Here is a 61,580-nt window from a genome sequence, read left to right on the forward strand (position 1 = left end):
ACTTTTTACACATTTTGTTACTTTACAGCCTCATTCTAAAATGGATTAAATGCATTTTTTTTCTCTTCAATCTACACACAATACCCCATAACAACAAAGCAAGAACTAGATTTAAAAAAATATATATATATACTTTTTAAATACCTTATTTACATAAGTATTCAGACCCTTTGCTATGAGACAGAAAGAAATTGAGTGCAGGTGCATCCTGTTTCCATTGATCATCCTTGAGATGTTTCTACAACTTGATTGGAGTCCACCTGTGGTAAATTCAATTGATTGGACATGATTTGGAAAGGCACACACCTGTCTATATAAGGTCCCACAGTTGTCAGAGCAGAAACCAAGCCGTGAGGTCGAAGGAATTGTCCGTAGAGGTCTGAGACAGGACTGTGTCAAGGCACAAATCTGGGGAAGGGTACCAAAACATTTATGCAGCATTGAAGGTCTCCAAGAACACAGTGACCTCCATCATTCTTAAATGGAGGAAGTTTGGAACCAACAAGACTCTTCCAAGAGTTGGCCACCTGGCCAAAATGAGCAATCGGGGGAGAATGGACTTGGTCAGGTAGGTGACCAAGAAAACTCTGACAAAGCTCCAGAGTTCCTCTGTGGAGATGGGAGAATCTTCCAGAAAGATAACCATCTCTGAAGCACTCGACCAAATGAGGATTTTATGGTATTGTGGCCAGATGGAAGCCACTATTCAGTAAAAAGGCACATGAAAGCCTGCTTGGAGTTTGCCAAAATGTACCTAAAGACTCAGACCATGAGAAACAAGACTCTCTACTCTGATGAAACCAAGTTTGAACTCTTTGGCCTGAATGCAAAGCATCACGTCTGGTGGAAACCTGGCACCATCCCTACAGTGAAGCATGGTGGTGGCAGCATCATGCTGTGGGGATGTTTTTCAGCGGCAGGGACTGGGAGACTAGTCAGGTTCGAGGGAAAGATGAACGGAGCAAAGTACAGAGAGATCCTTGATGAAAACCTGCACCAGAGCGCTCAGACTGAGGCGATGGTTCACCTTCTAACAGGACAACAACCCTGCCAATACAACGCAGAAGTGGCTTCGGGACAAGTCACTGAATGTCCTTGAGTGGACCAGCCTGAGCCCAGACTTGAATCCGATCAAACATCTCTGGAGAGACCTGGAAATAGCTGTGCAGCGACACTCCCCATCCAAACTGACAGAGCTGATCTGCAGAGAAGAATGAGAGAAACTCCTCAAATAGAGGGATGCCAAGCTTGTAGTGTCATACCCAAGAAGACCCGAGGCTGTAATCGCTGCCAAAGGTACTTCAACAAAGTACTGAGTAAAGGGTCTGAATACTTATGTAAATGTGATATTTGTTGTGTTATTTTTAATAAATGAATACAGTTGCAAAAATGTCTATAAAACTTGTTTTTGCTTTGTCAATGAGGTATTGTATGTAGAGGGAAAAAAATAATTGAATACATTTCAAAATAAGGCTGTAACGTGGAAAAAGTCAAGGGGTCTGAATACTTTCCGAATGCACTGTATACACACACCATGATATAGTAGTCTTGCAGCTGTAGTCCATAGAGCGTCCAGGATGTTGAGGTGAGGAAGGTAGCTACAGTCAAAGAGAAGGACAAACGCTCCACACTACCAGTACGCACTATCTCCATCTGACAGAGAGTAGAGAGGGAGAGAGAGAGGGCAAGGGGAGAGAGCGTGATGAGAAAGGTGGTCATGTTCTGAAGATGGAATCTAATTAGCCTGTTGTTGGGCTACCTTACATATTTATGAGAGTATGTGAGGAATCAGAGAACTGTGGGTATCAGGGTGGTAGGTACCAGAACATTGGAACAATAGGTCTGTTTGCCAGTCTAGTGAGTGTGTGTTATCTGAACTCTGTATTAAAGTTGTATAAAAGGTTCTTCACCAGTGCGTGGAAGAATGTGTCCAATGCGTGGACATAGGGTGCATATTGTATAAACACTGTAAGAAAGGGTTTGCATATTTACCAGGTCAGCGAGTGGACTCAGGTACATGCTGATAGTGAACAGGCTGCAGGTGAGACCTAGCTGGGCCAGCTGAGACTCTCCCTGAGGCAGGACAACACTGAAGTACAGCCAGCCTCCACAGACCACTCCTCCTGCTAGTAACGTCTGAGAGGTCACTCGCCTCTGGAACGAACACACACACAAGTTTACTGACCCCATACTAGTTTTAACTATTTTGGCACACACCCTAAAAATAGGCTTCAAGCTAGAGGTGGCCCGAATAATCAGAAAGGCCGATTAATTAGGGCAGATTTCAAGTTTTCATAACAATCAGAAATCGGTATTTTTGGACACCGATTTTTTTGACACCTTTATTTAATCTTTATTGAACTAGGAAAGTCAGTTAACAACACATTCTTATCTTCAATGACGGTCTAGGAACGGTGGGTTAACTGCCTCGTTCAGGGGCAGAACGACAGATTTTTACCTTGTCAGCTCGGGGGATTCAACCTTACAGTTAACTAGTCCAACGCTCTAACCACCTGATTACATTGCACTCCACAAGGAGACTGCCTGTAACGCGAATGCAGTAAGCCAAGGTAAGTTGCTAGCTAGCATTAAACTAATCTTATAAAAATCAATCACTCATAATCACTAGTTAACTACACATGGTTGATGATATTACTAGTTTATCTAGTGTGTATATGCTTTGCATATAATTAATGTGGTGCGTATCGTTGCTCCAATGTGTACCTAACCATGAACATCAATGCCTTTCTTAAAATCAATACACAGAAGTAGATATTTTTAAACCTGCATATTTAGCTAAAAGAAATCCAGGTTAGCAGGCAATATTAACCAGGTGAAATTGTGTCACTTCTCTTGCGTTCATTGCACGCAGAGTCAGTGTATATGCAACAGTTTGGGCCGCCTAATTTGCCAGAATTTTACGTAATTATGACATAACATTGAAGGTTGTGCAATGTAACAAGAATGTTTAGACTTATGGATGTCACCCTTTAGATAAAATACGTAACAGTTCCGTATTTCACTGAAAGAATAAACGTCTTGTTTTCGAGATGATAGTTTCCGGATTCGACCATATTAATGACCTGAGGCTCGTATTTCAGTGTGTTATCATGTTATAACTAAGTCTGTGATTTGATAGAGCAGTCTGATTGAGCAATGGTAGGCACCAGCAAGCTCATAAGCACTTTTGTGCGTTTTGCCAGCAGCTCTACTGTTTATGACTTCAAGCCTATTAACTCCTGAGATTGGCTGGGGTAACCGATGTGAAATGGCTAGCTAGTTAGCGGGGTGTGTGCTAATAGCGTTTCAAACATCACTCGCTCTGAGACGTGGAGTAGTTATTCCCCTTGCTCTGCATGGGGAACGCTGCTTCAAGGGTGGCTGTTGTCGTTGTGTTCCTGGTTCGAGCCCACGTAGGAGCGAGGAGAGGGGCGGAAGCTATACTGTTACACTGGCAATACTAAAGTGTCTATAAGAACATCCAATAGTCAAAGGTTAATGAAATACAAATGGTATAGAGAGAAATAGTCCTATAAGAACTACAACCTAAACCTTCTTACCTAGGAATATTGAAGACTCATGTTAAAAGGAACCACCAGCTTTCATATGTTCTGAGCAAGGAACTTAAACGTTAGCTTTCTTACATGGCACATATTGCACTTATACTTTCTTCTCCAACACTTTGTTTTTGCATTGTTTAAACCAAATTGAACATGTTTCATTATTTATTTGAGGCTAAATTGATGATATTGATGTATTATATTGATGTATTATATTACGTTAAAATAAGTGTTCATTCAGTGTTGTTGTAATTGTCATTATTACAAATACATTTAAAAAAAAAAGTTATTTTATTATTATTATATAAATCGGCCGATTAATCGGTATCTGCTTTTTTTTTGTTGGTCTTCCAATAATCGGTATCGACGTTGAAAAATCATACTCGGTCGACCTCTACTTCAAGCAGGGAACCAGTGGGCAGATATACTGAAAGTACTTCAAACCCTAATGGAAAAATACAAACAATGAACTAGAGCAAACAAACCTTGAATGTCTACAGAAAAATCATCATTATGATATCTACATAAATGAACACCAGACCATCTGGTGACCATCGTCATTTATGAACATTTGAACATCTTGGCCATGTTCTGTTATAATCTCCACCCGGCACAGCCAGAAGAGGACTGGCCACCCCACATATGCTCTCTCTAATTCTCTCTTTCTTTCTCTCTCTCGGAGGACCTGAGTCCTAGGACCATGCCCCAGGACTACCTGACATGATGACTCCTTGCTGTCCCCAGTCCACCTGACCGTGCTGCTGCTCCAGTTTCAACTGTTCTGCCTTATTATTATACGACCATGCTGGTCATTTATGAACATTTGAACATCTTGGCCATGTTCTGTTATAATCTCCACCCGGCACACCCAGAAGAGGACTGGCCACCCCACATAGCCTGGTTCCTCTCTAGGTTTCTTCCTAGGTTTTGGCCTTTCTAGGGAGTTTTTCCTAGCCACCGTGCTTCTACACCTACATTGCTTGCTGTTTGGGGTTTTAGGCTGGGTTTCTGTACAGCACTTTGAGATATCAGCTGATGTATGAAGGGCTATATAAATGAATTTGATTTGACCATCTCTAAGACAAATGAATGCACTCCTGGGGGATTCAGGTCTGGCCGTATCTATGTGATAAGTGACCATAAAACACTGTGGACAACTCACCTTGTCGTTGGTGTAGTGGCAGTAGGAGAGACTATAAAACACTGTGGTCAACTCACCTTGTCGTTGGTGTAGTGGCAGTAGGAGAGACCATAAAACACTGTGGTCAACTCACCTTGTCGTTGGTGTAGTGGCAGTAGGAGAGACTATAAAACACTGTGGACAACTCACCTTGTCATTGGTGTAGTGGCAGTAGGAGAGACTATAAAACACTGTGGTCAACTCACCTTGTCGTTGGTGTAGTGGCAGTAGGAGAGACCATAAAACACTGTGGTCAACTCACCTTGTCGTTGGTGTAGTGGCAGTAGGAGAGACTATAAAACACTGTGGTCAACTCACCTTGTCGTTGGTGTAGTGGCAGTAGGAGAGACTATAAAACACTGTGGTCAACTCACCTTGTCGTTGATATAGTGGCAGTAGGAGAGACTATAAAACACTGTGGTCAACTCACCTTGTCGTTGGTGTAGTGGCAGTAGGAGAGACTATAAAACACTGTGGTCAACTCACCTTGTCATTGGTGTAGTGGCAGTAGGAGAGACCATTAAAACACTGTGGTCAACTCACCTTGTCATTGGTGTAGTGGCAGTAGGAGAGGATGTAGAGGGACTGTAAACAGGCTCCTATGGTGTTAACCAGGACCAGAGTCCCATCCGTCTTCAGTATTCCATAATACAGCCAGCCCAGGTTACTATAGAGACAGACAAGACTTTAGCTCAGTGGGCTAACACAGTATGACTTGTGCAGACGACCCGGGTTTAATCAGTGGTCACTGGCACGTTGCCTAGGCACCACACACACAGCTTACTTGAGGCATGTGGTGAGGAAGGGGAGGAACTGGACGTTATCTGCACTTTTGGAAGCTCTCATCTTCTTCAGGTCCGTCCTGACACACACACACACACACACACACACATTTTTATAAGACCTGCTTGCAAATCTAGCACAAGAAAAAGGATGCAACTGAACTAAAACATTATTTTATTATCACCTGTCCTGAGTATTCTATTTACACAAGCCTCAGGCATTGAACGAATAACTAAGCAAATATTTGATTAACTCATATCTGTGAGATAAGGGTGGAGTAGCTAGCTAGCTAACCAACACCGAGCTAGCTATGTTTCCAAAGTTTAATGCTATACAAACAAGCAAATTAGAGCTGAATTTGGTCTCTGCCCAAGTTTGCGATGTTGGCACTAAAGAACAGGTATCTAGCCAACGTTAGCTACTTAGCCAGATAGTTTCTCTGAACAGCAGAAAGCTGTCAAACTTACAGTCCAGTCGAGAACATCCCGACTGTAAATACGATGCACGCCCATGATAGAAACTGCAAAAACTCCATAGATCGGAAAAAGGAATGTGTGGCGCACTACCTAGATAGCTAGATATGTGTCTAAATTGTGAGTACTTTCGCTGTGAATATCAAATCAGCTATAGTGCAAATAGTTGACATCTGCATCAGCAACTCAACGCTGACGTCGTTCTAACGACACTGTATTTCCGTGTTTGTAATCAAGGGCGTATTCATTTCGCCAATTCTGTTGTAAAACGTTTCGTATACGGAAGCAAACAGAACGTAACGAGAGACACCTAACTTCACGTGTCCAATAGAAACTCTCGTTTGCTTTAGTTTGGTTCTTTAACGATAAACGGTTTCCTTAATGAATAAACCACAGTATTCTGAAATAATTCTGCACTCTGATTGGCAGATATGGATGAGAGGATGGATAGGTTTCCACCAGTGATATGATGGTCAATATGACGATGGATGATTTCGCTCGTAATCCATCAAGGACTTCAGGTACAGATCTTGGATCAGTCTTTTCTCCCAAAACATTAACCTTAACAATTAAGGGAGATAATGATACACTGACCTTAGATCAGTGTCCACGGGCAACGCTATCCTCCTCCTCTCCCTGGAGACATAAAGTTGCATCTGTGATCACCAATAATGGGATTTAGATGTTGCCGAGTGCACCACTACATCAGTGTCCAGGGACATATTATAAGGTCACTAAAAGCACTCATTTAGATGAACGCAGCAGAATATAGTCTATGTCAAATGTGCAGGAGGCGGAGATCATGATCAAATAGTGTAAAATCACAGTCTGTTTTGGGGTAGTTAGGCTACTGCTGCGAAAACCTACTACTCCTACTGCTAGCAGGTAAACCACCCTACTGTTTTGGGGTAGTTAGGCTACTGCTGCGAAAACCTACTACTCCTACTGCTAGCAGGTAAACCACCCTACTGTTTTGGGGTAGTTAGGCTACTGCTGCGAAAACCTACCACTCCTACTGCTAGCAGGTAAACCAAACCACAGGTAAACCTACTTACTGTTTTGGGGTAGTTAGGCTACTGCTGCGAAAACCTACTACTCCTACTGCTAGCAGATAAACCACCCTACTGTTTTGGGGTAGTTAGGCTACTGCTGCGAAAACCTACTACTCCTACTGCTAGCAGGTAAACCACCCGACTGTTTTGGGGTAGTTAGGCTACTGCTGCGAAAACCTACTACTCCTACTGCTAGCAGGTAAACCACCCTACTGTTTTGGGGTAGTTAGGCTACTGCTGCGAAAACCTACTACTCCTACTGCTAGCAGGTAAACCACCCTACTGTTTTGGGGTAGTTAGGCTACTGCTGCGAAAACCTACTACTCCTACTGCTAGCAGGTAAACCACCCTACTGTTTTGGGGTAGTTAGGCTACTGCTGCGAAAACCTACTACTCCTACTGCTAGCAGGTAAACCACCCTACTGTTTTGGGGTAGTTAGGCTACTGCTGCGAAAACCTACTACTCCTACTGCTAGCAGGTAAACCACCCTACTGTTTTGGGGTAGTTAGGCTACTGCTGCGAAAACCTACTACTCCTACTGCTAGCAGGTAAACCACCCTACTGTTTTGGGGTAGTTAGGCTACTGCTGCGGTAAAACCTACTACTCCTACTGCTAGCAGGTAAACCACCCTACTGTTTTGGGGTAGTTAGGCTACTGCTGCGAAAACCTACTACTCCTACTGCTAGCAGGTAAACCACCCTACTGTTTTGGGGTAGTTAGGCTACTGCTGCGAAAACCTACTACTCCTACTGCTAGCAGGTAAACCACCCTACTGTTTTGGGGTAGTTAGGCTACTGGTGCGAAAAGCTACTACTCCTACTGCTAGCAGGTAAACCACCCTACTGTTTTGGGGTAGTTAGGCTACTGCTGCGAAAACCTACTACTCCTACTGCTAGCAGGTAAACCACCCTACTGTTTTGGGGTAGTTAGGCTACTGCTGCGAAAACCTACTACTCCTACTGCTAGCAGGTAAACCACCCTACTGTTTTGGGGTAGTTAGGCTACTGCTGCGAAAACCTACTACTCCTACTGCTAGCAGGTAAACCACCCTACTGTTTTGGGGTAGTTAGGCTACTGCTGCGAAAACCTACTACTCCTACTGCTAGCAGGTAAACCACCCTACTGTTTTGGGGTAGTTAGGCTACTGCTGCGAAAACCTACTACTCCTACTGCTAGCAGGTAAACCACCCTACTGTTTTGGGGTAGTTAGGCTACTGCTGCGAAAACCTACTACTCCTACTGCTAGCAGGTAAACCACCCTACTGTTTTGGGGTAGTTAGGCTACTGCTGCGAAAACCTACTACTCCTACTGCTAGCAGGTAAACCACCCTACTGTTTTGGGGTAGTTAGGCTACTGCTGCGAAAACCTACTACTCCTACTGCTAGCAGGTAAACCACCCTACTGTTTTGGGGTAGTTAGGCTACTGCTGTGAAAACCTACTACTCCTACTGCTAGCAGGTAAACCACCCTACTGTTTTGGGGTAGTTAGAAAACCTACTACTGCTGTGAAAACCTACTACTCCTACTGCTAGCAGGTTAACCACCCTACTGTTTTGGGGTAGTTAGGCTACTGCTGCGAAAACCTACTACTCCTACTGCTAGCAGGTAAACCACCCTACTGTTTTGGGGTAGTTAGGCTACTGCTGCGAAAACCTACTACTCCTACTGCTAGCAGGTAAACCACCCTACTGTTTTGGGGTAGTTAGGCTACTGCTGCGAAAACCTACTACTCCTACTGCTAGCAGGTAAACCACCCTACTGTTTTGGGGTAGTTAGGCTACTGCTGCGAAAACCTACTACTCCTACTGCTAGCAGGTAAACCACCCTACTGTTTTGGGGTAGTTAGGCTACTGCTGCGAAAACTACTACTCCTACTGCTAGCAGGTAAACCACCCTACTGTTTTAGGGTAGTTAGGCTACTGCTGTGAAAACCTACTACTCCTACTGCTAGCAGGTAAACCACCCTACTGTTTTAGGGTAGTTAAGCTACTGCTGTGAAAACCTACTACTCCTACTGCTAGCAGGTTAACCACCCTACTGTTTTGGGGTAGTTAGGCTACTGCTGCGAAAACCTACTACTCCTACTGCTAGCAGGTAAACCACCCTACTGTTTTGGGGTAGTTAGGCTACTGCTGCGAAAACCTACTACTCCTACTGCTAGCAGGTAAACCACCCTACTGTTTTGGGGTAGTTAGGCTACTGCTGCGAAAACCTACTACTCCTACTGCTAGCAGGTAAACCACCCTACTGTTTTGGGGTAGTTAGGCTACTGCTGCGAAAACCTACTACTCCTACTGCTAGCAGGTAAACCACCCTACTGTTTTGGGGTAGTTAGGCTACTGCTGTGAAAACCTACCACTTCTACTGCTAGCAGGTAAACCACCCTACTGTTTTGGGGTAGTTAGGCTACTGCTGCGAAAACCTACTACTCCTACTGCTAGCAGGTAAACCACCCTACTGTTTTGGGGTAGTTAGGCTACTGCTGCGAAAACCTACTACTCCTACTGCTAGCAGGTAAACCACCCTACTGTTTTGGGGTAGTTAGGCTACTGCTGCGAAAACCTACTACTCCTACTGCTAGCAGGTAAACCACCCTACTGTTTTGGGGTAGTTAGGCTACTGCTGCGAAAACCTACTACTCCTACTGCTAGCAGGTTAAACCACCCTACTGTTTTGGGGTAGTTAGGCTACTGCTGCGAAAACCTACTACTCCTACTGCTAGCAGGTAAACCACCCTACTGTTTTGGGGTAGTTAGGCTACTGCTGCGAAAACCTACTACTCCTACTGCTAGCAGGTAAACCACCCTACTGTTTTGGGGTAGTTAGGCTACTGCTGCGAAAACCTACTACTCCTACTGCTAGCAGGTAAACCACCCTACTGTTTTGGGGTAGTTAGGCTACTGCTGCGAAAACCTACTACTCCTACTGCTAGCAGGTAAACCACCCTACTGTTTTGGGGTAGTTAGGCTACTGCTGCGAAAACCTACTACTCCTACTGCTAGCAGGTAAACCACCCTACTGTTTTGGGGTAGTTAGGCTACTGCTGTGAAAACCTACTACTCCTACTGCTAGCAGGTAAACCACCCTACTGTTTTAGGGTAGTTAGGCTACTGCTGTGAAAACCTACTACTCCTACTGCTAGCAGGTTAACCACCCTACTGTTTTGGGGTAGTTAGGCTACTGCTGCGAAAACCTACTACTCCTACTGCTAGCAGGTAAACCACCCTACTGTTTTGGGGTAGTTAGGCTACTGCTGCGAAAACCTACTACTCCTACTGCTAGCAGGTAAACCACCCTACTGTTTTGGGGTAGTTAGGCTACTGCTGCGAAAACCTACTACTCCTACTGCTAGCAGGTAAACCACCCTACTGTTTTGGGGTAGTTAGGCTACTGCTGCGAAAACCTACTACTCCTACTGCTAGCAGGTAAACCACCCTACTGTTTTGGGGTAGTTAGGCTACTGCTGCGAAAACCTACTACTCCTACTGCTAGCAGGTAAACCACCCTACTGTTTTAGGGTAGTTAGGCTACTGCTGTGAAAACCTACTACTCCTACTGCTAGCAGGTAAACCACCCTACTGTTTTAGGGTAGTTAAGCTACTGCTGTGAAAACCTACTACTCCTACTGCTAGCAGGTTAACCACCCTACTGTTTTGGGGTAGTTAGGCTACTGCTGCGAAAACCTACTACTCCTACTGCTAGCAGGTAAACCACCCTACTGTTTTGGGGTAGTTAGGCTACTGCTGCGAAAACCTACTACTCCTACTGCTAGCAGGTAAACCACCCTACTGTTTTGGGGTAGTTAGGCTACTGCTGTGAAAACCTACTACTCCTACTGCTAGCAGGTAAACCACCCTACTGTTTTGGGGTAGTTAGGCTACTGCTGTGAAAACCTACTACTCCTACTGCTAGCAGGTAAACCACCCTACTGTTTTGGGGTAGTTAGGCTACTGCTGTGAAAACCTACTACTCCTACTGCTAGCAGGTAAACCACCCTACTGTTTTGGGGTAGTTAGTTAGGCTACTGCTGTGAAAACCTACTACTCCTACTGCTAGCAGGTAAACCACCCTACTGTTTTGGGGTAGTTAGGCTACTGCTGTGAAAACCTACTACTCCTACTGCTAGCAGGTAAACCACCCTACTGTTTTGGGGTAGTTAGGCTACTGCTGTGAAAACCTACTACTCCTACTGCTAGCAGGTAAACCACCCTACTGTTTTGGGGTAGTTAGGCTACTGCTGTGAAAACCTACTACTCCTACTGCTAGCAGGTAAACCACCCTACTGTTTTGGGGTAGTTAGGCTACTGCTGTGAAAACCTACTACTCCTACTGCTAGCAGGTAAACCACCCTACTGTTTTGGGGTAGTTAGGCTACTGCTGTGAAAACCTACTACTCCTACTGCTAGCAGGTAAACCACCCTACTGTTTTGGGGTAGTTAGGCTACTGCTGTGAAAACCTACTTTTGGGGTACTCCTACTGCTAGCAGGTAAACCACCCTACTGTTTTGGGGTAGTTAGGCTACTGCTGTGAAAACCTACTACTCCTACTGCTAGCAGGTAAACCACCCTACTGTTTTGGGGTAGTTAGGCTACTGCTGTGAAAACCTACTACTCCTACTGCTAGCAGGTAAACCACCCTACTGTTTTGGGGTAGTTAGGCTACTGCTGTGAAAACCTACTACTCCTACTGCTAGCAGGTAAACCACCCTACTGTTTTGGGGTAGTTAGGCTACTGCTGTGAAAACCTACTACTCCTACTGCTAGCAGGTAAACCACCCTACTGTTTTGGGGTAGTTAGGCTACTGCTGTGAAAACCTACTACTCCTACTGCTAGCAGGTAAACCACCCTACTGTTTTGGGGTAGTTAGGCTACTGCTGTGAAAACCTACTACTCCTACTGCTAGCAGGTAAACCACCCTACTGTTTTGGGGTAGTTAGGCTACTGCTGTGAAAACCTACTACTCCTACTGCTAGCAGGTAAACCACCCTACTGTTTTGGGGTAGTTAGGCTACTGGCTGTGAAAACCTACTACTCCTACTGCTAGCAGGTAAACCACCCTACTGTTTTGGGGTAGTTAGGCTACTGCTGTGAAAACCTACTACTCCTACTGCTAGCAGGTAAACCACCCTACTGTTTTGGGGTAGTTAGGCTACTGCTGTGAAAACCTACTACTCCTACTGCTAGCAAGTAAACCACCCTACTGTTTTGGGGTAGTTAGGCTACTGCTGCGAAAACCTACTACTCCTACTGCTAGCAGGTAAACCACCCTACTGTTTTGGGGTAGTTAGGCTACTGCTGTGAAAACCTACTACTCCTACTGCTAGCAGGTAAACCACCCTACTGTTTTGGGGTAGTTAGGCTACTGCTGTGAAAACCTACTACTCCTACTGCTAGCAGGTAAACCACCCTACTGTTTTGGGGTAGTTAGCCTACTGCTGTGAAAACCTACTACTCCTACTGCTAGCAGGTAAACCACCCTACTGTTTTGGGGTAGTTAGGCTACTACTGTGAAAACCTACTACTCCTACTGCTAGCAGGTAAACCACCCTACTGTTTTGGGGTAGTTAGGCTACTGCTGTGAAAACCTACTACTCCTACTGCTAGCAGGCAAACCACCCTACTGTTTTGGGGTAGTTAGGCTACTGATCAGCCGGCGCCGACTGAGATGGCCGCCTCGCTTCGCGTTCCTAGGAAACTATGCAGTTTTTTGTTTTTTTACGTGTTATTTCTTACATTAGTACCCCAGGTCATCTTAGGTTTCATTACATACAGTCGAGAAGAACTACTGAATATAAGATCAGCGTCAACTCACCATCAGTACGACCAAGAATATGTTTTCCGCGACGCGGATCCTGTGTTCTGCCTTACAAACAGGACAACGGAATGGATCGCATGCAGCGACCCAAGGAAACGACTCCGAAAAAGAGGGAAACGCGGCGGTGTTCTGGTCAGACTCCGGAAAAGGGCACATCGCGCACCACTTCCCAGTATTCTTCTTGCCAATGTCCAGTCTCTCGACAACAAGGTTGATGAAATCCGAGCAAGGGTGGCATTCCAGAGGGACATCAGAGACTGCAACGTTCTCTGCTTTACGGAGACATGGCTTACTGGGAAAACGCTATCCAGGGCGGTGCAGCCAACGGGTTTCTCCACGCATCGCGCCGACAGAAACAAACATCTCTCTGGTAAGAAGAGTGGAGGGGGCGTATGCCTCATGACTAACGGGACATGGTGTGATGAAGAAAACATACAGGAACTCAAATCCTTCTGTTCACCTGATTTAGAATTCCTCACAATCAAATGTAGACCGCATTATCTTCCAAGAGAATTCTCTTCGATTATAATCACAGCCGTATATATCCCCCCCAAGCAGACACATCGATGGCTCTGAACGAACTTTATTTAACTCTTTGCAAACTGGAAAACATTTATCCGGAGGCTGCATTCATTGTAGCTGGGGATTTTAACAAAGCCAATCTGAAAACAAGACTCCCTAAATTTTATCAGCATATCGATTGCGCAACCAGGGGTGGTAAAACCTTGGATCATTGTTACTCTAACTTCCGCGACGCATATAAGGCCCTGCCCCGCCCCCTTTCGGAAAAGCTGACCACGACTCCATTTTGCTGATCCCTGCCTACAGACAGAAATTAAAACAAGAGGCTCCCACGCTGAGGTCTGTCCAACGCTGGTCAGAACAAGCTGACTCTACACTCCAAGACTGCTTCCATCACGTGGACTGGGACATGTTTCGTATTGCGTCAGATGGGAATATTGACGAATACGCTGATTCGGTGTGCGAGTTCATTAGAACGTGCGTCGAAGATGTCGTTCCCATAGCAACGATAAAAACATTCCCTAACCAGAAACCGTGGATTGATGGCAGCATTCGCGTGAAACTGAAAGCGCGAACCACTGCTTTTAATCAGGGCAAGGTGTCTGGCAACATGACTGAATACAAACAGTGCAGCTATTCCCTCCGTAAGGCTATCAAACAAGCTAAGCGTCAGTACAGAGACAAAGTGGAATCTCAATTCAATGGCTCAGACACAAGAGGCATGTGGCAGGGTCTACAGTCAATCACGGACTACAAGATGAAATCCAGCCCAGTCACGGACCAGGATGTCTTGCTCCCAGGCAGACTAAATAACTTTTTTGCCCGCTTTGAGGACAATACAGTGCCACTGACACGGCCTGCAACGGAAACATGCAGTCTCTCCTTCACTGCAGCCGAGGTGAGTAAGACATTTAAACGTGTTAACCCTCGCAAGGCTGCAGGCCCAGACGGCATCCCCAGCCGCGCCCTCCGAGCATGCGCAGACCAGCTGGCCGGTGTGTTTACGGACATATTCAATCAATCCCTATACCAGTCTGCTGTTCCCACATGCTTCAAGAGGGCCACCATTGTTCCTGTTCCCAAGAAAGCTAAGGTAACTGAGCTAAACGACTACCGCCCCGTAGCACTCACTTCCGTCATCATGAAGTGCTTTGAGAGACTAGTCAAGGACCATATCACCTCCACCCTACCTGACACCCTAGACCCACTCCAATTTGCTTACCGCCCAAATAGGTCCACAGACGATGCAATCTCAACCACACTGCACACTGCCCTAACCCACCTGGACAAGAGGAATACCTATGTGAGAATGCTGTTCATCGACTACAGCTCGGCATTCAACACCATAGTACCCTCCAAGCTCGTCATCAAGCTCGAGACCCTGGGTCTCGACCCCGCCCTGTGCAACTGGGTACTGGACTTCCTGACGGGCCGCCCCAGGTGGTGAGGGTAGGCAACAACATCTCCTCCCCGCTGATCCTCAACACGGGGGCCCCACAAGGGTGCGTTCTGAGCCCTCTCCTGTACTCCCTGTTCACCCACGACTGCGTGGCCACGCACGCCTCCAACTCAATCATCAAGTTTGCGGACGACACAACAGTGGTAGGCTTGATTACCAACAACGACGAGACGGCCTACAGGGAGGAGGTGAGGGCCCTTGGAGTGTGGTGTCAGGAAAATAACCTCACACTCAACGTCAACAAAACTAAGGAGATGATTGTGGACTTCAGGAAACAGCAGAGGGAACACCCCCTATCCACATCGATGGAACAGTAGTGGAGAGGGTAGCTAGTTTTAAGTTCCTCGGCATACACATCACAGACAAACTGAATTGGTCCACTCACACTGACAGCGTCGTGAAGAAGGCGCAGCAGCGCCTATTCAACCTCAGGAGGCTGAAAAAATTCGGCTTGTCACCAAAAGCACTCACAAACTTCTACAGATGCTCAATCGAGAGCATCCTGGCGGGCTGTATCACCGCCTGGTACGGCAACTGCTCCGCCCTCAACCGTAAGGCTCTCCAGAGGGTAGTGAGGACTGCACAACGCATCACCGGGGGCAAACTACCTGCCCTCCAGGACACCTACACCACCCGTTGTTACAGGAAGGCCATAAAGATCATCAAGGACATCAACCACCCGAACCACTGCCTGTTCACCCCGCTATCATCCAGAAGGCGAGGTCAGTACAGGTGCATCAAAGCTGGGACCGAGAGACTGAAAAACAGCTTCTATCTCAAGGCCATCAGACTGTTAAATAGCCACCACTAACATTGAGTGGCTGCTGCCAACACACTGTCATTGACACTGACCCAACTCCAGCCATTTTAATAATGGGAATTGATGGGAAATGATGTAAATATATCACTAGCCACTTTAAACAATGCTACCTTATATAATGTTACTTACCCTACATTATTCATCTCATATGCATATGTATATACTGTACTCTACAACATCGACTGCATCCTTATGTAACACATGTATCACTAGCCACTTTAACTATGCCACTTTGTTTACTTTGTCTACACACTCATCTCATATGTATATACTGTACTCGATACCATCTACTGTATGCTGCTCTGTACCATCACTCATTCATATATCCTTATGTACATGTTCCTTATCCCCTTACACTGTGTATAAGACAGTAGTTTTGGAATTGTTAGTTAGATTACTTGTTGGTTATCACTGCATTGTCGGAACTAGAAGCACAAGCATTTCGCTACACTCGCATTAACATCTGCTAACCATGTGTATGTGACAAATAAAATTTGATTTGATTTGATTTGATTTGCTGTGAAAACCTACTACTCCTACTGCTAGCAGGTAAACCACCCTACTGTTTTGGGGTAGTTAAGCTACTGCTGTGAAAACCTACTACTCCTACTGCTAGCAGGTAAACCACCCTACTGTTTTGGGGTAGTTAGGCTACTGCTGTGAAAACCTACTACTCCTACTGCTAGCAGGTAAACCACCCTACTGTTTTGGGGTAGTTAGGCTACTGCTGTGAAAACCTACTACTCCTACTGCTAGCAGGTAAACCACCCTACTGTTTTGGGGTAGTTAGGCTACTGCTGTGAAAACCTACTACTCCTACTGCTAGCAGGTAAACCACCCTACTGTTTTGGGGTAGTTAGGCTACTGCTGTGAAAACCTACTACTCCTACTGCTAGCAGGTAAACCACCCTACTGTTTTGGGGTAGTTAGGCTACTGCTGTGAAAACCTACTACTCCTACTGCTAGCAGGTAAACCACCCTACTGTTTTGGGGTAGTTAGGCTACTGCTGTGAAAACCTACTACTCCTACTGCTAGCAGGTAAACCACCCTACTGTTTTGGGGTAGTTAGGCTACTGCTGTGAAAACCTACTACTCCTACTGCTAGCAGGTAAACCACCCTACTGTTTTGGGGTAGTTAGCTACTGCTGTGAAAACCTACTACTCCTACTGCTAGCAACTGTAAACCACCCTACTGTTTTGGGGTAGTTAGGCTACTGCTGTGAAAACCTACTACTCCTACTGCTAGCAGGTAAACCACCCTACTGTTTTGGGGTAGTTAGGCTACTGCTGTGAAAACCTACTACTCCTACTGCTAGCAGATAAACCACCCTACTGTTTTGGGGTAGTTAGGCTACTGCTGTGAAAACCTACTACTCCTACTGCTAGCAGGTAAACCACCCTACTATTTTGGGGTAGTTAGGCTACTGCTGTGAAAACCTACTACTCCTACTGCTAGCAGGTAAACCACCCTACTGTTTTGGGGTAGTTAGGCTACTGCTGTGAAAACCTACTACTCCTACTGCTAGCAGGTAAACCACCCTACTGTTTTGGGGTAGTTAGGCTACTGCTGTGAAAACCTACTACTCCTACTGCTAGCAGGTAAACCACCCTACTGTTTTGGGGTAGTTAGGCTACTGCTGTGAAAACCTACTACTCCTACTGCTAGCAGGTAAACCACCCTACTATTTTGGGGTAGTTAGGCTACTGCTGTGAAAACCTACTACTCCTACTGCTAGCAGGTAAACCACCCTACTGTTTTGGGGTAGTTAAGCTACTGCTGTGAAAACCTACTACTCCTACTGCTAGCAGGTAAACCACCCTACTGTTTTGGGGTAGTTAGGCTACTGCTGCGAAAACCTACTACTCCTACTGCTAGCAGGTAAACCACCCTACTGTTTTGGGCTAGTTAGGCTAGTTAGGCTACTGCTGTGAAAACCTACTACTCCTACTGCTAGCAGGTAAACCACCCTACTGTTTTGGGGTAGTTAGGCTACTGCTGTGAAAACCTACTACTCCTACTGCTAGCAAGTAAACCACCCTACTGTTTTGGGGTAGTTAGGCTACTGCTGCGAAAACCTACTACTCCTACTGCTAGCAGGTAAACCACCCTACTGTTTTGGGGTAGTTAGGCTACTGCTGTGAAAACCTACTACTCCTACTGCTAGCAGGTAAACCACCCTACTGTTTTGGGGTAGTTAGGCTACTGCTGTGAAAACCTACTACTCCTACTGCTAGCAGGTAAACCACCCTACTGTTTTGGGGTAGTTAGGCTACTGCTGTGAAAACCTACTACTCCTACTGCTAGCAGGTAAACCACCCTACTGTTTTGGGGTAGTTAGGCTACTGCTGTGAAAACCTACTACTCCTACTGCTAGCAGGTAAACCACCCTACTGTTTTGGGGTAGTTCTACTGCTGTGAAAACCTACTACTCCTACTGCTAGCAGGTAAACCACCCTACTGTTTTGGGGTAGTTAGGCTACTGCTGTGAAAACCTACTACTCCTACTGCTAGCAGGTAAACCACCCTACTGTTTTGGTTTGATTACCTGCCATCGGATTATTTAGAAATATATGGCTCAAACAATCAATTCATCAAATGTATTTGATAAAGTCCATTTTACAACAGCAGTTGCCTGTCTATTTATTTTTTATTTTTTATTGAACCTTTATTTAACTAGGCAATTCAGTTAAGAACACATTCTTATTTACAATGATGGCCTAGGAACACTGGGTTAACTGCCTTGTTCAGGGGCAGAACCACAGATGTTTACCTTGTCAGCTCGGATACTGTATCTGTGCTCCATAATAGCTGTATATAACTCCCATCCTTAGCAAATAATATCCTAATGACATATTCCTCTATGGGACAGACAACAAGATGACAGTCAGAATACTGGGATGTCTAGTAGTGTAGTCTGGGCACAGTGTGAAGTTTTCACCTTGGAGGCATGCTGGGTTGGAATGAATGACCTCTGTTGTATCATCACTGGGATCCAATATAAATACCCAAATATAGCCTGGAATGTTCGAAACAGTGTAACTTTATACCACATATGCCCTCTTCACAATATCCACCTTTATGCTATATAGGATAATAATGAGCAATAGGGTTTTGTACATTGCGAGGGGGAACTCATCTCAGTCACTACAGTGTGAAGTGGAACGGCTCCTAATTCATGTTTTGCCTGTGTAAATAAACATTTCCAGGTGAACCAAAAGGAGAGAAGTTGTAGATGAAGTCAATCAAAAATCAACTCAGTTTATTACAAGTTGCAACAGGGAGACACCACCCAGCATGAAGCAGAGAAAATGTCTAACTGGCCTCTTGGAGACAGAACCTTAATATCTTAATCAGACAGCACCAAATGTTCTGTAAACAGCAGCCAAGAGGCTTGTAGGAAGTCAAAACAAAAAGGCAATGACTTTGTCAGCTGCTACAGAATCACACAGTGTTCAGAATGATATCAATACAATACAACAGTGAATAATCAGTGTGTCCTCAGTCCTTGTACTTGGATCTCCATTCTTGCGTCAATCACTGTCAACAGATACGGGAATAATCCATAACATTCATTATCTAGTCTAATGACCATCAACCCGCACTAGCATTTCGCTACACCTGCAAAAACATCTGCTAAATATGTGTACGTAACCAATAAAATTGTATTTGATCAACCCACACTAGTGGCCATCAACCCGCACTAGTGACCATCAACCCACACTAGTGACCATCAACCCGCACTAGTGGCCATCAACCCGCACTAGTGGCCATCAACCCGCACTAGTGACCATCAACCCACACTAGTGACCATCAACCCACACTAGTGACCATCAACCCGCACTAGTGACCATCAACCCACACTAGTGACCATCAACCCGCACTAGTGACCATCAACCCACACTAGTGACCATCAACCCGCACTAGTGACCATCAACCCACACTAGTGACCATCAACCCGCACTAGTGACCATCAACCCACACTAGTGACCATCAACTCACACTAGTGACCATCAACCCACACTAGCGACCATCAACCCACACTCGCGACCATCAACCCACACTAGTGACCATCAACCCACACTAGTGACCATCAACTCACACTAGTGACCATCAACCCACACTAGCGACCATCAACCCACACTAGTGACCATCAACTCACACCTTGAGTTTCACAAACAGAACAATGGAAATTAAGTGTTATAAGGAAACTCCAAATATGCTAAACATAGTAACTAGTGTCTAAACTGAATATGAACTTTAGTTACAGTACCTTCAGAAAGTATTCACACATGGACTTTTTGTACATGTTGTTATGTTAGATTTATTAGAGATTTGTGTCACTGATCTACACACAATACCCTATGCCAAAAATGTATTTTGTTTGTAGAAAAATATGAAAATGAATACAAAATGAAAAGCTGAAATGTCTTGAGTCAATAAGTATTCAACCCCTTTGTTATGGAAAGCCGAAATAAGTTCAGAAGTAAAAATGTCTTTAGTCAATAAATATTCAACCCCTTTTTTTATGGCAAGCCTAAATAAATTCAGGAGTAAAAATGTGCTTAACAAATCACATAATCAGTTGCATTGACTCATTCTGTGTTCAATAATAGTGGTTAATATATATTTTTTATGACTAACCCATATATGTACCCCACACAATCAATTATCTGTAAGGTCCCTCAATCGAGTAGTGAATTTCATGCACAGATTCAACCACGAAGACCAGGGAGTATTTTCAATGCCTCGCAAATATAGGCACCGATTGGTAAGAAGACGCTGAATATCCCTTTGAGCATGGTGAAGTTATTAATTAGGTTTTGAATGGTGTATCAATACACCCAGTCACTGCAAAGATATAGGCGTCCTTCCTAACTCATTTGCCAGAGAGGAAGGAAACTGCTCAGGAATTTCACCATGAGGCCAATGGTGATTTTAAAACAGTTACAAAGTTTAATGGCTGTGAGGAGAAAACTGAGGATGGATCAACAACATTGTAGTTACTCCGCAAAACTAACCTAAATGACAGAGTGAAAATAAGGAAGCCTGTACAGAATAAACAATATTCCAAAACAAGCATCCTTGTTTGCAATAAGGCACTAAATAAATACTGGAAAACATGCATCCTGTTTGCAACAAGGCACTAAAGTAATACTGGAAAACAGGCATCCTGTTTGCAACAAGGCACTAACGTAATACTGGAAAACATGCATCCTGTTTGCAACAAGGCACTAAAGTAATACTGGAAAACATGCATCCTGTTTGCAACAAGGCACTAAAGTAATACTGGAAAACATGCATCCTGTTTGCAACAAGGCACTAAAGTAATACTGGAAAACATGCATCCTGTTTGCTATAAGGCACTAAAGTAATACTGGAAAACATGCATCCTGTTTGCAACAAGGCACTAAAGTAATACTGGAAAACATGCATCCTGTTTGCAACAAGGCACTAAAGTAATACTGGAAAACATGCATCCTGTTTGCAACAAGGCACTAAAGTAATACTGGAAAACATGCATCCTGTTTGCAACAAGGCACTAAAGTAATACTGGAAAACATTTTTGCAAGTAAATTAACTTTTTGTCCTGAATACAACGCATTATGTTTGGGGAAAATCCAACACATCACTGAGTACCACTCTTCATATTTTCAACCATGGTGGTGGCTGGTGACATGGTGGTGACAAGCATGGTGGTGGCTGGTGACATGGTGGTGACAAGCATGGTGGTGGCTGGTGACATGGTGGTGGCTGGTGACATGGTGGTAACAAGCATGGTGGTGGCTGGTGACATGGTGGTGACAAGCATGGTGGTGGCTGGTGACATGGTGGTGACAAGCATGGTGGTGGCTGGTGACATGGTGGTGACAAGCATGGTGGTGGCTGGTGACATGGTGGTGACAAGCATGGTGGTGGCTGGTGACATGGTGGTGACAAGCATGGTGGTGGCTGGTGACATGGTGGTGGCTGGTGACATGGTGGTGGCTGGTGACATGGTGGTGGCTGGTGACATGGTGGTGGCTGGTGACATGGTGGTAACAAGGGTGGTGGCTGGTGACATGGTGGTAAAAGCATGGTGGTGGCTGGTGAATGGTGGTGGCTGGTGACAAACATGGTGGTGGCTGGTGATGGTGGTAACCATGGTGGTGGCTGGTGACATGGTGGTAACAAGCATGGTGGTGGCTGGTGACATGGTGGTGACAAGCATGGTGGTGGCTGGTGACATGGTGGTGACAAGCATGGTAATACATGGTGGTAACAAGCATGGTGGTGGCTGGTGAATGGTGGTGGCTGGTGACATGGTGGTAACAAGCATGGTGGTGGCTGGTGACATGGTGGTGGCTGGTGACATGGTGGTAACAAGCATGGTGGTGGCTGGTGACATGGTGGTAACAAGCATGGTGGTTGGTGACATGGTGGTAAAAGCATGGTGGTGGCTGGTGACATGGTGGTGGCTGGTGACATGGTGGTGGCTGGTGACATGGTGGTAACAACATGGTGGTGGCTGGTGACATGGTGGTAACAAGCATGGTGGTGGCTGGTTGGTGGTAACAAGCATGGTGGTGGCTGGTGACATGGTGGTACAAGCATGGTTGTGGCTGGTGACATGGTGGTGACAAGTGGTGGTGGCTGGTGACATGATGGTGGCTGGTGACATTGGTGACAAGCATGGTGGTGGCTGGTGACATGGTGGTAACAAGCATGGTGGTGGCTGGTGACATGGTGGTAACAAGCATGGTGGTGGCTGGTGACATGGTGGTAACAAGCATGGTGGTGGCTGGTGACATGGTGGTAACAAGCATGGTGGTGGCTGGTGACATGGTGGTGACAAGCATGGTGGTGGCTGGTGACATGGTGGTGGCTGGTGACATGGTGGTGGCTGGTGACATGGTGGTGGCTGGTGACATGGTGGTGACAAGCATGGTGGTGGCTGGTGACATGGTGGTAACAAGCATGGTGGTGGCTGGTGACATGGTGGTGACAAGCATGGTGGTGGCTGGTGACATGGTGGTGGCTGGTGACATGGTGGTGGCTGGTGACATGGTGGTGACAAGCATGGTGGTGGCTGGTGACATGGTGGTAACAAGCATGGTGGTAACAAGCATGGTGGTGGCTGGTGACATGGTGGTAACAAGCATGGTGGTGGCTGGTGACATGGTGGTGACAAGCATGGTGGTGGCTGGTGACATGGTGGTGGCTGGTGACATGGTGGTGGCTGGTGACATGGTGGTGACAAGCATGGTGGTGGCTGGTGACATGGTGGTAACAAGCATGGTGGTGGCTGGTGACATGGTGGTGACAAGCGTGGTGGTGGCTGGTGACATGGTGGTGGCTGGTGACATGGTGGTGGCTGGTGACATGGTGGTAACAAGCATGGTGGTGGCTGGTGACATGGTGGTGACAAGCATGGTGGTGGCTGGTGACATGGTGGTGACAAGCATGGTGGTGGCTGGTGACATGGTGGTGACAAGCATGGTGGTGGCTGGTGACATGGTGGTAACAAGCATGGTGGTGGCTGGTGACATGGTGGTGGCTGGTGACATGGTGGTGGCTGGTGACATGGTGGTGGCTGGTGACATGGTGTAAACAAGCATGGTGGTGGCTGGTGACATGGTGGTAACAAGCATGGTGGTGGCTGGTGACATGGTGGTGGCTGGTGACATGGTGGTGACAAGCATGGTGGTGGCTGGTGACATGGTGGTAACAAGCATGGTGGTGGCTGGTGACATGGTGGTGGCTGGTGACATGGTGGTAACAAGCATGGTGGTGGCTGGTGACATGGTGGTAACAAGCATGGTGGTGGCTGGTGACATGGTGGTAACAAGCATGGTGGTGGCTGGTGACATGGTGGTAACAAGCATGGTGGTGGCTGGTGGTGGTGGCTGGTGACATGGTGGTGGCTGGTGACATGGTGGTGGCTGGTGCATGGTGGTGGCTGGTGACATGGTGGTAACAAGCATGGTGGTGGCTGGTGACATGGTGGTAACAAGCATGGTGGTGGCTGGTGACATGGTGGTGGCTGGTGACATGGTGGTGGCTGGTGACATGGTGGTGGCTGGTGGTGGCATGGTGGTAACAAGCATGGTGGTGGCTGGTGACATGACATGGTGGTGGTAACAAGCATGGTGGTGGCTGGTGACATGGTGGTAACAAGCATGGTGGTGGCTGGTGACATGGTGGTGACAAGCATGGTGGTGGCTGGTGACATGGTGGTGGCTGGTGACATGGTGGTGATAAGCATGGTGGTGGCTGGTGACATGGTGGTAACAAGCATGGTGGTGGCTGGTGACATGGTGGTAACAAGCATGGTGGTGGCTGGTGACATGGTGGTAACAAGCATGGTGGTGGCTGGTGACATGGTGGTGGCTGGTGACATGGTGGTGACAAGCATGGTGGTGGCTGGTGACATGGTGGTGGCTGGTGACATGGTGGTAACAAGCATGGTGGTGGCTGGTGACATGGTGGTGACAAGCATGGTGGTGGCTGGTGACATGGTGGTGACAAGCATGGTGGTGGCTGGTGACATGGTGGTGACAAGCATGGTGGTGGCTGGTGACATGGTGGTGACAAGCATGGTGGTGGCTGGTGACATGGTGGTGACAAGCATGGTGGTGGCTGGTGACATGGTGGTGACAAGCATGGTGGTGGCTGGTGACATGGTGGTGACAAGCATGGTGGTGGCTGGTGACATGGTGGTGACAAGCATGGTGGTGGCTGTGGTGGTGACAAGCATGGTGGTGGCTGGTGACATGGTGGTGACAAGCATGGTGGTGGCTGGTGACATGGTGGTGACAAGCATGGTGGTGGCTGGTGACATGGTGGTGACAAGCATGGTGGTGGTGACATGGTGGTAACAAGCATGGTGGTGGCTGGTGACATGGTGGTGACAAGCATGGTGGTGGGTGACATGGTGGTGACAAGGCATGGTGGTGGCTGGTGACATGGTGGTGACAAATGGTGGTGGCTGGTGACATGGTGGTAACAAGCATGGTGGTGGCTGGTGACATGGTGGTGAAAGCATGGTGGTGGCTGGTGACATGGTGGTAACAAGCATGGTGGTGGCTGGTGACATGGTGGTGACAAGCATGGTGGTGGCTGGTGACATGGTGGTGACAAGCATGGTGGTGGCTGGTGACATGGTGGTGACAAGCACATGGTGGTGGCTGGTGACATGGTGGTAACATGGTGGTGGCTGGTGACATGGTGGTGAAAACTGGTGACATGGTGGTGACAAATATGGTGGTGGCTGGTGACACTGGTGGCTGTGGTGGTGGCTGGTGGTAATGGTGGTGGCTGGTGACAACATGGTGGTGGCTGGTGACATGGTGGTTCATGGTGGTGGCTGGTGACATGGTGGTGACAAGCATGGTGGTGGCTGGTGGTGACATGGTGGTGGCTGGTGACATGGTGGTGGCTGGTGACATGGTGGTGGCTGGTGACATGGTGGTAACAAGCATGGTGGTGGCTGGTGACATGGTGGTAACAAGCATGGTGGTGGCATGGTGACATGGTGGTGACAAGCATGGTGGTGGCTGGTGACATGGTGGTGACTGGTGACATGGTGGTGGCTGGTGACATGGTGGTACCATGGTGGTGGCTGGTGACATGGTGGTAGGTGGTGGCTGGTGACATAATGGTTTTGGCTGAATGGTGGTGATAATGGTGGTGGCTGGTGACATGGTGGTGCAAGCATGGTGGTGGCTGGTGACATGGTGGTGACAAATGGTGGTGGCTGGTGACATGGTGACATGGTGGTGACCATGGTGGTGGCTGGTGACATGGTGGTGAAAGCATGGTGGTGGCTGGTGACATGGTGGTGACAAGCATGGTGGTGGCTGGTGACATGGTGGTGACAAGCATGGTGGTGGCTGGTGACATGGTGGTACTCAAGCATGGTGGTGGCTGGTGACATGGTGGTAACAAGCATGGTGGTGGCTGGTGACATGGTGGTGACAAGCATGGTGGTGGCTGGTGACATGGTGGTGACAAGCATGGTGGTGGCTGGTGACATGGTGGTAACAAGCATGGTGGTGGCTGGTGACATGGTGGTGACAAGCATGGTGGTGGCTGACATGGTGGTACAAGCATGGTGGTGGCTGGTGACATGGTGGTGACAAGCATGGTGGTGGCTGGTGATATGGTGGTGACAAGCATGGTGGTGGCTGGTGACATGGTGGTAACAAGCATGGTGGTGGCTGGTGACATGGTGGTGACAAGCATGGTGGTGGCTGGTGACATGGTGGTAACAAGCATGGTGGTGGCTGGTGACATGGTGGTGACAAGCATGGTGGTGGCTGGTGACATGTTGGTGACAAGCATGGTGGTGGCTGGTGACATGGTGGTGACAAGCATGGTGGTGGCTGGTGACATGGTGGTGGCTGGTGACATGGTGGTAACAAGCATGGTGGTGGCTGGTGACATGGTGGTGACAAGCATGGTGGTGGCTGGTGACATGGTGGTGACAAGCATGGTGGTGGCTGGTGACATGGTGGTACAAGCATGGTGGTGGCTGGTGACATGGTGGTGACATGGTGGTGGCTTACATGGTGGTAACAAGCATGGTGGTGGCTGGTGACATGGTGGTGACAAGCATGGTGGTGGCTGGTGACATGGTGGTGACAAGCATGGTGGTGGCTGGTGACATGGTGGTAACAAGCATGGTGGTGGCTGGTGACATGGTGGTGACAAGCATGGTGGTGGCTGGTGACATGGTGGTAACAAGCATGGTGGTGGCTGGTGACATGGTGGTGACAAGCATGGTGGCATGCTTGTCATTGGTAAGGACTAGGGATTTTATTAAATAAAAATCAACGTGGCTAAGCACAGACAAAATCCTAGAGGAAAACCTGGTTCAGTCTTCCTTGCAACAGACACTGGGAGACAAATTCACCTTTCAGCAGGTAACAATAACTTAAAACACAAGGACAAATATACACTGGAGTTGCTAAGACAACATTCAATTTTCCTGAGTGGCCTAGTTACAGTTTTGACATAAATTGGCTTGAAAATCTATGGCAAGATCAACAACCAACTTGACAGAGCTTGAATAATTTTTAAATAATAATGGGTAAATATTGCACAATCCAAGTATGCAAAGCTCTTAGAGACTTACCCAGAAAAACTCACAGCTCTCAGAGACTTACCCAGAAAAACTCACAGCTCTCAGAGACTTACCCAGAAAAACTCACAGCTCTCAGAGACTTACCCAGAAAAACTCACAGCTCTTAGAGACTTACCCAGAAAAACTCACAGCTCTCAGAGACTTACCCAGAAAAACTCACAGCTCTCAGAGACTTACCCAGAAAAACTCACAGCTCTCAGAGACTTACCCAGAAAAACTCACAGCTCTCAGAGACTTACCCAGAAAAACTCACAGCTCTTAGAGACTTACCCAGAAAAACTCACAGCTCTCAGAGACTTACCCAGAAAAACTCACAGCTCTCAGAGACTTACCCAGAAAAAAAACTCACAGCTCTCAGAGACTTACCCAGAAAAACTCACAGCTCTTAGAGACTTACCCAGAAAAACTCACAGCTCTCAGAGACTTACCCAGAAAAACTCACAGCTCTCTGAGACTTACCCAGAAAAACTCACAGCTCTCTGAGACTTACCCAGAAAAACTCACAGCTCTCAGAGACTTACCCAGAAAAACTCACAGCTCTCAGAGACTTACCCAGAAAAACTCACAGCTCTCAGAGACTTACCCAGAAAAACTCACAGCTCTCAGAGACTTACCCAGAAAAACTCACAGCTCTCAGAGACTTACCCAGAAAAACTCACAGCTCTCAGAGACTTACCCAGAAAAACTCACAGCTCTCAGAGACTTACCCAGAAAAACTCACAGCTCTCAGAGACTTACCCAGAAAAACTCACAGCTCTCAGAGACTTACCCAGAAAAACTCACAGCTCTCAGAGACTTACCCAGAAAAACTCACAGCTGTAATCGCTGCCAACTGTGTTTCTAACATGTCTTGTCTCAGGGGGTTGAATACTTATGTAATCAAGGTATTAGTTTTTTATTTTTCAACATTGTAATAAATGTTAGAATTTTTCACCCACTTTGACATTACAGAGTATGCTGTGTAGATTGTTGACCAAAAATGACAATTAAATCCACTTTAATCCCACTTTGTAACCCAACAAAATATGGAAACAGTCAAGGACTGTTTCTGTATCATATATTACCCCATTACAGTATTCTTTAACAAAGGAATAGTTTATTTCCAAAATGCTATATCCAACTCTTCCACCAGTACCTTTTCATCACATATGATTGCTTATGGGTACCTTCATCTGTGTATAAAATATAACTGTTCTGAGATTTTTAATTAATAGATTTTAGATGTGTTTGAAAATGCTATATATGCATTGTTTAGCTGGAATGGAATGTTAGCATCCTGTATATTGTGGTACAGATATCCTGTATATCTATCCTGTATATCTGTATACTGTATATGTGGTTGTTTCACCTAGCTATCTTAAGATAAATGCACTTACTGTAAGTTGATCTGGATAAGAGCATCTGCTAAATAACTCAAACTAAAATGTAAACGTTTTAAATACAGATCTCATATTTAATTATATATATATATATATATATATATATATATATATATATATATACTAACGTTCAAAAGTTTGGGGTCACTTAGAAATGTCCTTGTTTTTGAAAGAAAAGCAAATTTTTTGTCTATTAAAATAACATCAAATTGATCAGAAATACTGTGTGACATTGTTAATGTTGTAAATGACTATTATAGCTGGAAATGGCTGATTTTTTTATGTAATATCTACATAGGTTTACAGAGACCCATGATCAGCAACCTGTGTTCCAATGGCCCGTTGTGTTAGCTAATCCAGTTTATCCTTTTAAAAGGCTAGTTGATCATTAGAAAACCCTTTTGCAATTGTGTTAGCACAGCTGAAAACTGTTGTCCTGATTAAAGAAGCAATACAACTGGCCTTCTGTTGACTAGTTGAGCATCTGGAGCATCAGCATTTGTGGGTTCGATTACAGAATGAAAATGCCAGAAACTCGTCAGTCTATTCTTGTTCTGAGAAATTAAGGCTATTCCATGAAAGAAATTGCCAAGAAACTGAAGATCTCGTGTACTACTCCCTTCACAGAATAGCGCAAACTGAATCTAACCACAATAGCAAGAGAAGTGGGAGGCCCCGGTGCACAACGGAGCAAGAAGACAAGTACATTAGAGTGTCTAGTTTGAGAAACAGACGCCTCAGAAGTCCTCAACTGGCAGCTTCATTAAATAGTATCCACAAAACACCAGTCTCAACGTCAACAGTGAAGAGGCGACTCTGGGATGCTGGCCTTTTTGGCAGAGAAAAAAAGGAAAAGAAGAAGAAAAGGCCTTATCTCAGACTGGCCAATTTAAAGAAAATAATAAGATGGGCAAAAGAACACAGACACTGGACGGAGGAACTGTGTCTAGAAGGCCAGCATCCCGGAGTCGCCTCTTCACTGTTGACATTGAACAACCCCAGGCCATGACCAGATAGTGAAAAACACAAACTCTTTCATAATTTATTTAAGCAATAAAAGCAAATTTACCAACATTTCTGAAAATTGATATATATAGCATTTTGGAAATAAAATCTTCAAATATGATGTTCAAGATGACAGATTTGGGTAACTCCTCTCTTTGCACTGTAAAGCTTGTGTAAGCCCTGGTTGGTACATATACAGTGCCTTGCGAAAGTATTCGGCCCCCTTGAACATTGCGACCTTTTGCCACATTTCAGGCTTCAAACATAAAGATATAAAACTGTATTTTTTTGTGAAGAATCAACAACAAGTGGGACACAATCATGAAGTGGAACAACATTTATTGGATATTTCAAACTTTTTTTAACAAATCAAAAACTTAAAAGTTGGGCGTGCAAAATTATTCAGCCCCCTTAAGTTAATACTTTGTAGCGCCACCTTTTGCTGCGATTACAGCTGTAAGTCACTTGGGGTATGTCTCTATCAGTTTTGCACATTGAGAGACTGAATTTCTTTCCCATTCCTCCTTGCAAAACAGCTCGAGCTCAGTGAGGTTGGATGGAGAGCATTTGTGAACAGAAGTTTTCAGTTCTTTCCACAGATTCTCAATTGGATTCAGGTCTGGACTTTGACATGGCCATTGTAACACCTGGATATGTTTATTTTTGAACCATTCCATTGTAGATTTTGCTTTATGTTTTGGATCATTGTCTTGTTGGAAGACAAAATCTCCGTCCCAGTCTCAGGTCTTTTGCAGACTCCATCAGGTTTTCTTCCAGAATGGTCCTGTATTTGGCTCCATCCATCTTCCCATCAATTTTAACCATCTTCCCTGTCCCTTCTGAAGAAAAGCAGGCCCAAACCATGATGCTGCCACCACCATGTTTGACAGTGGGGATGGTGTATTCAGGGTGATGAGCTGTGTTGCTTTTACGCCAAACATAACGTTTTGCATTGTTGCCAAAAAGTTCAATTTTGGTTTCATCTGACCAGAGCACCTTCTTCCACATATTTGGTGTGTCTCCCAGGTGGCTTGTAGCAAACTTTAAACAACACTTTTTATGGATATCTTTAAGAAATGGCTTTCTTCTTGCCACTCTTCCATAAAGGTCAGATTTGTGCAATATACGACTGATTGTTGTCCTATGGACAGAGTCTCCCATCTCAGCTGTAGATCTCTGCAGTTCATCCAGAGTGATCATGGGCCTCTTGGCTGCATCTCTGATCAGTCTTCTCCTTGTATGAGCTGAAAGTTTAGAGGGACGGCTAGGTCTTGGTAGATTTGTAATGGTCTGATACTCCTTCCATTTCAATATTATCGCTTGCAGTTTTCCTTGGTATGTTTAAAGCTTGGGAAATCGTTTTGTATCCAAATCCGGCTTTAAACTTCTTCACAACAGTATCTCGGACCTGCCTGGTGTGTTACTTGTTCTTCATGATGCTCTCTGCGCTTTTAACGGACCTCTGAGACTATCACAGTGCAGGTGCATTTATACGGAGACTTGATTACACACAGGTGGATTGTATTTATCATCATTAGTCATTTAGGTCAACATTGGATCATTCAGAGATCCTCACTGAACTTCTGGAGAGAGTTTGCTGCATTGAAAGTAAAGGGGCTGAATAATTTTGCACGCCCAATTTTTCAGTTTTTGATTTGTTAAAAAAGTTTGAAATATCCAATAAATGTTGTTCCACTTCATGATTGTGTCCCACTTGTTGTTGATTCTTCACAAAAAAATACAGTTTTATATCTTTATGTTTGAAGCCTGAAATGTGGCAAAAGGTCGCAAAGTTCAAGGGGGCCGAATACTTTCGCAAGGCACTGTAGGTGGTACTACCTATATGGCAAGCCCTGCAGTCCAACTCAACATGGTGCCAGGGGATGTGGAGTTTCCACAGGAGACAGGGCAGAGAGAGAGAGAGTTAGATGAAGAATGCGAAAAAACAAAGAAAGAAAATGAGAAACCTATCCAACCAAAAACACAGAGACCCAGAAACCTGAGACTACGCCTTCACTATTGTAAATCACTAAATCAATACAGAAATGCACTACGGAAAAAGAAGGAACAGCACGTAGGAAAACAGCTTAATTTAATTGAATAATCCATAGAATCTAACCACATTTGGGAAAACTGGAACACACCAAACAAACAATAACAAGAAGGGTAATCTATCCAAAACGAAGATGTATGGAGAAACCACTTCTCCAATCTTTTGGACTCTATAACTAAGAACAAACATCAAAAACATAAACATGCACAAATTCAAATCTTAGAATCAGCTATTAAAGACCCACTGGATCCTCCAATTACATTGAATTAACTACAGGACAAAATACAAACACTCCAACCCAGAAAGGCATGTGGCGTTGTAATCCTAAATAAAATGATAAAATATACAGACAACAAATTCCAATCGGCTATACTTAAACTCTTTAACATCCTCCACAGCTCTGGCATCTTCCCCAACATTTGGATCCAAGGACTGATCATTGCAAACCACAAAGTGGAGACAAATGACCCCAATAACTACTGTTGGATATGCATCAACAGCAACCTTGGGAAAATCCTCTTGCATTATCCTTAACAGCAGACTCATAAATGTATTCAGTGAAAACAATGTATGGAGCAAATTGGCTTTTTACCAAATTACCGTACGACAGACCACGTATTCACTCTGCACACCCTAATTTTACTTCTTTTACTTCTTTCTTTTAATTTTGTTTATCTATCTATTTCACTTGTTTTGGCAATGTCAGCATGTTTCCCATGCCAATAAAGCCTTTTGAATTGGATTGAGAAAGGGAGGGAGGGAGGGAGGGAAGATAGGAAACAAAAGGGCAAGGGAGAGTATAAGGGAGAGAGTGAGAGTATCAATTTCATACCCAGGTGTCAGTTTGCTCATGGTCTCCTGTCACCCCTCTCTCCTCCCCCTGTGCTCTCTCAAATTATTATTATTATTTTCAATTCAGGTTTTTTTTTGGCATGGGAAACATATGTTAACGTTGCCAAAGCAAGTGAAGTAGATAATACACAAAAGTGAAATAAACAATCAAAATGAACAGTTAACATTACACTCACAGAAGTTCCAAAAGAATAAAGACATTACAAATGTCATATTATGTATATATACAGTGTTGTAATGATGTGCAAATGGTTAAAGTACAAAAGGGAAAATAAATAAACATAAATATGGGTTGTATTTACAATGGTGTTTGTTCTTCACTGGTTGCTCTTTTCTTGTGGCAACAGGTCACAAATCTTGCTGCTGTGATTGCAGACTGTGGAATTACACCCAGTAGATATGGTTTATCAAATTTGGATTTATTTTCAAATTCTTTGTGGATCTGTGTAATCTGAGGGAAATATGTGTCTCTAATATGCTCATACATTGGGCTAGGAAGTGCAGCTCAGTTTCCACCTAGTTTTGGGGGCAGTGTGCACATAGCCTGTCTTCTCAAGAGCCAGGTCTGACTACGGCAGCTTTCCTCAATAGCAAGGCTATGCTCACTGAGTCTGTGCATAGTTAAAGTGTCACGTGTGCGCCCTCTCCGGCCTCTAGGTCACCAGGCTGCTCGTTATGGCACACACCTGTCACCATTGTGACGCGCTCCTGCGCATCATCAGACTCACCTGGATTCCATCACTCCCTGAGTATATACAGTGAGGGAAAAAACTATTTGATCCCCTGCTGATTTTGTACATTTGCCCACTGACAAAGAAATGATCCGTCTATAATTTTAATAGTAGGTTTATTTGAACAGTGAGAGACAGTATAACAACAAAACATTCCAGAAAAACGCATGTCAAAAATGTAATAAATTGATTTGTATTTTAATGAGGGAAATAAGTATTTGACCCCCTCTCAATCAGAAAGATTTCTGGCTCCCAGGTGTCTTTTATACGGGTAACAAGCTGAGATTAGGAGCACACTCTTAAAGGGAGAAGCAATCAATCAATCAGATTCCAAACTCTCCACCATGGCCAAGACCAAAGAGCTCTCCAAGGATGTCAGGGACAAGATTGTAGATCTACACAAGGCTGGAATTGGCTACAAGACCATCGCCAAGCAGCTTGGTGAGAAGGTGACAATAGTTGGTGCGATTATTCGCAAATGGAAGAAACACAAAAGAACTGTCAATCTCCCTCAACCTGGGGCTCCATGCAAGATCTCACCTCGTGGAGTTGCAATGATCATGAGAACGGTGAGGAATCAGCCCAGAACTACACGGGAGGATGTTGTCAATGATCTCAAGGCAGCTGGGACCATAGTCACCAAGAAAACAATTGGTAACACACTACGCCGTGAAGGACTGATGTCCTGCAGCGCCCGCAAGGTCCCCCTGCTCAAGAAAGCACATATACATGCTCATCTGAAGTTTGCCAATGAACATCTTAATGATTCAGAGGACAACTGGGGGAAAGTGTTGTGGTCAGATGAGACCAAAATAGAGCTCTTTGGCATCAACTCAACTCGCCGTGTTTTGAGGAGGAGGAATGCTGCCTATGCAACGGATGTGAAATGGTTAGCTAGTTAGCGGTGTTCGCGCTAAATAGCGTTTCAATCGGTGACGTCACTTGCTCTGAGACCTTGAAGTAGTAGTTCCCCTTGCTCTGCAAGGGCCGCGGCTTTTGTGGAGCGATGGGTAACGACGCTTCGTGGGTGACTGTTGTTGATGTGTGCAGAGGGTCCCTGGTTCGCACCCGGGTATGGGCGAGGGGACGGTCTAAAGTTATACTGTTTCACCTATGACCCCAAGAACACCATCCCCACCGTCAACCATGGAGGTTGAAACATTCTGCTTTGGGGGTGTTTTTCTGCTAAGGGGACAGGACAACTTCACATCAAAGGGACAATGGACGGGGCCATGTACCGTCAAATCTTGGGTGAGAACCTCCTTCCCTCAGCCAGGGCATTGAAAATGGGTCGTGGATGGGTATTCCAGTATGACAACGACCCAAAACACACGGCCAAGGCAACAAAGGAGTGGCTCAAGAAGAAGCACATTAAGGTCCCGAAGTGGCCTAGCCAGTCTCCAGACTTTAATCCCATAGAAAATCTGTGGAGGGAGCTGAAGGTTCGAGTTGCCAAACGTCAGCCTCGAAACCTTAATGACTTGGAGAAGATCTGCAGAGGAGTGGGACAAAATACCTCCTGAGATGTGTGCAAACCTGGTGGCCAACTACAAGAAACATCTGACCTCTGTGATTGCCAACAAGGGTTTTGCCACCAAGTCAAGTCATGTTTTACAGAGGGGTCAAATACTTTTGCCTCATTAAAATGCAAATCAATTCATAACATTTTTGACATGCGTTTTTCTGGATTTTGTTGTTATTCTTTCTCTCACTGTTCTAATAAACCTACCATTAAAATTATAGACAGATAATTTCTTTGTCAGTGGGCAAATGTACAAAATCAGCAGGGGATCAAATACTTTTATCCCTCACTGTATATATATATATCCCTCCACACAAGGCTTTCCTTAAGTCTGGGTCAGTCAGAGGGGTCAGGTATTCTGCCACTGTGTACTCTCTGTTTAGGGCCAAATAGCAGCCCTCTCATCCCTCTCCATACTGACATTTGGCCAGAGGGCTGTGATGTTATGGCCAGAGGGCTGTGATGTTATGGCCAGAGGGCTGTGATGTTATGGCCAGAGGGCTGTGATGTTATGGCCAGAGGGCTGTGATGTTATGGCCAGAGGGCTGTGATGTTATGGCCAGAGGGCTGTGATGTTATGGCCAGAGAAAACCAGTCCAGGGTGAAAGACAGAAATGGCAAAAGTGAGGGAAGGCGAGAAACAAACAGGAAAGACATGAGGGTAGTTGACGAAAGGGTGGGATTTCTTCAGAGGGCAGAGGGAGGGGCTTGGAGAGTCACCTTTGTCAACCATCAAAACAAATGTCAGAATGTTGCAGTGAAAGTTGTGAATTGTGTCAAAAGTAACAACTTTGAAAGTGTGACCATCAATGTCTTTACCTTTGGCTATAAAATGTGAGAATTGAAAGCACTTAAAAGTCAGATTTATCATACTGTTTTTTAATTACATTAAAGTTTTCACATTTTAAACAAATGCTGTTATTTATATTTTTCTATGTACACATTTTCCATACAAAGATTTACAAAAACAAAATTACAATACAGTGTCTGTATGTAGGGATTTCCTTTGCATTTTGTGTAACACCTGTAAACCAGATGCTGCTGAGGGGAGGACGGCTCATAATAATGTCTGGAACGGAGCTAATGGAATCAAACACCTGGCATCCATGTGTTTATGTATGAGATACCATTCCACCCCCAGTCATTACCACGAGTCAGTTCTCCCCAATTAGGGTGCCACCAACCTACTGTGCTGTGCACACACCATAATGTCCAGTGTACCGGTTATGTTGTTTGTGTGACGTTGTTTACAGTATATCAGAGTATGCCATGAATGACCATCAGTAAAGGAAGGAAGCACAGCTCCCAGCCGTCATGCAATCACAACACCCACTCAGAATCCTGTCATTAGCGCTTTGCTCTCCTCCTTCCCCTCAACTCCCATTCCCTCCATCTCGTTCCTATACACACACATCTGTTCCAACACTAAACCATAAAGACATAGAAAAGCAAACCAGCAATGACTAAAACAAGCCCAATTTGTTCACAAGAAGCTGTTGTACCATCTCAATGACAGAGGATCTGGTTATGTAAATATGTGTATATCTACAACATAGAATGTGTGTTTTGTTCTAGTGTGTGCTAATCTGTGCGTTAGAGTATGTATCTGTCACATCATTGGGTTTTGTACAGTGAATTATAATTGAATACTGCATTGTTGAGGAAGGGCATTTTACTGTACTGTTCACACCTGCTGTATCCTGTGGACGTGACAAATACACTTTAGTTTGATTTTAGTGACATGTCAAGAAGAAACATTGACCTGAGTATCTACTACACAAAATAAGACATGAACCGTTCTTAGAGGAAGGTCAGTTAATACATATACATCTATATACATCAATAGTCTCTACATGTAGAGGAGGAAACATGCCGTTTCAGAGGAGTAGGCTTTGGCTCAAACTATTTCAGATTGAACCAAGAATATGTACCTACATTATACACTGAGTGTACAAAACATTAGGAGCACCTGCTCTTTCCATGTCAGACTGACTAGGTGAAAGCTACGATGTTACTTGCTAAATCCACTTCAATCAGTGTAGATGAAGGGGAGGAGACAGGTTAAATAAGGATTGTTATGCCTTGAGACAATTGAGACATTGCTTGTGTAAGTGTGCCATTCAGAGGGTGAATGGACAAGACAAAATATTGAAGTTCCTTTGAATGGGGTCTGGTAGTAGGTACAGTGTCAAGAACAAACACTCCTGTGTTTTTCACCCTCAACAGTTTCCTGTGTATATCAATAATCTTTCACCTCCCAAATGACATCCAGCCAATTTGACAACTGTGGGAAGCATTGGAGTCAACATGGGCCAGCATCCCTGTGGAACGCTTTCGACACCTTGTAGAGTCCAGGACCTGACAAATTGAGGCTTTTCTGAGGGCAAAAGGGGGTGCAACTCAATATTAAGAAGGTGCTGATCATGTGTTTTTACACTCAGTGTATATCACTGTTAAACATCAATTCAGGGTAATCATGAAAACAGTTATCCCTTTGTCAGTTTTGTAATAATGATTAGTACATCACGTTTCCAGTTAGATCTGTTCCAGAGTCAGTGGGGTTTCCAAGTGTCCATACAGATCAAAAGGAGAAAAAAAGGGGGAATAGCATCCATCCCCTTTCATTTAAAAAAAACATCCTTCAGAAAATACTCTTGAAGATCATAGTCTCTGGAACGATCCACATTCCAATCTCACACACACACAACAGCAGCTCAGTCCAGTTGCAAATATAAAAATATCTATAAAAATCTTCTCTGTGCCAATGTCCAGCATTGGGTTGACAGTGTCTCTGTAGCTAAGTCTTTAACTCAGTCTCAACCTAGTAACAGGGATAGTAGGACGGGGAACAGGGTGAAGAAGACCGACAGGGAGACCAGCTGAACACCTGAACTACCCACACTCTTCTGAACCTTCGGCTCCAACACAGTAGGGTCATCTGGAGAGAGAGAGAGAGAACATGTTATTATCAGAAACAAAGAACAATTCTACTGTCTCACTGGATGGACAGAAGGGAGACGTACCGGCTGGAAGCCTGTTGGAGGGGTTGTGCACTCCTCCTCCTCCTCCTCCTCCTCCCATCTTTTCCTTTCCTCCATCCATCGCTCCATCCTTGCCTTTGTCAGCCTTGGCCTTCCCAGAACCTGTACAAGACAAGAAGTCATTGGTAAGAACTTGATTGTATGAACACCCAACGGGAACGCCACTGAATATGGGGAACACTAAGCCTAGCCATTGATGCTAACGGAAGCTAATGCTACCGTAGGAAAACTCTCTAAAGGCTAAAGCTAACAGAGGCTAATGCTAGCATGTTGATGGAGACAGGGGAATGGAGCTCACCATGAGGTCCAACCACATCCACCTTCAGTCTCAGACACTCCTGGCCGTGGTGATGCAGCGGCTTGGCTGAAGAGGGAGAAGAGGGAGGTTTAGTACAAATACCCAAGCATTGTGTTAGAGTAGTCTATTGCACACTTAAGTGGTAGTATTCATTCAGAAGTACTGCACATAGATAGTAGTGGTATTAGTTCATGTGTAGTACTACTACAGTATTGATATACTTACAGATATAGTAATAGCTCTCTCCCTGTCTGAACTCCTTGCCCAGGGTGAAGGGGGTGAAGCGCTGGAACTTCTCAGAGAACCTCTCGGGGGCGTGGGCAGCGAAGGGCCGGGAACATTCCCAACGCAGCTGGTCGAAGGAGTGGGGCTTACACACCTCATAGTCCTCCTTCTCTACCATGTACAGCACGTACCGCTCGGCCTCCTGGGAAGGCAGCTCCCCACGCGTGTAGTGAGGACAGATGATGTCCAGGTAGTCGTTGATTTTCACCTCCACTGTGTACTTATCCCATAGGAAACTAGGGAGCAAGAGAAGAGAAAGGTGGTTAGTAACATGGCTGGCTATTATCATGGCTGGCTATGAGTTGAGCACATTCCCAGCCAGATGACAGAGTTGAGCCCATGTTTGGGTGGGCTGTTCCTCTCACATGAACAAACACACATGGAAGAACTGACTTACTCAAAACACACACTCATAATAAACACTCACGGGCAATCATAAACACACACTCATAATAAACACTCACAGACAAATCATAAACACACACTCATAATAAACACTCACAGAATGATAAACACACACTCATAATAACACTCACAGACAATCATAAACACACACTCATAATAACACTCACGGACAATCATTAACACACACATAATAAACACTCACATAATAAACACTCACATAATAAACACTCACATAATAAACACTCACATAATAAACACTCACGGACAAACACAAAAAGCTGTTCATAAGACTCTGCCCAAACAGACAGTGTGTGTGTGTGTGTGTGTGTGTGTGCATTTGCACCTGCAGCATGTGTGCGTGATTGCGTGAGTCCTAGTGTAGACCTGTCACCCAGACAATGAGAATTAGAGAGTAGCCAATCAGGAGTCACTGCCTGAACTTGTTTATGGCTGAACTTGTTTAATGTCTTTATTTAGACAAGAACACACCACTACACTCTTTCTGCCGATCCCTCTTGAACTCCCCCTCATCTGTTTTCTGGAGCTTTCCACTCATGTTGTTTTAAGAGTAGAGTTTCACTGGCCAGCTGTGTCCATGGAGACAAGATTCTGAGTGGCAGTTTCTCCTTGGGTCTCTCTGTCTGTCTGTCATATATATGCGCTGTCTGCACAAGTCATTTAATCTCTCTCTCCCTTCCTAAGTCATTTGAGTGGGTTAGTTATCATCTTTCTTTCCCTCTCCACCTGTTGGAGTGTCAGGGTGTGACTGTTTTTACTCCTCTAGTGACTCTTCACCCCGGATTCTGTCTCTTCCTACTTCTTTCTTCTGCCCTCCATGAAAAATAAATAGGAATATCTGTTCCTTTTCACCTCCCTTAACTTGATGACTCTAAGCTTTCCCTCCATCTCAATTCGAGATTTTAAACTGTTGTTGTGGTGGTGGTTGTTTCGCCCTCCCTCCCTCCAGTCAACCCCTCCAATCTACTGAGGTAAACACGTGAAAGGACACGAATGTCTAACACACACACACACACCTCATGAAATAAACCCTAGAACATTGGGTAGAGCAGTGGAATGTATATTTCTGGTAGGAAGGAAAGTTAGAGAGATGAAAGAAACAAAGTGCTGTATCTGGGTATCAAATTAAAACAGTGATTTCCAGCTGTCCTCCAGGCCTATTGGGATTCAGCTCACACAGGGACTATGAGTTGTGTTGCCGAGTGGAGTCAGCTCACACAGGGACTATGAGTTGTGTTGCCGAGTGGATTCAGCTCACACAGGGACTATGAGTTGTGTTGCCGAGTGGAGTCAGCTCACACAGGGACTATGAGTTGTGTTGCCGAGTGGAGTCAGCTCACACAGGGACTATGAGTTGTGTTGCCGAGTGGAGTCAGCTCACACAGGGACTATGAGTTGTGTTGCCGAGTGGATTCAGCTCACACAGGGACTATGAGTTGTGTTGCCGAGTGGAGTCAGCTCACACAGGGACTATGAGTTGTGTTGCCGAGTGGAGTCAGCTCACACAGGGACTATGAGTTGTGTTGCCGAGTGGAGTCAGCTCACACAGGGACTATGAGTTGTGTTGCCGAGTGGATTCAGCTCACACAGGGACTATGAGTTGTGTTGCCGAGTGGAGTCAGCTCACACAGGGACTATGAGTTGTGTTGCCGAGTGGATTCAGCTCACACAGGGACTATGAGTTGTGTTGCCGAGTGGAGTCAGCTCACACAGGGACTATGAGTTGTGTTGCCGAGTGGAGTCAGCTCACACAGGGACTATGAGTTGTGTTGCCGAGTGGAGTCAGCTCACACAGGGACTATGAGTTGTGTTGCCGAGTGGAGTCAGCTCACACGGGGACTATGAGTTGTGTTGCCGAGTGGATTCAGCTCACACAGGGACTATGAGTTGTGTTGCCGAGTGGATTCAGCTCACACGGACTATGAGTTGTGTTGCTGGATTCAGCTCACACAGGGACTATGAGTTGTGTTGCCGAGTGGAGTCAGCTAACACAGGGACTATGAGTTGTGTTGCCGAGTGGATTCAGCTCACACGGGGACTATGAGTTGTGTTGCCGAGTGGATTCAGCTCACACGGGGACTATGAGTTGTGTTGCCGAGTGGATTCAGCTCACACAGGGACTGAGTTGTGTTGCCGAGTGGAGTCAGCTGGGACTATGAGTGTGTTGCCGAGTGGGCAGCTCACACACACACAGTGGATCTGGCAGGGTACACACACACACACACACACACACACACACACACACACACACACACACACACACACACACACACACACACACACACACACACACACACACACACTTTTCTGGAAGAGAGGTTGACTGTGGGTAAGAGCTTGTTATCCCTGAGGATGTAATCAGTAGAATATGCACGTCAGAGTCTGATTGGTTCCCAGCCCTGGGCTGAACAGACATCCACACAGGCCACAGTACAAACACCCTGCCACATACTCTGGGTGTGTGGCTCTGTTCTGCGCCACGAGAGAGAGAGCATCTGCATCACTTTAATTAGGGAGGAAGGGCTCATAGTAATGTATACACTAGCTTTGTGTGTGAGAGAGACAGTATAAAGAACCCAGTTCATACATGTTTATGTTGTGTTAGTGTGTGTCCAAACATCAAAGCCTGGAGCAGGAGGCATCTGCTATCCTGCCTCCCTCCTTTCTCTACTGTTGTTGTTGTCCTTCTTAAGTGACAGACTCACTGGCTCCATGTGGGTCTCTAACCCCCTTTAATCCCCCTGCCACCGTGTGTGTGTGTGTGTGTGTGTGTGTGTGTCAGTGAGTGAGACAGTAACCTGCCTGTTACAACATGCATTGTTAGCAGAGCCCGTACCTAGGCTCATTAGCCAGGGCTAATAGCTAGATTAGCCTCTTTCTCACACCACTTCAAAACAAGATGATATCTTTGGCTTAGCCTTCGCATGCACACACACCGGTCTGCGGTTCAAGCGCTTAATTGACAAACAAATCTGTGTTCCTTTCTTATTTCTTTGACTCAGACTGGTAATGACAGGGTTGAGACGAACGGCACGAGAACTGCACTGCTACAGTCGAGTAAAGAGACTTTCCTAACTGAATGGAATCCACCTGATTTCCACACTAATCACAGCTTCTCCTTAAAAACATGTTCCTGTCTAAAGCGGTCAAAACACATATTCTGTTGCTAATCTCAGTCACTACAAACAATCACACTTTCAGATCTCCCTTGGTCACTCTTCCTAGTTAATTAAAAGCTATCTGGGGTCTGGGGCCAAGCTGTTGCCCACAAAGGGAGGAGGGGTTCTGAATAGGGTGTAATTACTCCTCCCCCTAAAGACATAAACCCTGGAGCTGTCTGGACTCCAGTCTGCCCCCCATCCTTCACCCCCTCTAGCCCCAAGGCTGTGCTCAGTGTCCTCTGCTCACTAATAGAGGCTGATGTAGATGTGATAAGGTGAGGTGTGTTGTAGCTACTATGGCTCTCAGCATTTTGCACGTGGTCCATGTTGCCCATAATTGACTCCGTACAATAATCATGATGAAGCTAGATTTACAGTAACGCTGACGGCCGTACTTATCAATGGAAGGGGTTGTGTGTGTGTGTGTGTGTGCGTGTGTGTGTGTGTGTGTGTGTGTGTGTGTGTGTGTGTGTGTGTGTGTGTGTGTGTGTGTGTGTGTGATCTCAGCCTAGGTATCTGGGAGAAGTCCAGCTGATTGAAGCCAGTTGACACAGGGCCAGACTCACAACTGGAACACAAGCACCCCTTCCTCCCTCCGAACAGTATCGTCTTTCTCTCGTCTTTCCCTCTCCTTCGTCCTTCTACTCTGACTGACAGTTCACTGGAGAGTGAAAGTTGCGTTAATGTGATAGCTACGCATGTGTGAGAGGCAGGGGGGTGAGAGGTTCTCTGAATATCAGGATTCAGGCCGCCTCACACCCCAGGCACTTGAGCACATCTGTTTATCAGTGCAGACCAGAGCCTGTGTGTCCATCTGTCTGTCTGTCTGTCTGCCTCAATGAGGTAGGTGTGTGTCTGTGTGTGTGTGTGTGTCTCACTGAGGTGTGTGTAAACTGCCAGGGTGGAAGGTAGTCTCCCTTCACCTCTCCTCTGAACTGAACAGTTCTCAGAGCTGCCACTGCAGCTACTGCGTCACAGATGTGTGTGTTTGCTTTGAGTGTGTGTGTGGTAGGTGGTTATGACAGTAGGGTGATTTGGGTGAGTTGTGTAACACCTCATTAAGTTCTCAACAGCTTTGAAGTCCTCTCCTCATCTCTTGCCGTTTTCACATCTATCCCCTCTTCTCTTCCCTTCTTATAGGCCCATTTCTCTTCTCTCCCTACCATCCCTCCATCCCTCCTGTGTTTTCCATATAAAAACCAACAACAAAAATGCTCTCCCATCTCCCCGTCTCCTCCTGCTCTCATTCTTTGGGGAATGTTACAAACTGTCAGGCAGGTCACAGGGGTTAGAGTTCAGAGTCAGAATCCTCATACACACTCCCACTGACTCAGCAAGGGAGAGTCTAGTCACACACACACACACACGGGCCTGAAGGAGTGTCAGCACTGTTAAAACAACACTCACCATAGTCAGCAGCACACACGAGGAATGTCATGACAGGGCTTCTGGGGTTTGTGAGAGTCTGCGGAATAGAATGCTCTCACACCATACAACTATAAAATCTGCACACACAGGTGTATAAATGGCCCTATTAATTCACTGTGGTATCCCACATTCACACCTCAACTCAAGAGGATATAAGCCTGTCAGTTGTAATCTGGGTTTGAGTTGTATCTACTAATACAGTATTATACACCAACTCCCCTAGTAGAACCTCTCTAGAACACTCTAATCTCTCTCTAATCTCCCACATGTTCTCCCAAGAGGAGAGTTCCAAAGAGGTCATTCTTCTGTCTGTCACGATCCAAAAGATCAGAATAACAGGAGTCTAATCATTCTGTCCCAACCCCCATTATCACATCCAGACTCCAATTAGTACTACCACCACCTATTCATCGTATGTGTGATTCTTTATAAGGAATTGCAGGGTTTGAGCCTTAAAAATGTCAACACAACCTTCTCTCCTCCCTCCAGCCATGTCCCATCTCTCCTCCCTCCAGCCATGTCCCATCTCTCCTCCCTCCAGCCATGTCCCATCTCTCCTCCCTCCAGCCATGTCCCATCTCTCCAGCCATGTCCCATCTCTCCAGCCATGTCCCATCTCTCCAGCCATGTCCCATCTCTCCAGCCATGTCCCATCTCTCCAGCCATGTCCCATCTCTCCAGCCATGTCCCATCTCTCCAGCCATGTCCCATCTCTCCAGCCATGTCCCATCTCTCCAGCCATGTCCCATCTCTCCAGCCATGTCCCATCTCTCCAGCCATGTCCCATCTCTCCAGCCATGTCCCATCTCTCCAGCCATGTCCCATCTCTCCAGCCATGTCCCATCTCTCCAGCCATGTCCCATCTCTCCAGCCATGTCCCATCTCTCCAGCCATGTCCCATCTCTCCAGCCATCCCATCTCAGCCATGTCCCATCTCTCCAGCCATGTCCCATCTCCAGCCATGTCCCATCTCTCCATCCCTCCAGCCATGTCCCATCTCTCCAGCCATGTCCCATCTCTCCAGCCATGTCCCATCTCTCCAGCCATGTCCCCTCTCTCCAGCCATCTCTCCTCCCTCCAGCCATGTCCCATCTCTCCTCCCTCCAGCCATGTCCCATCTCTCCTCCCTCCAGCCATGTCCCATCTCTCCTCCTCCAGCCATTCCCTCTGCTCTCCCTCCAGCCATGTCCCATCTCTCCTCCCTCCAGCCATGTCCCATCTTTCCCTCCAGCCATGTCCCTTCTCTCCTCCCTCCAGCCATGTCCCATCTCTCCTCCCTCAGATGAATCCCAAGAGGCTCTCCTCCAGGTTCCAGCCATGCAGCTTCTTTCCTCCCTCCAGCCATGTCCCATCTCTCTCCCTCCAGCCATGTATCTTCCTCCCTCCAGCCATGTCCCATCTCTTCCCTCCAGCCATAACCCAGTTCCTCCCTCCAGCCATGTCCCATTCATTCCCTCCAGCCATGTCCCATCTCTCCTCCCTCCAGCCATGATACTCTCCTCCCTCCAGCCATGTCCCATCTCTGAAATCCCTCCAGCCATGATACTGGATCACTCAAACATCCCTCCAGCCATGTCCCATCTCCTCCTCCCTCCAGCCATGTCCCATCTCTCCTCCCTCCAGCCAGCAAGCTGCTGTGATCTGTCTCTCCCTACTCAGCCAGAGCATCTCTCCTGAGAGAGAGCCAAGTCTGGACTCTGTACAATCCCTCCAGCCAAGAGGAAGAGCTGAGATGGAGCCATGCCCATCGTTAATCCCTCCAGCCATGTTTTTATTTTAAACCAGCCAAACTTTCTTTTATCCCTCCAGCCATGATAATCTCTCCTCCCTCAGTGTTTCTAAGACAGCTTTATGTCAGCAGGAAACAAGCTATATGCCTAGATTCATCCCTCCTCTATTCTTCCCTTGCTCTTAAAAAGGTAACATATCAGAGCTCTTCATGACAGCCTAATTTCTCAACACAAATGCCTTCCTCTTCTACCCATCCCCTGCTTTCTGTTCCCAACTCTCTCTTTCAGATGAATAGAAAGAGGCTACATGTTGGCAGGTTGCTAGATATGCAGCAGAATGGTTTTCGTGTCAATGAGGAGAACTTGACAGCACAACACACACATTGTCTCTCAACCAGGGCGATTATATTCCAACTAACCCTGGTTCAATCTGGATTATACAGAATAACACAGTTGGGGTCAAAACTATTTTCATTCATTCAAAGTGAATGTCATGAATTGCAAAAATCTCTGAAACGCTACATGAGATGATACTGGAAGTGGCCCTTAGGGGGCAACAGAGAGCCATCTCTGAAATGCTACATGAGATGATACTGGACACACAAACATGACCCTAAACACACAATGTGATAACGTGAGGATAAAGCAGTCCTCAGTCCTGTAGAATTGAGTCAAACAGTAACAGTGGGGAGACACAGCAAGCTGCTGTGATCTGTGTGGAAACCTTCTCAGGAAAACAGAGCAGGGACTAACTGAGAGAGAGAGGAAGTCTGGACTCTGTACAATAGATACGGAGGCAAGAGGAAGAGCTGAGATGGAAGGGGGCCCAGGGGGCGTTAATTAAAGTATATTTTTTATTTTAAACAAGGAAAACTTTGTTTTATGTTACATCCATGATAATGTGTGTGTAAGAGTGTTAGGTAAGACAGCTGTTATGTCAGCAGGAAACAAGCTATATGCCTAGATGTGATTGAATGGACCGAACTATACACTGTGTAGCTCACTGACTGGAGACACCCTATTGGCTCCGTTAACTGATTGTTCCATGTAGGATATGTTCCTCTATATATTTAAGGAGCTTCAGATCTACTAACACACACACTATGTCAGAGATAACAGGGATATAATCTATTCTAAATATAAAATGCAGCAGAATGACGATTTTCATGTCTATGGGTCAGATAGTCAGATTACAGCTCAGATTGTAATCTGTGTGCGCGTGTATTTCCCCCTCATTCTGCTGTAGGATTAGAGACCCAGAGCGACAGATGAGGTGGGAGAGAGAGAGACGTGCTTTGGCAATGTTAACATATGTTTCCCATGCCAATAAAGCCCCTTGAATTGAAAGGTTGATTTCAGAACAGAGAGGAGAGGGTTTCAGAACAGAGAGGAGAGAGGAGGGTTTCAGAACAGAGAGAGAGAGGAGAGGGTTTCAGAACAGAGAGAGAAGGGAGGGTTTCAGAACAGAGAGAGAAGGGAGGGTTTCAGAACAGAGAGAGAAGGGAGGGTTTCAGAACAGAGAGAGAAGGGAGGGTTTCAGAACAGAGAGAGAAGGGAGGGTTTCAGAACAGAGAGAGAAGGGAGGGTTTCAGAACAGAGAGAGAAGGAGGGTTTCAGAACAGAGAGAGAAGGGAGGGTTTCAGAACAGAGAGAGAAGGGAGGGTTTCAGAACAGAGAGAGAAGGGAGGGTTTCAGAACAGAGAGAAGGGAGGGTTTCAGAACAGAGAGAAGGGAGGGTTTCAGAACAGAGAGAGAGGAGAGGGTTTCAGAACAGAGAGAGAGGAGAGGGTTTCAGAACAGAGAGAGAGGAGAGGGTTTCAGAACAGAGAGAGAGGAGAGGGTTTCAGAACAGAGAGAGAGGAGAGGGTTTCAGAACAGAGAGAGAGGAGAGGGTTTCAGAACAGAGAGAGAGGGGAGGGTTTCAGAACAGAGAGAGAGGGGAGGGTTTCAGAACAGAGAGAGAGGGGAGGGTTTCAGAACAGAGAGAGAGGGGAGGGTTTCAGAACAGAGAGAGAAGGGAGGGTTTCAGAACAGAGAGAAGGGAGGGTTTCAGAACAGAGAGAGAGGAGAGGGTTTCAGAACAGAGAGAGAGGGAGGGTTTCAGAACAGAGAGAAGGGAGGGTTTCAGAACAGAGAGAAGAGAGGGTTTCAGAACAGAGAGAGAGGGAGGGTTTCAGAACAGAGAGAGAGGGAGGGTTTCAGAACAGAGAGAGAGGAGAGGGTTTCAGAACAGAGAGAGAGAGAGGGTTTCAGAACAGAGAGAGAAGGGAGGGTTTCAGAACAGAGAGAAGGGAGGGTTTCAGAACAGAGAGAAGAGAGGGTTTCAGAACAGAGAGAAGGGAGGGTTTCAGAACAGAGAGAAGGGAGGGTTTCAGAACAGAGAGAAGGGAGGGTTTCAGAACAGAGAGAAGGGAGGGTTTCAGAACAGAGAGAGAGGGGAGGGTTTCAGAACAGAGAGAGAGGGGAGGGTTTCAGAACAGAGAGAGAGGGGAGGGTTTCAGAACAGAGAGAGAGGGAGGGTTTCAGAACAGAGAGAGAGGAGAGGGTTTCAGAACAGAGAGAGAGGAGAGGGTTTCAGAACAGAGAGAGAGGAGAGGGTTTCAGAACAGAGAGAGAGGAGAGGGTTTCAGAACAGAGAGAGAGGAGAGGGTTTCAGAACAGAGAGAGAGGAGAGGGTTTCAGAACAGAGAGAGAAGGAGGGTTTCAGAACAGAGAGAGAAGAGAGGGTTTCAGAACAGAGAGAGAGGAGAGGGTTTCAGAACAGAGAGAGAGGAGGGTTTCAGAACAGAGAGAGAGGAGGGTTTCAGAACAGAGAGAGAGGGGAGGGTTTCAGAACAGAGAGAGAGAGAGGGTTTCAGAACAGAGAGAGAGAGAGGGTTTCAGAACAGAGAGAGAGAGAGGGTTTCAGAACAGAGAGAGAGAGAGGGTTTCAGAACAGAGAGAGAGAGAGGGTTTCAGAACAGAGAGAGAGAGAGGGTTTCAGAACAGAGAGAGAGAGAGGGTTTCAGAACAGAGAGAGAGGGTTTCAGAACAGAGAGAGGGGGTTTCAGAACAGAGAGAGAGGAGAGGGTTTCAGAACAGAGAGAGAGGAGAGGGTTTCAGAACAGAGAGAGAGGAGAGGGTTTCAGAACAGAGAGAGAGGAGAGGGTTTCAGAACAGAGAGAGAGGAGAGGGTTTCAGAACAGAGAGAGAAGAGAGGGTTTCAGAACAGAGAGAGAAGAGAGGGTTTCAGAACAGAGAGAGAAGAGAGGGTTTCAGAACAGAGAGAGAGGAGAGGGTTTCAGAACAGAGAGAGAGGAGAGGGTTTCAGAACAGAGAGAGAGAGAGGGTTTCAGAACAGAGAGAGAGGAGAGGGTTTCAGAACAGAGAGAGAGAGAGGGTTTCAGAACAGAGAGAGAGAGAGGGTTTCAGAACAGAGAGAGAGAGAGGGTTTCAGAACAGAGAGAGAGAGAGGGTTTCAGAACAGAGAGAGAGAGAGGGTTTCAGAACAGAGAGAGAGGGGAGGGTTTCAGAACAGAGAGAGAGGAGGGTTTCAGAACAGAGAGAGAGAGAGGGTTTCAGAACAGAGAGAGGGGGTTTCAGAACAGAGAGAGAGGGGGGTTTCAGAACAGAGAGAGAGGGGGGGTTTCAGAACAGAGAGAGAGGGGAGGGTTTCAGAACAGAGAGAGAGGGGAGGGTTTCAGAACAGAGAGAGAGGGGAGGGTTTCAGAACAGAGAGAGAGGGGAGGGTTTCAGAACAGAGAGAGAGGGGAGGGTTTCAGAACAGAGAGAGAGGGGAGGGTTTCAGAACAGAGAGAGAGGGGAGGGTTTCAGAACAGAGAGAGAGGGGAGGGTTTCAGAACAGAGAGAGAGGGGAGGGTTTCAGAACAGAGAGAGAGGGAGGGTTTCAGAACAGAGAGAGAGGGGAGGGTTTCAGAACAGAGAGAGAGGGGAGGGTTTCAGAACAGAGAGAGAGGGGAGGGTTTCAGAACAGAGAGAGAGGGGAGGGTTTCAGAACAGAGAGAGAGGGAGGGTTTCAGAACAGAGAGAGAGGGGAGGGTTTCAGAACAGAGAGAGAGGGGAGGGTTTCAGAACAGAGAGAGAGGAGAGGGTTTCAGAATAGAGAGAGGGAGGGAATGTAGCCTGAGGAAAGAAGAGCTTTACAACAGAGAAGAAAATCACACATTTAACTTTACAACCACACCACCCTCTTCACCCACCAGCCACCACAACCCTAAACCTCTTCCTCTAGGACATATCTGTTCAGACAAGCCCAACACCTCAACAACACGAGAGAGAAAGACAAAAGACAGAGGATTGGAAATGTATAGCTATATAGGAGAGGAGAACATGAATACTTGAATATGTGGTAGAGATGAACTCATGGAAACAGAGAGAGTGATAGAGGTGGTCAGGCAATAACAAGCTGGAGAAGACGCAGCTGGTGTGGAGAAGAGGGAGTGACAATGGAGAGAGGAACAGAGGGAGTGGCGATGGAGAGAGGAACAGACAGGTACAGAGGGAGTGACAATGGAGAGAGGAACAGACAGGTACAGAGGGAGTGGCAATGGAGAGAGGAACAGACAGGTACAGAGGGAGTGACGATGGAGAGAGGAACAGACAGGTACAGAGGGAGTGGCGATGGAGAGAGGAACAGACAGGTACAGAGGGAGTGGCGATGGAGAGAGGAACAGACAGGTACAGAGGGAGGGAGAGAAGGAAAGGGGGGGGGGTTCGAACACAGCTGACAGAGTTGAGTATAGTAACAGGGGAAGTGTGGAATGCTGGCTGCTACTAATATTAACACCCAACTCCTCCCTCCTGCCCCGAGAGAGAGTGAGTGAGTGTGTGTGTGCGTGCGCTCACATGTATGCGTGTGGGTCACTGATTTACCAGGGCTCCGTAAAATATCGCCTACATATAGGCCCCTCCCCTTCTCTGACATTGGAGTTCAGGCAACACTACACCCTCACCCTCAGTCAAACACAACAAAACACTTCCAGTAACAAGGCATTACGCCAGAACTAATGATTAAGCTGTTGGATCAGGTCGAAACAAGCCCAGTCTCTCTCTCTCTCACACACACACACACACACACACACACACACACACAAAAACCAGTTTCTACACCAGTCAAGTTGGAGACTGACAACTGTACACACTCACTGAGTGATCTGTGTGTTACCATCCGAAGTCAGTCAGTAAACATCAGTTTACACCTGATCGCCTTAGATCAATCAGCCAGGAATCAATTAGACTCAGTGATTCACTGGCTGTCAGTCTGACTGACAGATTGATCACATGAGAGTGAATCAGGTGGTTGAGACACAGTGTAAAGTGGGACGACAGTTGAGGGACCAGATTGGGCTTTCAGGCTGAAAGAAGAATGAGAACTGCCCAGAGAGAAAGTTGAAAAAGAAAGATAGAAACTGAGAAGGAGGGATTAAAGAGAAGGACGAGGGATTATACAGTAAACATGTGGTAACAGTAGCAGCTGGGTATGGGCCAGACTAGGATTGTCTTCATTTTTAACACTGATTATTCTCCTTCTGAAAACCACATTCACTGAGTTCCAATTGGAGGTTTTCAGAGACTTTAGATAAAGAATTCTGGGGGGAAAAAGTGTGTGTGTGTGAAACATAAGCAGTAGAGAATGTGTGAGTAGAGTTTGTATCGTGAGTAATAGTTATCAGTGGGAGTCTATCGGTCTATGGACACTGGAGTGCATCACTGCTCCCACATAACTGGCGCAGCGAGTTTCCATGTAGTTTGTTTTTGTTAACGGGAGACTGTGTCAATGTGTATGTGAGAGTGTGTGTGTCTGAACATGCTTGTTTGTGTCTACAGTACATGTGTGAACATGTGTCCCTGTCTGGTTATGTGTTAGTCTGTCTTTAGTCTGCTACGAAAAGGATTAGTGTACATGATGATTGTTGTTGATGATGATGTTATGCAACACAAGTTAGAGTGGGAGTGTAGTCCAGAGCCAGATTAAAGAACAGACTTGTGCAGCTAAACTTGTGGGGACAAGGTTAACCCCCAACCCTAACCTTAACCTAAACCTAACCCTAGATCCTAAACCTAGAAATACCATTTGATCTTGTGGGGATCAAAAAAAATGTCCCCAGTTGGTCAAATGTTTGTTTGTTTACTATTCTGTTCCTCACAAGTATAGTTAAACACACAACCCCGTTTCTGTATTTCTCTGCATTTATAGCAATTCTCACTTGACCCACAACTGAAGCCGTGATTTGTCCTCTATAACCCATAAGTCGTGTTCCTTGTGCTCGAGGCACCGTCTCAGTGCTGTCATACCGACAAACCCAGGTGAAGTCAGACCTGCGTACAGAACAGGTAAAGTACACGACTGACTCACACCGACAAAACCCATTACGTCACGACGCATGACATGGTATGACTCGTCAACAATATTTTCCTGTGCTCACGTCATTAATTTAATTACAAAACCAATGTCTTTCCCATTTCAATAGGAAAACCAATAGGAAATCTAATTTAGTGTTCTGTCATCATCATTGTCCTAAGGAGAATGAGGCTACAGAGACAAAGTGCAAATCGAATTAAGGTAACACAAGAAGGCCGATAAGAAGTTACAATAACGTCGACCCAGTCGGCTGAAACCGTGACCCCTCAGTCTTTGTCCATTTTCTCTATAAAATAATCCATCCTTCTTTCTCACCATATTCAGCTCTGTGCTAAAAGCTCAATAAATCACACTGCCTCACATATGCTGTCAAGCTCCATTGATCCCACTGAGTGGCAGGGTAGCATTACAACGTCTGACCCCAAATCAATCAGTATTGGACATCTCGCCCCCCCCCCCCTTTGGAGAGCTGAAGTGTCAGACTGTCAACAGCACCACTAGAGTGAAACACAGACATACAGTCTGTATTCAGACGCTCAGGTCGAGTTGGTTCATGTCAGGCTTTATTTTTATGCTGTGTGAGGAAGTCTGTCTATGTATCGAGATCATATATATCGTTGATTCTGTCTGTCCATCTTCCCCTTGTTCTCTGTTTATGCCCTGCTGCGCGATTGGCCTACCATAGCCTAGTTAAAAAAGGGCAAGCAGACAGCTAATACAACAAAGCACACAGCCTACACCTACAGTTCTACAAGTGGAAGAAATAAAAGCAATACCAAAATCCAGATGTCAAATTCTATTCCACATTGGTTCAACATCATTTCATTGAAATGACGTGCAATCGACGTTGATTCAACCAGGCCGTGTGTGTCCAGTCTGTTAAAGAACCGAACCGAGGAAATTCAGCGCGTAGGCTATCCATTTAGTGGATGAGACACACAGCATTTATCCCATGACAGAAAGTGTATTTAAGTTTGCCCGGTGTAGTGTCAGATAACCATTCTCAAAGTGAGTTGAGCACTAGGTGCGCGTAAACAGAAATCACACTTTTAATGTGTGCTACACCAAAATACTCACAACACGCGCGCGCGTAAATACACACACAGAGAGAGAAAGAGATGAAGAACACCTACTTTGGGTTTGTGCTATTCCAGAAGACGCTGTGTCTCTCTGCGGAGGCGAACCAGGTTCCGAAGCTCACAGCCAGACACACCAGCCACACCAAATCCATAGCTGGGGATTTAGGACCAGAACAAAACGAAACACCAACAAATACTGTCAGTTACTGCAGAATAAGTCTGTGCAGGATGTGCACACTGTCAAAAGAAATGTATGATAAGGGTGCTGGTCTATAGGTCCTGCTTTTCTGTAGGGTTGAGACCTCCTTCTATGGAGTTTAATGGTGGTTTGTATGGTTAAGACCGAGGCGCGTTGACTGTTTTGTCTAACGGAGCCACGCCTCTCCCGGTTGTATAGCCAATAGCAGCGGGAAAAACGCCCCGCTGCTCTGACTATTCAACTACATTTACATTTTACATTTAAGTCATTTAGCAGACGCTCTTATCCAGAGCGACTTACAAATTGGTGCATTCACCTTATGACATCCAGTGGAACAACCACTTTACAATAGTGCATCTAAATCTTAAAGAGGGGGGGGGGTGAGAAGGATTACTTTATCCTATCCTAGGTATTCCTTAAAGAGGTGGTCGCCATGAACACTTTATCCAATCTATATGATATTATCAAAGCCATGGACAGAAATATATAGGCCTATCGCCATTTTTGTGACATTGAAATGAATTCATGACGCACTCAAAATAGTTGTTGTGTTTCTTTTGTTGTGACCAAAAGTGTTTTCTTAGAATTTTAGTCATTAATGCAAAACTTGCTGATTCCCCCCCCCCCCCCCTTATTAATTATAGGCTCACATATTCAACAACATGAACATGAGAAACAACAATACTATGGTATACTTGAGAAAATAAGTGAATCTAATGTAATGTAAAAGTCTACCTCAAGGTTGTAGGAGAGCTGATCTGTGACTGTGTCTGTCAGTCAGATGTTATCCTATTGAATCATTAAAGATGTTGTCTGTGTAGCTAATCTTCTGGGTCCCCTGTAGCCATATAGTCTGCAGGCACACACTGACTGTAAATTAGCAACACAAAGCTGCTCAAAATAATGCATTATAATACAGTATAGCCCACCTTTTTTATCCCACATTTAGTATTCACTTCTTTTGTGCCACTAAAAAAGAAGACTGACAAAAATAAAAATGAGCACGTTGCAGAAATCAAGTAAGAATATCAGTAAATGTGCCAAACACACTGTGTTCTCTGCTAGTCCAGGGCTCCATGGGTTCAGGGGCTGACCAACAGGGGGCAGGGACCAGGACAAGGCCCGGTGAGCAGGCTCAGAAATCCGGTGTGTGTGTGTGTGTTCTCGACATAGTTTCCTATGACTGAAAAGATCTTCTGGACATCAGAACAGTGATCCCTAACTTCCATTTGGATTCAGATGTCTACTTCAACAAGTTGGCAGCTGGTGACATACTGCTCAGACCAGAGGCCCTAATCCCGGGACTCGAAACAAAGAGACGGAAGAGACGCTGCAAAAGAGGCAAACTAGTGGGCTCCCTGGGGAGACAAAATAAACACCTGTACCCTCCATCATTTGCTAATAAATTAATTAAACATCCTACAATGTGATTTTCTGGATTTTTTTTCTCATTTTGTCTGTCATAGTTGAAGTGTACCTATGATGGAAATTACAGGCCTCTCTCATCTTTTTAAGTGGGAGAACTTGCACAATTGGTGGCTGACTAAATAATTGTTTGCCCCACTGTACAAAACTCTAGATCACCTTTACTCCACACACAGAAACCCATTCAAAACTCTCTATCCTCCTGATTCCCGCTTACAAGCAAAAACTGAAATAGGAAATACCAGTTCATTTACATTTTTACATTTAAGTCATTTAGCAGACGCTCTTATCCAGAGCGACTTACAAATTGGTGCATTCACCTTATGACATCGAGTGGAACAGTCACTTTACAATAGTGCATCTAAATCTTAAAGGGGGGGGGGGGGTGAGAGGGATTACTTATCCTATCCTAGGTATTCCTTAAAGAGGTGGGGTTTCAGGTGTCTCCGGAAGGTGGTGATTGACTCCGCTGAGGGAGTTTGGCCAGAGCAGCGAACAGTTTTGACTGGGCTGAGCGGGAGCTGTACTTCCTCAGTGGTAGGGAGGCGAGCAGGCCAGAGGTGGATGAACGCAGTGCCCTTGTTTGGGTGTAGGGCCTGATCAGAGCCTGGAGGTAATAATAATAATAATAATATATGCCATTTAGCAGACGCTTTTATCCAAAGCGACTTACAGTCATGTGTGCATACATTCTACGTATGGGTGGTCCCGGGAATCGAACCCACTACCCTGGCGTTACAAGCGCCATGCTCTACCAACTGAGCTACAGAAGGTGCCGTTTCCCTCACAGGGAAGTGGTCTGATGAAGTGAACACTAAGTTACAGGACTGTTTCGCCAGCACAGACTGAACTATGTTCTGGAATTCATCTGATAAAATGGTGGTGTTTACCTCATCAGTCACCAGCTTCATTAATAATTGTGTCAATGACGTCTTCCCCACAATGACCCAACGTACATATCCCAACCAGAAGCCATGGATTACAGGCAACATCCTCACTGAGCTAAAGACTAGAACTGCCGCTTTCAAGGAGCGGGACACTAACCCGGGAGCTTATAAGAAATCTCACTACGACCTCAGATGAGCCATCAAACAGTCAAAACGTCAATACAGGACTGAGATGGAATCCTACAACACCAGCTCTGGCACTCGTTGGATGTGGCAGGACTTGAGTAGGGACTATAAACAGGTTAACATTGACATGGCTATGGGGCCAGATGGATCACTAGGATGCATACTCAGAGCATGCACTGACCAGCTGGTGTCTTCATGGACATTTTCAACCTTTCCCTGACCCAGTCTGTAATACCAACATGTTTCAAGGAGAACACCATAGTCCCTGTGCCCAAGCATGCCAAGGTAACCTGTCTAAATGACTACCGCCCGTGGCACTCACATCTGTTGCCCCGAAATGCTTTTAAAAGCTGTTTAAGGCTCACATCAAAACCATCATTCCAGACACGCTGGAGCCTTCTCCAATTCACATTCCACCCCAACAGATCTACAGATGATGCAATCTCTATTGCACTCCGAACTGCCCTTTACTACCTGGACAAGAGGAACACCTATGTGAGAATGCTGTTCATTGACTATAGGGCGGCATCCAACACGGTAGAGCCATCCAAGCTCATCACTAAGCTCAGGACCCTGGGACTGAACAACTTCCTCTTCAACTGGATCCTGGACTTCCTGACGGGATGCACCCAGGTGTTGAGGGTAGGCAACAACACATCTGCCACGATGACCCTCAGGGGGGCGTGCGTAGTCCCCTCCTGTACTCCTTGTTACCCATGACTGCGTGGCCACGCACGCCTCCTACACCATCATTAAGATTGCTGACGACATGAAGGTGGTTGGCCTGATCACAGACGACAATGAGACAGCCTATAGGGAGGAAGTCAGTGACCTGGCAGTGTGGTGACAGGACAACAACCTCTCCCTCAATGTTAGCAAGACAAAGGAGCTGATCATAGACTACAGGAAATGGAGGGCAGAACACGGCGCCATCCACGTCGACAGGGCTGTAGTGGAGTCGAGAGCTTCAGGATCCTACACATCAATCAGGTATTAACATGGTCTACACACACCAACACAGTCATGAAGAAGGCACAACAGCGGCCCTTCCCCCTCGGGAGGATGAAAAGATTTGTAATGGGCCCTCAGTTCCTCAAAAGGTTTCACAGCTGCACCATTGAGAGCATCTTGACTGGCTGCATTACCGCTTGGTATGGCAACAGCTTGGCATTCGACCGCAAGGTGCTACAAGAGGGTAGTGCATATGGCCCAGTACAATAAAGGGTTTGTGTTCCCTGCCATCTTTAAAGCCAAGTCATCATTGACTCAGTACAGGTACCCTGTGTATATTGCCAAGTTATTATTGACTCAGTACTGTTACTCTGTGTACATAGCCAAGTTATCGTTGACTCAGTACTGGTACCCCGTCTATATAGCCAGGAGGACTGAGGGAGAGTGTTACAGCCAGGAGGACTGAGGGAGAGTGTTACAGCCAGGAGGACTGAGGGAGAGTGTTACAGCCAGGAGGACTGAGGGAGAGAGGTACAGCCAGGAGGACTGCGGGAGAGAGGTACAGCCAGGAGGACTGAGGGAGAGAGGTACAGCCAGGAGGACTGAGAGAGAGAGGTACAGCCAGGAGGACTGAGGGAGAGAGGTACAGCCAGGAGGACTGAGGGAGAGAGGTACAGCCAGGAGGACTGAGGGAGAGAGACGTGAGAGGAGGAGAAATAGAGTGTGAGTGTGAGTGGGTTACAGGGGGAAGGTAAGGTTTAGAGGTGCAACACACACACACACACGTGCACGACCTTACACATTATCTAAATATAGACAGGATTTTGGATCCCCCAAATCCACACATCCCACTTAACACACACACACACGCACACACACACGCACACACACACACAGCGAGAGAGATGCAGCACATCCTGCATCCTATACACCTCCTCTGCTGTAGCAGCCGTGGGATGGAATCTCCCGAGCACACACTTCCGTCCCGGCTGACACACGCCCTCTTCAATGGCAAGGTTTGGTCCTTATGTCACAGTGCCCCTGATGATGACTGTAACTCCAGCCTCCCACAGCCAACAGAGAGGGAAGACCTTCCTGTTAATAAAAGAGAGATTTTTGCTTCTTCCATTTCAATGCAAGAACAGGTTCTGAGCCTGATGTGGGAGGTAACCACCACATATTTGGACACCCCTCCTTGTACAGTAGCCCTATTATAAATAATAGGAACAGTCCTGACCAAATACCGAACAAAAACGGGAAGGAGTTAGTGCATCTCTTTCGAGGCCTGTATGTGGTTAATGGTAGAATCAGAGGGGACTCTTTAGGTCAGTTTACTTACTGCTCAGCTCTTGGGACAAGTGTAGTCGATTATGTCATCACTGACATTGACCCCTCCTCTATTAGTTCATTCACTGTCAGACCACTGACACCATTGTCAGATCACAGTCAGATCGACGTGCTTCTGAAGAAATGAACCATCAATACGTATAAAAACAGCCCAATAAACTCTACAACATGAACCAATAGTACAGATGGGCTCCAAACAGTCACAGAGAAAATCATTGAAACATTTAACTCAAATGAAATGATGAACTCTATACAGGTCTTCAATAACTCACAAAACAATAAAGAAGGTGTCAATTCGGCTACTCGAATCATCAACTGCATATTCCAAAAAGCAGCATCAAAAGCAAACCTCAGAAAACCAAAGAAATGCAACATCAGAAACAAACAAAAAAAATGTTTCTGAAAGATGGTTTGATAATGAACGTAAAACAAATAGAAAACATCTAAGACAAATGTCAAATGAAAAACATAAGCAGCAAAACAACGCAGATTTACGTTATGAATACTTCGAAATTCTGAAACAGTATAAACATACATTGAAATGCAAGAAATTGAATTATATCAATTAGAAGCTTGATGAAATTGAAAACCAATTGACCAAAATCAGTTCTGGGACATGTGGAACAATTTCAGCACAACAAAGCCACAAGAATTAGCCGTACAAGCCATAGCCATTAGCCATAGCCATTAGCCATAGCCATTAGCCATAGCCAATAGCCATAGCCGTTAGCCATAGCCGTTAGCCATAGCCATTTGGAAAACTTATTTTGATCATCTATACAAAAACATCCCACAAAATGACTTACAATATAACTAATTAGAAATTGAAGAAAAAATGAACATCCTTGAATCAGTCATTAAAAACAACCAAAATCCATTTGATTACCCAATAAAGATAAAATCTATAAAAACGAAGGAGGATTGTGGTCTAGATAACATCAAAAATGAAATGCTGAAAAACAGCACACCCGAGTTGCAAAATACTGAGCTTAGATTGTTCAACATGCGTCTGCTTCTGTCTGCTTTCCTGATGTCTGGAACCAGGGGCTCATCTCCCAGATCCACAAAAGTGGAGACAAATCAGACCCCAATAATTACAGGGGAATTTGCGTCAACAGTAACTTGGGAAAGATTTTCTGTAGCATTTTGAATTCAAGAATTCAAACCTTTCTTCAAGAAAAAAATGTAATAAGTAAATGTCAAATTGGCTTTCTTCCTAACCATCGCACTACTGACCATATATACACCTTACACACACTAATTAATAAACACCATCGCACTACTGACCATATATACACCTTACACACACTAATTAATAAACACCATCACACTACTGACCATATATACACCTTACACACACTAATTAATAAACACCATCACACTACTGACCATATATACACCTTACACACACTAATTAATAAACACCATCACACTACTGACCATATATACACCTTACACACTAATTAATAAACACCATCACACTACTGACCATATATACACCTTACACACACTAATTAATAAACACCATCACACTACTGACCATATATACACCTTACACACACTAATTAATAAACACCATCACACTACTGACCATATATACACCTTACACACACTAATTAATAAACACCATCACACTACTGACCATATATACACCTTACACACACTAATTAATAAACACCATCTCACTACTGACCATATATACACCTTACACACACTAATTAATAAACACCATCACACTACTGACCATATATACACCTTACACACACTAATTAATAAACACCATCACACTACTGACCATATATACACCTTACACACACTAATTAATAAACACCATCTCACTACTGACCATATATACACCTTACACACACTAATTAATAAACACCATCACACTACTGACCATATATACACCTTACACACACTAATTAATAAACACCATCCACTACTGACCATATATACACCTTACACACACTAATTAATTAAAAACACCATCACACTACTGACCATATATACACCTTACACACACTAATTAATAAACACCATCTCACTACTGACCATATATACACCTTACACACACTAATTAATAAACACCATCACACTACTGACCATATATACACCTTACACACACTAATTAATAAACACCATCACACTACTGACCATATATACACCTTACACACACTAATTAATAAACACCATCTCACTACTGACCATATATACACCTTACACACACTAATTAATAAACACCATCACACTACTGACCATATATACACCTTACACACACTAATTAATAAACACCATCTCACTACTGACCATATATACACCTTACACACACTAATTAATAAACACCATCACACTACTGACCATATATACACCTTACACACACTAATTAATAAACACCATCACACTACTGACCATATATACACCTTACACACACTAATTAATAAACACCATCTCACTACTGACCATATATACACCTTACACACACTAATTAATAAACACCATCACACTACTGACCATATATACACCTTACACACACTAATTAATAAACACCATCACACTACTGACCATATATACACCTTACACACACTAATTAATAAACACCATCTCACTACTGACCATATATACACCTTACACACACTAATTAATAAACACCATCACACTACTAACCATATATACACCTTACACACACTAATTAATAAACACCATCTCACTACTGACCATATATACACCTTACACACACTAATTAATAAACACCATCGCACTACTGACCATATATACACCTTACACACACTAATTAATAAACACCACCGCACTACTGACCATATATACACCTTACAAACACTAATTAATAAACACCATCGCACTACTGACCATATATACACCTTACACACACTAATTAATAAACACCATCACACTACTGACCATATATACACCTTACACACACTAATTAATAAACACCATCACACTACTGACCATATATACACCTTACACACACTAATTAATAAACACCATCACACTACTGACCATATATACACCTTACACACACTAATTAATAAACACCATCACACTACTGACCATATATACACCTTACACACACTAATTAATAAACACCATCACACTACTGACCATATATACACCTTACACACTAATTAATAAACACCATCACACTACTGACCATATATACACCTTACACACACTAATTAATAAACACCATCTCACTACTGACCATATATACACCTTACACACACTAATTAATAAACACCATCACACTACTGACCATATATACACCTTACACACACTAATTAATAAACACCATCACACTACTGACCATATATACACCTTACACACACTAATTAATAAACACCATCTCACTACTGACCATATATACACCTTTACACACACTAATTAATAAACACCATCACACTACTGACCATATATACACCTTACACACTAATTAATAAACACCATCACACTACTGACCATATATACACCTTACACACACTAAATAAACACCATAATAAATACACCATCTCACTACTGACCATATATACACCTTACACACACTAATTAATAAACACCATCACACTACTGACCATATATACACCTTACACACACTAATTAATAAACACCATCACACTACTGACCATATATACACCTTACACACACTAATTAATAAACACCATCTCACTACTGACCATATATACACCTTACACACACTAATTAATAAACACCATCACACTACTGACCATATATACACCTTACACACACTAATTAATAAACACCATCGCACTACTGACCATATATACACCTTACACACACTAATTAATAAACACCATCACACTACTGACCATATATACACCTTACACACACTAATTAATAAACACCACCACACTACTGACCATATATACACCTTACAAACACTAATTAATAAACACCATCACACTACTGACCATATATACACTAATTACACACACTAATTAATAAACACCATCACACTACTGACCATATATACACCTTACACACACTAATTAATAAACACCATCACACTACTGACCATATATACACCTTACACACACTAATTAATAAACACCATCACACTACTGACCATATATACACCTTACACACACTAATTAATAAACACCATCACACTACTGACCATATATACACCTTACACACACTAATTAATAAACACCATCACACTACTGACCATATATACACCTTACACACACTAATTAATAAACACCATCACACTACTGACCATATATACACCTTACACACTAATTAATAAACACCATCACACTACTGACCATATATACACCTTACACACACTAATTAATAAACACCATCACACTACTGACCATATATACACCTTACACACACTAATTAATAAACACCATCACACTACTGACCATATATACACCTTACACACACTAATTAATAAACACCAC

General features: G+C 45.2%; 2 protein-coding genes across 2 annotated transcripts in view; both read right to left on the reverse strand.

The window, feature by feature from the left end:
- Nucleotides 1–6,219, reverse strand: part of LOC123996709 (sugar transporter SWEET1-like) — a 7,619-nt gene extending 1,400 nt beyond the window's left edge. The window contains exons 1-5 of the mRNA XM_046300327.1: nt 5,991–6,219; nt 5,525–5,602; nt 5,284–5,407; nt 1,993–2,154; nt 1,534–1,653 (exon numbers count right to left, since the gene is read on the reverse strand). Of these exons, the coding sequence (XP_046156283.1) occupies nt 1,534–1,653; nt 1,993–2,154; nt 5,284–5,407; nt 5,525–5,602; nt 5,991–6,058 (552 nt within the window). The 5' untranslated portion in view covers nt 6,059–6,219. The remainder of the gene's footprint in view (nt 1–1,533; nt 1,654–1,992; nt 2,155–5,283; nt 5,408–5,524; nt 5,603–5,990) is intronic.
- A 28,973-nt stretch (nt 6,220–35,192) lies between these two features.
- LOC123998227 (ephrin-A1-like) lies at nt 35,193–52,468 on the reverse strand. Its single transcript, XM_046303262.1, has 5 exons — nt 52,195–52,468; nt 37,899–38,194; nt 37,674–37,739; nt 37,358–37,477; nt 35,193–37,272 (listed from the first exon to the last, which is right to left on the reverse strand). Exons 1-5 carry the CDS (start codon nt 52,290–52,292, stop codon nt 37,151–37,153), a joined length of 702 nt encoding a protein of 233 aa, XP_046159218.1. The 5' UTR covers nt 52,293–52,468; the 3' UTR covers nt 35,193–37,150.
- Nucleotides 52,469–61,580: the final 9,112 nt, after the last annotated feature.

This window comes from Oncorhynchus gorbuscha, linkage group LG15, assembly GCF_021184085.1.
Source record: "Oncorhynchus gorbuscha isolate QuinsamMale2020 ecotype Even-year linkage group LG15, OgorEven_v1.0, whole genome shotgun sequence".
Taxonomy (NCBI): domain Eukaryota; kingdom Metazoa; phylum Chordata; class Actinopteri; order Salmoniformes; family Salmonidae; genus Oncorhynchus; species Oncorhynchus gorbuscha.

Bases quoted from the DNA above. Each gene is read 5' to 3' on its own strand.
- LOC123998227 (XM_046303262.1), bottom strand. From the start codon at position 52,292: ATGGATTTGGTGTGGCTGGTGTGTCTGGCTGTGAGCTTCGGAACCTGG. The intron at 37,478-37,673 runs GTGAGCTCCATT...TGTCTTGTACAG, and splicing joins GGATGTGGTTGGACCTCATG to GTTCTGGGAAGGCCAAGGCT. The intron at 37,273-37,357 runs GTACGTCTCCCT...CTCTCTCTCCAG, and splicing joins CTCCAACAGGCTTCCAGCCG to ATGACCCTACTGTGTTGGAG.